This window comes from Carassius gibelio, chromosome A12 (assembly GCF_023724105.1).
Source record: "Carassius gibelio isolate Cgi1373 ecotype wild population from Czech Republic chromosome A12, carGib1.2-hapl.c, whole genome shotgun sequence".
NCBI classification, from domain to species: Eukaryota; Metazoa; Chordata; class Actinopteri; order Cypriniformes; family Cyprinidae; genus Carassius; species Carassius gibelio.
In genome coordinates this window covers 20,739,458-20,811,546 of record NC_068382.1, presented here as the reverse complement: position 1 = coordinate 20,811,546, position 72,089 = coordinate 20,739,458, and the positions used below count along the sequence as shown (strand labels likewise).

The following is a 72,089-nucleotide window of genomic DNA, read 5'->3' as shown; positions in this document are numbered from 1 at the left end:
CTTCACCTGTTTAAGAATCCGCCTTGGGTTATGATGTGAGAGTGAGACACAAAAAAAAATAAGCAAGCGATTTTACACACACAGCATGAGAAATGCTACTGACAGGGAAAACAATGACGATGGAAATCCCCCATGCACTAGCCACAAATCTATTAAAATTCAGACTTCCATGAAAAAGGAGCAACATCCAATTAATTTATATATATATATATATATATATATATATATATATATATATATATATATATATATATATATATATATATATATATATTAAGCTTGATTCAAATGAAATTTCTTTGTGATCCAAAAGGTGATTTTTGTATCAAACAATTTTATGCTTAAAAAAAAGGGAGTTTTGCTGCTATAGGGAAGAAAAGATGATTGTGAGTTCTGTGTCACACTGACTTTAAGAGGAGCACAGGCATGGTCTGATAGTTTGTGTGGTGCATATTAAATCTATGTATGCAAACACAGTCACTAACAGGAACTAAGCAGCATCTAACTGATGCTAAATGATGCATAGTGTTTACTAACTCCTTGCGTTAGCATCTGATCATAGTTTGCAGTATGATTCCAGCTGTCGGTGCACATACACACACACACCACATGGTTCCTGGAGAGACTAATCCCTCAGTGAGACACACACCATAAGTGACGAGGCCACCCAGATCCTCTCCACAATCTTCTACTTATCATCCATCAGGTCTCTGTCTACAACTTGCCATCTCTCACAAGCCTCATGAACTCTTTAAAAGTCTCAGTTTTTCTTAAAATAAATTTCAGAGAAATTACAACTTACAATGGTCACATTGAATTGATCAAAAGTGACGGTAAAGAATTAAAACATTAGCAAAAAATTAAAAAAAATCTTCTTTTGAATTTTCTAGTGAAAGAATCCTTACAAAATGAATAAATAACATTAAAAAAAAAAAATCAAATACTGCACCAACATCCAGGACTGCTTACTTCAGCCAGATAAAAACTGCATTTTTTCAGTTAATAAATTCGATATATTTCTGTTCTAAACAACATCCAATCTTTTTGTATTTTTATATTATTAAAATCTAGCCTGGGTATTTATGCTAGGAAGAGTTTTATTTTTATTTTTTTTATTTTATTTTTTTTTGCATTAATGGAAACCTGTCAGCATGGACTCTTATTATAAATGTTTATGCATATCTAAAGTGACTTTGGCCATGTGCTATAGTTATCGCAGGTATGTAATGATGCATGCCTGAACTGGTTTTGGTTGAGTGATGACATGTCATTTCTGTAATATTCACAAACCTGCACATGGCTGAATACACAATCTCACACGGCCTGTAAACATCAGCAACTGTCCCCTTATTGCTTTAGGTGATTCGGTCAGTAAAGGCCAGGTGGGAGATGCAGATGTTAAATGGCTGGAGGTAATATATCGACTTCATTCAGTCCTGAAATGGCATTTTGATGGCACATAGCCATGTCTTGGTCCCAAGATGGGAAGCATTTGGAGACACATTAAGACATACCCAATCACACACACACACGCACGCACAGGTTTTTGGACCTCATTTGCAGCAGTGAAAGTTCTCGTCTGGCAATCCCAGAAGTCCGATGTCAGTAGCTTATTAAAGGGGGTGACCAGCCCTGTGGGCACAAGAATATATGAATAAATTTATTACACTAACGCAATGACCTTAAAACTCTGAGAGGCATTCACACTCTCAACTATGCATTGATGTAATAGTTACGAGTGGAAGAAAACAAAAGGAAACTGAAAATCATTGCAGTAAAAATGTATCTTCACACAATCACATGAAGAACTGTACACCACATTTATCTCTATCCTACAAAGGATTGGGGGACATTATGAATTAAAATGCAGGAACTGAGAGAGACATATGAGAGTGAACATAAAAGAAAGACACTGACTGCAAATGGTAGATTACAACCGTGATTTCTTTTGCATTTATGCTATGAATATGAACCAAAAAATGCATGCTAAACACTATTATTATTCAGATGTCATTATTAGATGTTCTATTCTATTTCCTTAGCTATAGCAAATACAGTATGGCTAGCATTTTTTTAAACCCTTTAATAAAAATAAATAAATAAAAAAAGGGAATTTAGGCCTACACAAATATGATTCTTTTTTACAATGCATCTCATTCTGAACAGATTTCAAGGAGTTTTTTTTTTTTTTTTGTTCTTCTTCACAATTAAATATCCAATATCGACCAATACAGAAACACTACAGTTCAATGGATGAGTCTTTTTTGCTCACAAAGGCTGCATTTACTTTATCAAAAATATAGTAAAAAAAATATTATTTGAATAATATATATGTTCAAATTTAATTCATTCATGTGATGCCAAACAGTTGCATTGCATAATATTTGTGTAAAATGTGGTACTTTTTTCAGTATTCTTTGATAAGTAGAAAGTTTAAAAGAACAACATTTATTTTAAATAGAAATATTTTAACATTATAAATGTCTTTGCTGTCATTTTTGTAAATTTTTTTGTTAATGTGTCATTGAATGAATGAATAGATAGTATAAAACTTATAATATTTATAAATATTATAATAAAAAAAATAAAATTCTAATATTAGCTGATAACTTATATGGTATGTCATTTGATCTTTAGCAATGCCTTACCAACTATTAAGATCAACCTAAGAATAACCCACAAGTCATTTTGCAATGGTACAGGCCACTCACATTTTCTTTATGGTGATAGTGTGATTACCAACTGAGAATAAGAACTAGTGTAAAAAAAAAAAAAAAAAAACCTTGTGCGAATGGAACTGCAGGGTTTTCTTACCTATCACGCACACAGACGGAAATGCATCAGTAGATGATAATGTGCTCGATAGACTGTCTAATACCTATGAACGTTTTTACCATTAAACGCACAGCCGAATATGAAGCACACAGTACGCTCGATCCGCTCATTAGGGCTTTGCTGAGCCTCCGGCCTTTAAGAATGACTCGAGTCTCATCAGACAGCAAATTATACTCATCCTCTGTGTGAGAGAGACTTCCTGCGGGGACACGAGTCAATTGTCCAATCGCTTTGCACACACACACACACACACACAAACCAAAATGTTCCTGCTTTCTAAATTATTGATGGACGTCAGTCAGTGTGTCTGACCACATTTAAGTGTTTCCACAGGGGGTCCAAAAGCAATCAAAACACACACGAGCACAGCTGGTCGTTTCGCATCTTCATCAGTTGTCTTTTGTTATGACGTCACGCCACTCGTTGCTACTGATGTTCGCTAGTAAGACATACATGTAAACTTGTATTTGACATTTACTTAATTATGCTTAATTATGTCTTAATCTAATATAATAATCATACATGCACACATGCAGACATGTCCCCAGTTGTAATACTGGATTATTAATAAACGAATACAGAAGAGTTAACACTGTATACTGCTTACTACTGTGTTTTCTGTGCAATGATAAATGTTTGTTTAGTATACTTGATTGTTGTCACATGAGTGGCAAATTTATCATCTTGGATATATAAGGTTTTATTTTATTTTTTGTGACAGAGAGTTTTGCAGAAATGCTCTAGGTTTAGCATAGGTTGACAACAATTGTAACAAAATAATGTTGATTCATCCCTAATTTTCTTAAAAAAGAATTTTAAAAAATCTTATAAATGTGGTTGTAGCAATTGACTTGTAAAGGGAAGCAAATATATATATATATATATATATATATATATATATATATATATATATATATATATATATATATTAAAACATGTACTTTTTATAGACATATCTGCTATAGCAGCAATTTTTTTTATAGTAGATCAGGTATTCATTTCCAACATAAATTATGGATAATTAGCAAAATGTTCTTACGATATTCAGAAGAAACAGTCCATATTATTGTATATTGTTAACTATTGTTTACTGTCCAGTATTCAACCAGAAAAATATCTAAATTCTAAGCTAATATATTTTTTCTTCTTTAAATATTTCAAATATGCTAAATGGTAACATGGCCTCATCAGACTGATTCCAATCAAAAAATTGTCAAGAAAAGAGACAGTGGCTGAATTCAGAACAGAATACTATCAGATTACTCTTATTATGTCTGTTAAAAATATAGTTAAAATATAGCAGAAACAGGAAGTATGCTAGCTAAGCACATTGCACTGTAGGACAGTGTCCTGTGTGTATACTGCACGGCACACTATCTAGAATACTGCTCATTTTGGCAAATAGGTCTTCAATGCAGATTGAGAAATCACTTACTGTGCAGAGTTCTGTATAATATAAATAGTAATAGTACATTAGAACAAAGTTTTCTCATTCTATTCGTAAACTGCAAACAACGAGTATCAACAGCACCCATAAGATTCAATCTGACTCTATAAAACAACTGCACACATCCATCCAGCCACTCTTTAACTTTTTAGAATCCCTCTTTTTTCTTTTTCCTTCTGTCTTTACCTGCGTACATACCGCACCATTTATTTACATTTCCTCTTCTATGTTTGAACTAAAACAAACACTACCATATAAAAGACAGCTGCATGATCCAGCATGCTGCTTCCTGCAGTAGATACCTCTTCATAAACCATAGAGAGATCCTGCAGAGGTAACCTGTCAGTCTGTTGGCCAAATGGTCCTCAATAGCCACATATACATGGATATAAACGATGGAATATATAATTTGGTTGGCATAAGGATCTAGTGTAGAGTAGACTGAGAAAGCCAGATGGAAGGCAACACCTGTGAGGGTGTTGTATGTTATGCAGAGTGGATAGTTCCTTTACTCCCTAAGTGTGATTCACAGCAAACACAAACTTGTAGAGTAGTGTAATTTTCCAGACATTTAGAGAGCATGAGAAATGCTCCAGGATAACTTGTCTATTTGCTGCTAAGTGTCCAAAACAGTGCTCTTCAATATCCATCAATAATTTTAGGGGGAAAAAACAAACAAACAAACAAACACATATAATTCTGACATATGCAGCCAAATGTTCTTGAACTGAACTGGTCATACTGATTTGAATAAGAGAGAGAGAAAAAAAAATGATTTTACTGATTTGTAACTCTAATGAATTTAATCAGAGGTCAAAACATCAAAAACATAATCTGAATGCATATGAATGCCACCACAAAGTCGTAATTTTGAGAGGGAATCTATGGATTTTATTTGAGCCACAAGTTTTTGACCTGAAGGTATGAAAACAGAAGATGCCATGGATACAGCATTTGCATTAATAGTAAACTTGATGGAATTAAATGTGTTTACAATAAAACTAGCTAAGTTGCATGTACAAAATATGACACTACTGTACAATTACGCATATATTAGCAATTAGAAAAGGTATTGCTGTCTTGCTTCAACATTCACAATGTCTTAATTCTGACTTCTCAACTCATAAATACAAACTTTCCAGTAGGAACACCCCATATCTATCATTCACTCCGTCTGTATGGCCTGCAACTTTTACAACGACATACTTTTAAAACTTTTTTAGAAACTTTCAAATAAGCCAAACTAATATTTAAAATCTTGAACAACTTTGCTTTTCTAGGTAATTTTTTTTTTAAATGCATTGCTTTTCATTTCAATTCATTTGAGTTATTAGGTCTACGTCCTTATATGCAAAATGAGTTTGCTACCTCAATTCAAATACAACTTAAATGAAATTTGAATTTCAAAGGAATTTTCAAACCAGTTTTGGCTGGCACACAACTCTGGTGTGAACGACCCATGAGCTGTCATCATGGAAAATTTACTGCCAGTTTTCTGTCCTTCATCCTTGACTCACGTGTAACAAAAGAAAGATAAAGTCAGTTATATTCCCAGCTATAACTTGACACTTTTAAAAGGGTGTGTTGTCATGAAAGCGCAAGTGCTTCTGCTGTCCACTATGTATGAACCACACTTTAATGGAAAGCAGCAGCATGTAGTTCATGAATTAATGTGGTATCAAGGGGGCTGAGCAGTTTGAATTATTGATTCCTCCACTCTTTTCTGTCAGCCGTCTTTTCCCCCATGATAGACCTTCAACAACAGTTTTGCTGTTTAAATCCAGTCAGATCAAAATGCTACAAAGCATTCACAGTCATGGGGAAAAGGTGGGGTTATAAATGGGGCATAGAGGCTTTGCGTGTTAAGAAAGGGCCAGGTGTCTGTGCCCATCCAAACCTCAAAAACAAAAGCAGCCATACCCACAACATCCCTGCAGCAGCTGTGACGACAGCAGTCGTCGGTTTGGAGTACAGTAGCAATTACTGGATACCATTCAGTCCCCAGAGCTTAACAGTAGCAGCATAAACACTTCCCCTGAAGGTGTCCTGGCTCAGAGACAGATGTCATTCACCTGTGATCTGCCTAATCAGGTTCATCATTTATCGGTATGGGTAACACCAACATAATGAGGTTTTGCATGGAGGCCAGTCGGAATGGTGCAAACAGACTAACCTGAATGAAGTCTACACTTCAGTTTGTGGTGAGCATTTATCCAGTCTCAGATACGCCGGTGTTGACTGTTATCTTGATGAAAGGAAAACAATTATGGCACGATGCAGTAAAATAGAAAGCTGAGACATGTCTCTCTCTTCAGAGGCCAAGTTTGTTTTCTCATGGTGTCATTTTCAGCTCTCTTTCTATCAGGGTATGACAATTAGCTAAATACATGACAAGTTCTAGCAGGAATGATTTGAGTTAAATCTTTTAAATCCTTCCAACTAGCAATTACCGAAATAATGTGTGGACCAGTGGTTTTGGGATTAAATAACAGTTGTTGTAGTTTCACACAAACAACATGGAATTGTTGCCGTGTGGGCCACAGACTCTGTTGTTTACAGTACAGCATATGGCTCTCCATTCCCTAGAATGCTTTGTTCCCTGGTGGGCAGAGGAGTCACCCAAGGCTCGGCTTTGCTCTATTCCAGCCAAGGATCTCTAAGATCTGGTAACACCTCAGTCCCATAGGGGGTCCCCAGGGCCAGCTGTGTTTTCAGTTCATGTCATTGGTATTTACATAATGTTGTAACAAACTACAGCTACCACAAAAAAACATAATGTAAAGTCTTGTCTACAACAAAACACACACACACACACACACACACACACACACATTTATATAATAACAGTTATTGCTGAATAATAAGATATCTACAGCACACTGAGCATGTAACAACACGATCAATAATCTAAATTTGTTATTAAATAGACATGTATAATGTTTTTGCTGCAAGATTTAAGCTGTAAAACAAAGTCAAACCTTAAAATTAATCCCAAAGCAAGCCATTAAATAGCAAATATACAAAAGCATTACGAATGGCTTTACACGTTACTGTCTTCAGCATCACAGCAAAATATATCATGAGTTGAGAACGTAAATTCCTTGTCTGAATGTGATGCAAAAAATAAATGAATAAAATTAAATTCTCATGCCCTGAAATAATGACAAGAAACTCATTTCTATGCAGTTGTATTCACGAATTGCATGCAAAAGGAATGAACACAGAGAAGTCAGATTCACGAACAAATAACCAACCCGATCTCATGGCAATTCGTACATTTTTCACGAGATGGCTTATTCGTATGAATTCGTACGACCACACTCGTATGAATTTGTACGAATGACCTACACCTAACCCCGCCCCTAAACCTAACCGTCACTGGGGTTTAGACCAATCGTATAAAATCGTACGAGTGAGGTCGTACAAATTTGTACGAATAAGCCACCTCGTAAAATACGTACGAATTGGCCGTGAGATAGCGTTGAAATAACACGAGCTGCTTATTTTTAGTGAATCAAAAACATTCTGCTTGACCTGTGTCTGATTCCCAAATGAATCTTTCTTATGTGCTGCTTCTTTTTACTAAACACAAAGACATACTTGTAGTCTATAGATTTATTATATAAAATGAAATGTGTTCGGGTATGTTTGGACATAATAAATAAATAAATAGGCCAGATTTTGGCAAATTGTTCAAGATGTTTTCTTAATCTGCAGGTGATTTTTCTATTTGCAAGGTTTTTATTTAATTTTATTTGCAACATGTTGAGCTCTCTCAGCCACTGTAGAAAAACACATTTTCATATTAGTCAATAATTATTTTTTTTCTATCTACCATGTCTTTAATTGTAAGTGTTTTTACTTGTAAGAGACAAGACAAAGTCAAGTAGTTTGGTAAAATATATATTTTATTTTATTCTTCATACAAAGCAAAAGTATGAATTTTCAATATTTTATTATCTTTGAAACATCTGTTCCATTTTCTTTCATGTTGTAAAATTACGTTTTGATAAAACAAAATACTTGGTTTACATGTCTTCCTCATCATTTGTACATAAAGATCCTTTCTAGTCTATGCATTTGTTATACTCAGAGTTAGACAAACATTTCTAACATCTGGGTATCTCTATGAGGTTGAATAAAACTCAACCATTAAACAGATGCATCAGCCCACACTGCCTGACCAAGAGCAAAAATATGAAACTTTGCTCATACCAACAGATCAGAATCATATGCAGTTCACATGTAATCAGTGAGGGACAAACTTTATCATACATCCTGGGACAGTTGTTTCTGAACCAATAAACTAAATTGCACTGGTAAAAATCACAGGAGGCCCCATAGGCAAGAATTTGATGACAATTTACTTGATATTATTTTATTTTCCATCATCCAAATGATTTGCATTTAAACGTAATGTGAATGCAAGAAAGAAGCTTTGATGATTTCATTACAGTTCACATTGTTTCTCTTATGCCTCCTCAGAACATTTGATTATTTGAATTGAATAAAATGTCCCTTAATTCAGACTAGAAGGCCAACAGTAATCAAATGGCTGTGTCCTAACAGCTGATAAATATTACAGTCTCCTCTCTAGATGAAAGGAAGTTGGCTTAACATAGCACAGGACTGGTTCGAGGCACAGCATGTTGTAAAGCAAAACCAAAATCAGTGAGCTGATACAGAACGCTTTCGTTTTTTTTTTTTAAATGCATCCATCCAAAACCAAACAATTAGACAAAAGTTTCCCTCTGCATTTCATTTTTCAGTATATTAAATAAGGATGAAAAAAGGTGAAGTTCTAGTACATTCCTAATGCAAATGCAATATTCTGCCTTAAAACCTCCCTGTGACCTCACCATCTACAGCATCTCAGCCTGATGTTGGCTCCATGCTCTCTTCAAACCCCACACCTAAACCCATCATTGTGAGCTGATCCTGAATCAGGTGCTCTGAGTGAACAGTAACCAGAGCTGCATGAAGCCCATGCATTCATCTTGCCTTCGAGACAGCCGCCATCTCAGTGGTCACGGAAAGAATTTCACAGATAAAGAGTGACCGACTTTTCTTCTGTGCTTTCAAGTAGAAAGACAAACAAAAGCACGTGAAGGCTTGCATGAGAAAAAGATGAACAATGAGGCATCTCAATGCAAGCTTGTTCAAATTTGGCAAGAAGAGGAGAACGGAGATGTGGCGTGAAACGCATTTTGATGGGATGAACGAGAAATGCTACTTTTCATGTTAGGGGTTTTATGTTCTAATATGAGTCACATTTGAGTAAAGCTTCATAAAGATAAGGGCCTGGCATCTTTGAGGCTCATATGTCATCATTTGGCTCTTGCTTTTTAAACAAATCCAGCTCCTTTCAAAGCTATCTTGACCTTTGCACCTCTCAGACAGGACAGCAGGCCGTTTCTGAGGCTGGAGGAAGCCAGTCGATCAATTCAGATTTAATGTCTACATGCTGCTTTGCTGTTGTCTGAGATACGATTTAGCCATCGACGGACTGGTCATTCATTACAGGAACCTGCAAGTGAAAGGCCAGCGGTTGACTCTAAACATGAGTGACGCTAAGTAGCAATTAGGGGTATTGATCGTCATGTTATTGAGTAAAGGGACCGATCAGATCAGCTCTTGCTTATCAGCCGAACATAGTAGGACACAGGCCAGTATGGAGTGTAATGACACATGAAATGTGGTCAGAGAGTGAAATACAGTTCATTCATAAAGATGCACATCACTGGACATTCAGAAATGAATGAATCGCAAATGACGCTGTTGGTTTGTAAATGCACAATACCCGTAACAAACTTTTTTTTTTTTTTTTTCAGACCATTTTCGAATCCGGAAGCACCTTTAAATTAATTCTTAGTGTAAATACGCAATGCAAATCAAAACGGTGGAATGTCGGTGGTGAGACTAGAGTTGGGCTGGACGTTATGTGAAATATGGTTAGGCAGCTTAGTGAATTAATTGCTTAGAAATTAAAAATAAATTATTATAAAATAGATTTCTGTACATTTTACATATATATAGCAATCATCTCAATGTCTTTTTGCCATTTCAAATACACAGAAAAAGAAAGAAAACAACAAGTCCTCCATTCACGGTTAATCCCAACCGAAGTTATGCCCAGTCATCTGGTAGAACTTCATGTTGAAAGGCCTGTAGAAGTCTCTAAGTCTCTGCACAACCTCAGGGTTAATGTTTGGATGGGTCCGCCCTTTGGTCTTACCCAGGCAATGGGGCTTGCTGCTGCCCTCTGCCTTTTTGAGACAAGGGAAGCCCTTGGTCTGGTTGAAGTAGAAGTGTTTGTCTGTGATGATCCTCTTGAGCCCCAAAAAGTCCTGCACACGGCCCAGCTCTCCGGCCGGGTCACTGATCAGCCGCTCTCCGCTCACGAACAGGATCTGGCTCATGGGGAAGAACTGCAGCCAGTTGTCCAGGTGTTTGGCATAGATGCCGATCTGAATGGCGCTCCACGAGGTGTCGATCAACCCTGTAGTCCTGTTTTTGAACGTCAGGCTCTCAAAAGTAGGAATGTCAGGCTTCTTGGACAGTGTCTGCGTGTAGTCAGAGATGGCTCGTGTGACGGGGTCCCGGACCACCACGATCAGTTTGGTGTCGCGGGACATGGCGTAGATCCGGGCCGGAGCCTCGTGGGTCACAAAGTAGCTTGGTGTTTTCTCCATGGTGATCTGGCCTTCCAGGGTTTTAGGCATCAGGTCCCTATGGAGAGAGGGAGAAAGAAAGAAAGCAAAGGAGGTTAAGATGAAGGTCTAATGAAAACAGAATTTGCATAACACAATTAAACAGATGGAGCATGTGGCGCTCCTCAATCAATGAGCCGATTCAAGGCCATGATTCTGGGTCAAATGTGATTAGCATTGGTTGCTAAACAAAACATGGATTTAAACATATTAAGTGCACAAACCATGTTAAATGGCATGGCTAATTCTTAATAGTAAGGGCTTTCTAATGTAATACAAAATCTTTTAGAAGCATTAGACAAGTGTTATTTGTTCCTTTCCTGAAATCATGCCTAGATTAAGCAATATTGCTTTATTAAGACAATGCTGATACAGACTACTACATAACAAATATGCATTATGAATATTGAGAACTACTACTAATATGCATTGTGAAAATTGAGTATTGTGTACAACAATCTATAGTGGCATAATAATAATAATAATAATAATTGAATGTATGACCAATGTATGACCTCAACGATTGTCTTATACTACTGACCACCCAGATCTAAACAATCATTTATACTTCAAAGAGGCTAACAAAAATATCCACACTTAGCAAAGCCCTTTAAAACATATGTGCATTCCACATGAAGGTTGTTCAGCCTTGTTTAAAGACAGTGAGCTGCTTTTAAGGCAGTTACAGGGTGAAATTAATAGGGTATGTGCAGGACCGCAATCAAGGGACACTTTTTTAAATGATAAGTGATCATGCACATTAACGCCAAACAGGCTTGGGTTTCACAACCTCGTCCAGTCAGGAAGAGTGGATTATAGTGGAAGAGTTGATAACAGAGGACTTTAACGAACACATGGGGGTATGGATCCCATTTCGCTGGCACAGGCGCTTAGAAACTATGACGTTAAAATGTGCGGAATGACATCTGAAGAAAGTTTAGATTTCTCTGACTGAAAATAGAAAGGCATAAAATATGACGTGATGTGAAATCAACTGAAGAAAATAACAGAACACCAAATTTAAGGGATGGAGATAAGATAAAGTGTAAATTTAAGCCACGCTTGGACTTCAACAGACCCAGAATGAGCCTCCTTGGTGTATCATTGTGCAAACAGATAAAGCTCTTGTTGGTCTGTTGTCTCTGGAGTATCAAGCCGTGTTGTTAGCACAAGGGCTAATTTACTGCTGCATTGTACAGTGCACCGTAAGAGTCCGGTGTAATCCTGCTTTGTGTGATTACACCCTGTGCAAACAAGGCTACAAGCAATTCAAGAGTCTGCAATTTATTTGTTGAAGGATATCACACACACTTCAGTGGATCACAGTTTATTCTATATCTCCAAACAACCTTCAGTAAAAGCCTGACTATTTTTACCACTGGTGTTCACTAGTTAGAGGTGAGAGCCCCTCAGCACCACAGCAGAGAGATGTGTTATCATAAACAAAACCCACAGAGAGAGTTTCAATGCGGATATACATTTCAAAGCTATATGTGTATGAACCAGGTGCTCCTGTAAACCCAGGTGCAACTTTGCTGGATTCTGCTGGGGGTTTTTTTCCTGTACAGAAACTGCAAAGTACCAACTCTCTGCACTAAAGGATTTTTCAAGATCACAAAGCTGAAACTGTGAAAAAAAAAAAAAAAAATCCCCATTTTGCAAATGAAAATCATGCAGCGCTGGATTCAGAATGCGAGAACCGCCTAAGGCTGCAGGAGGTAACGTGTTGATATATTTGACGGAGAACTGTTGCCAGATTTGTGTGGTTACATGGCTTCTCTAAAGAGCTGGCCACAGATCCAATTATGATAATATCAGTTTGATTACTGCTCTGTCAGAACACTGGAGTGAGAGTTTGAGGAAAAGAACACAAGGGGAAAAAACTCATTAATCTCTCCAAAATGAAAACAGATTATGTTAGTGCCTTTTTATGCAATGACGCACTCTCGCACACTCATCTGCATGGTTTAACCGTTTATTTCTAGTTTAGAGGAAATATAAACGTGTTGGCTTCCTAATATTTAGCCTCCTAGTGTATGGTTTTGGAAAAAGAAAAATATATATATATATATATTAATTATTGCGCAATACCAGCAAACCAGCTGTATGTGTGCATGTGTGGTGCTAATGAGGTGAGAGATAATGCAGGCTTTCAGTAAAATGAACCACCCACACCTACTGTACAGTGCCAGGGAGGAAAGAAACACAAACAAAAATGCCACAAATATAAAGCACACACAAGTGTATCCCTGTAAATAAAGGAATAAAAAAAAAATTCAAGATAAAGGTCTGGACCAAGACACAAAAAACTTTGCCTCCAACGATCCTCTCATCTGACTACTTTTACTTTGGCAGAGGGCAAAAGAAAAGGGAGGGAGGAAAGGGGTTGAGGAAGACAAGTAGGCAAGCTCTCGGAAAAACAATAGCCTTTCTTGCCTGTTTTGATTTATTAGGGTCCTTCTTTTTAGACATTCTGTCAGCAAACAGGCAAAGCTTTGACACCGGGGCCCTCTCTTTTTCCCCCTTTTTTTCTTTGAAAACCAAGCATTGTCCTTCAATGATCTGAAAGAGCAAGGGCCGTGCAGAGGCCAGAGAGGAAAGGGGGAAGGGTGACCATTGAAGGATGAGTGGAAAGCACTTCTCCAGCTCTCTCAGGTCTGTGCGAGGGGAGGCTGTGGAGAGCTCTTGAGCTGAACGTGTGCCTCAAGTGTCTCACCAGGACATGGCACCCACTACCAATGGAGCAGGTAAAGATACGCTGTGTATTAATTATTAAAATGGGGATTCGAAAGTGGATATGAGTGCTTGAAATGATTCTACTGATAAAAAGGGTCACTCCTCTCAAATGCTGAGCCAAGGTCAAAGATTGCTCCCACCTTTTGAGTTTTCTGTCGTAATTAATTCCTAGTAGATTTCTGCCCATGACCTTATGGTTATAGCTGTTCTGGATCAACTTTGGAAGTGCGCTTAGTGGGTCTTGTTTAAGCTGGAGAGAACGATAAGTCAGAAAGTAGGATCAGATATAGGATCAGAAAGACCCTAGGGGCATGTTGAAAGGCTTTTTATCCAGTAGAGATAAATCGACAAAGGGAGAAAATGACAGACGAAAGCACAAGAGAGAACAAAAGACACAGAAGGGAGTTTTTATAACAAAGTTTTTGTCTTCTGTCGAATTTGGTTTGTTAAGAAGAGCCTGTTTTTCTTAAGGTAGGACATGGTATCCCCCCAAAAACCCCCTAAACTTGCTTTATCTATGATCTCATTGCTTTCAAGTGACAAGGATTATAGTATATCTGTCTTTCAACTCTGGCATTGTTATGGTTATATTCTGGCCAGCTTTTTTCTTCTTTTGCTGTGCATTTTATCTTTTGTATACCTAACTGATAGGGACAAGAAGCATGTTTTATATCTAGTGCTTTCAAGTCTCGGAGGGATTAAAGAAACACAGACATACCTGCACTTTGGTTCTGAAGAGCAAGTCAAAACAGACACAACTTTGAAACACCTGTGCGTGTGTCTTTGATAGACATGTCCTCAGAATAAGAACTTGCCGCCGTTGCAGTAGCGGCGAGATGAAGAGCTGTTTGAGTAAGCTGCAGTGTAATAAATTCTCAGCCGTCAAATAAAATAAAATTAATTGCCAATGAATTTAACAGCTTCTTGGGCTTGGTACACTAGAAAGATAAAACGCCCAAACCGCAAAGCAGTTATAGTGATGTAAATGGCAGTCCTGTGTGCCAGAATGGTAGTGTGAGAGTTTGCCTGTGTACTGGAGTCAAAATTTTTCATAATCATTAAGGGTTAGTTCACTCAAAATGTATTCTTTTTTCATCATTAATTCCCTCTCATTTTGTCCCAATAGCTATACGACTTACAGTAAAAAACAAAAGAAAAGTATATATACACACACTTCAGCCTTTGTTTCATAATGTGTTCTATATGGGAAGTCGTGGCCTAGTGGTTAGAGAGTTTGACTCCTAACCCTAGGGTTGTGGGTTCAAGTCTCGGGCCGGCAATACCACGACTTCGGTGCCCTTGAGCAAAGCACCAAACCCCCAACTGCTCCTTGGGTGCCGCATTATAAATGGCTGCCCACAGCTCCGGGTGTGTGTTCACTGCTGTGTGTGTGCACTTTGGATGGGTTAAATGCAGAGCACGAATTCTGAGGGAAAAGGGAATCTTATTTTTTGGGTGAACTTTCCCTTTAATATCAAGCGACTACTGGAACAACTGTGAGAGCAGGATCACTTATTTAGCGTGTATAGAGAGCCTGCTGGGAGGCTGTGAGGCTACATCTGGTAAATCCAGGCACCTCCCAGGCCACACCATACAGGCAATATTTTCTGCTGTGTCGTCATAGCGACCTGAGCGAGGCTGTAGTTTTGAAATACACCCCGCGGAGTCTGGAGCCTTGACATTATATTTAACCGCAGAGCAAAACTGCAGCCGTAAATCTATGGAGCAAAGCTGGATTTTATAGCACAAGCACCGGGAGAATGGTAATGGGGTGGTGAGGAGAGAAAAGAAAGAGAAAAAATACAGAGCGAAAAAGCCAGGATGAGCATGTGTGCAACAGCTTTAAGTTACCACTGTATTTGAGAGGTACTTAGAGCCTCCTGATGTTTGGTTTCCTAAATGAGAATTGCTAGAGATCTCTTCTTAACCTGCAAAGCTGAAGCCAAGAGACTGTATAGCACACCCATGAGTGTTTTATGAATATCCCAGCTTCTAACGGCTATACTTTACCTTTTCCTTGCCTAACCTTTCTCGTTCCACGTCTAGATCTTCCTCAGGTTTCTCCTCAGCCTCTGATCTTTGCCATGTAACCCTGACGTAAACATAAAGAGGTGTAAACGACCGTCTCCGTCGGGCCCGTCTAAGGTGTTGGTGTGTCTTAGCTTCAGTTTCTGACATTCTCGCTGACGGATCTTGTCACTAGATCTGCATTCGACGGACGGAGAAAGCCTCTCTCACGTAGAGTGACTGCTCTGATGGATAAATAATAAAAGAACGGGAAGGATTGCAGACACTTCTGACCTGCCTTTCTCCAAGAATAGACACACTTTAGAGCAGCCTCTAAAGAGTTATAGCTTAATGCTGATCTAGTTTCTCATTAAATTATTATGCCTGACCTAGCAGCCAGGCTAAGACTTTTTGAAAACTACTTTATCTGTGTCTTTGAGGCTAAAAACATCTGCATGAATCTGTGAATGGTTGGTCCCTCAACACTAAAGAGAAACATTGAGTTGTTAATCTGTATATTTTCTTTCTCAAAGCGTGGGGCTTGGGTTTTGGAATGAAGACTGGTCTGCTTTAGGGTGTCAAGGGCAGAAAAATATATTTAGGTCTCCCTGTAGTGTTGTATATATAAAGACACTGGACATAAAGTGAGTATCGTGAGAGAGGGTAGGCTACACTATCTACTCAGCAGTCATACTGAGGTCTAGCCTTGATTTGTGCCAGCCACAATTTCAGGCCCATTTTCTTTCTTTCTTTTCTTTCTCTCTCTCGCTCTCAAACTCATTTGAAAGCACACACAGCAGCCTCTGAGAGGTCAGAACACGTATAAATCACTGAGACCTCAGGCTCTGTACACTGCAGTCTGCCCAGACTCTGTTTCAGCTTTATTTGCTGCCATTCAACACCTACCAAAATCTCTTTAAAACAAGAGTGGGGTGTGTTTTCTGCTGTCCAGGCCATAAATTGAGTTATGGCCCTACGGTCATGCCAGCTGAGGGGAATTACGTATGTTAGTGACAAGGCCGTGCAAGCAGAGGCTGCCATCAGCTCTGAATAAAAGATGGAGGAATGAGATGGGGTTATAAAGTGCACTTTTCTCTCACTTAGGCATGCATTTTACAGAGCCTGTAAACATGTAGCATGTGCTGAAGAGCCGTTTTGAAGGACTGGCAAATTTGACTTTATTGGAGAGATGTTTCTGTAACATTAGTCATACCTAAAATAATGAGTAGGATGACTTTGTCTCTTCTTACTTTGCCCAAGTCAAAAAAGTCGACACTCAAGTCTTTATGATATTCTGGTCTCTAGATACGGCTAAGGTTGCTCCTTTAATGCAAGTCTGTTTTGCCATTTTTAATGTCTTTAAGGCAAAAATCACCATCCTAATAACTTAGCATACTGCAATATAGTGAAGTTTAGGACAAAAAAATAACACAAATCATAATTTTGTAAATAAATGTGCATTTGATAAAAGATTTAAAAAAAAATGAAGAAAACAGTTTAAGTAAAATAAATTCAGAACATTTAATAACAACAAAAATTCTAGAACTAACCTTAAATCATCTTTAAGGTGTTTTTAATGTTTGCTATAAAGGTGTGCTGACCAAAAATTAAAAAAATTAAAAGAAATCTGGGTCAAATTTTTATCCAGTAAGCATTTAAGCTTCCAAAGGGGTTTGTCTGACTGTGATGTGTATAGAGTGGGTATAGAAAAGAATCACCCCCCTTAAAAATGATCACATTTTGTTGCATTGTAGCCAGAAATAAAGACGGACACAGTTTTTGTTTTACCCAGCTGTGCAACTTATTACATCTAACATGTAAGATATAACCAATATAACACCAAAATGTCCCAAAAAAAGGACTTGTGTCAACTATGCACATCTAGACTTTGCTATATTTTCCCACTCTTCTTTGCAGAACAGAAGTTCAGTTAAGTTTGGTGGTGGCTATTTTATGGACTGCAGTCTTCAATGGGGTTTAAGTCTGTGCTCTGACTAGACCATGCAATGACATTCACCTTTTTCTCCTTCAACCACTGTGTACTTTGGGTCATTGTCATGTTGGAAGGTATACATTCTTACCATTGACAACTTTCTGGCAGAGGGCAGCATATTTTCCTCAATTTGACTGTATTTTGCCCCATCCATGTTTCCTTCTATCCTGACAAGTGCTCCAACCCCTTCTGCAGAGAAACAGCCCCCAAATGGGACAATAACACCTCCATCCTTTTTCCAACTCAGATCCTTTTTCCAACTCAGTGATTTTGGTTTATTTTGCTGGTGTTATATCTTTGTGTTAATGTTAAAACTTTCACTCTCTTCATTTCAGGCTGCAAAGCAAAAAAAAAAAAAAAAAAAAAGAATATATAGAAAGACAGACAGAGACAAACAGATATATATATATATATATATTAATTAAAGGGGGTGATTCTTTTCTATACCCACTATATATTACTATTATTATGTAATTAAAAAGAAAATTATTATTGCTGACCCTGGATGATAATTGCAAGCTACTTTAAATTTATTTACAACAAGAAATTATTATGCTGATATTAACCAAATCCCTACCATGTCTAGGGAAGTTCCAAACTTTTACTTGGCAAATGCAAATCCTGAAAATAAAATAATTTTGGCAAACACAAACAACTCTATTTAAAAATAGACTTTGTTATTATCCAGATTGCATAATGCATAATTACATATCCTGTATTCAGTATTGACTTACCCCGTACTCTCAGTAACTCCACAAATAATAGCCTTCCCATTGAATCTACTTTAGTTATTAGCTGTGATCAAGCCAGTACCACAGTGTTTATCTTGCTCTTGCTAATCCGCATAAGCTTGTTTACTTTGGGTGTCTGTAGAGGGTGTTAATGGACTCAGTCCCCCACTTCATTTACATTCCCACTTAGTGACACAACGAGTCTCGAGACTGTTAGCATTGTTTAGTGTAACTAGCCTTGATGAGGTTTTAGCTTGTTTACGAAGCTATAAAGGCTATTAGCAGAGCTATAAAGCCAAAGAGTGTGCATATATGCCTGAAGTCTAAATTAATAAAAACATTTCCACATAATTCACATAACAATACATCCACTTGATGTATACAAATCTAAACATTTCAGTGACTTACTGAATTAGTGAAAGTGAAAGTCATGACATTTGCCAAGTATGGTAACCCATACTCAGAACTGGTGCTCTGCATTTAACCCATCCACACACACAGCACTGAGTTGTGAACACACCGTGAACACACACGCGGAGCAGTGGGCAGCTATATCCTGCGCCCGGGGAGCAACTGGGGTTCAGTGTATTGCTCAAGGGCACTTCGGCCATGGGTATTGAGGGTGGAAGAGAGTGCTGTTCATTCACTACACCCCCACCTACAACTCCTGCCAGCACCAAGACTCGAACATGCGACCTTCGGGTTACAGGTCCAACTCTCTAACCATTAGGCCACAGCTGCTCCACTAACAAGGATTAACATTGAAGTAAAAAAAAAAAAAAACTCCTGCTGGCACTTTAAAAATATAATTTCATTAGACAGTAGGTTATCTCACTAAACTGTTGTAAAATTGGCATAGAGACTTCCAAGATTTCAGCCCTTTTTTCACTTTTAAAAGCAATCACATTCAAACACAAGAACACACATGCACGCACCTATTACATCCTGTTTTGCTTGGCACACGATCTGCTCCAGCTGAGGAGCTTTTGAAGACAGGTGTGCTTTAAAGAGCTGGGAATTTCCTCCAAGTCTGTCAACCGGTTACATCAGAGGCTTACGGCACAGCTGCGTTACTTTGACGCTGAGGGTTAATGGTTTACAAATTCCTCTAAACTAGCATTCTTCATTGCTAACCCACAATTAGCTAAATTAAGTGGTAAAAGCACCAGAGCTGACAGTGAAACTGCTTGATAGGTCAAGAAGACTAAAAAGAGCATACTGATCTCTCCTAAGAAAACTCTGCAAACATTTTTTGGAAGATAGCCTAGTTACAGTCCACTTCGGTATCTCAGTTGAAGACAGTATAACTGGCATGAAACAAAAAGAAATCACTGTCAAACGCTTCTGCTGAAAGTAATCAGCCGAGTGCGGATGTCACAGGTGTAATTTGATTTCAGGGGTTGTTATTTCACCAGGCATGTTGATGCATTGTGAATACGATGAAAAATGTTTTTGCTTTTCTTTCTCTCCACTGTCTGCGTTACAGAAGGCCTTAAGGTCCGAAAAGAAACATGATCTAAAGTCTTGGTCCCAAGAGGACAAGCCATTCAAACACAATGCAGATTTGAAGAGACATTTGAGAAATGGGCTATGAAACCAAGATAAAGCAGCAAACGATTAACACGCTAGCTTGGTTTGTTTAAAAAAAAAAAAAAAGAAAAAACATGATTTTACTTCAACTATTCCTATTGGTTGCTGAAAATATTCATACAGTACTATGGAATAGTAATGCAATTAAGGATGCCCTGATATTACATTTGTGACCGATATATAACCCCCCCCCCCCCCCCCCCAAAAAACAAAACAAAACAAAACAGTATTATATAATATATATCCAAAGAATCTGTGAAGAAGATAGTGACAAGAGTACATCTGTTCATTAGTAACAATGTAGAAAAGTAATTCTCACTATAAAAATTATGACATACAGACTTGTCACAAGTTTTTACTTATTTTCCTAGAAGAAAGAAAGAGAAAGTGTGAGGACAAAAGTGGTGACAGTGGTTCTCTATGCTGCCCTAGAGCTCAGCTCATGTTGTGCTCCTCTGGGTACATCAGCAGAGTGTGTTTATGTGTGTTCCTTCAATTGTCTGCTCTTTTCTCGCTGAGGTTAATGGAAACCTCAGGGGGTCTCTACTGCTCCCTGATCCTCTGCTTTTCACTTTCTTCAGACAGAGAGACACATACACACGAACAGTGCCTTTAAAAATATAATCTATGGTTAGCAGTTATATAACAAGTTTCTTTCCATGGTCACTTCTTTCTCACTCCTTGTGCTAATAATCCTCCACAGGGCATAAATCTTTTAGAAAATGTGTGCTGATGATCACACACTTGGGAGGAGTCAGACCTGGCAGGAGATATGGGCCAACAATTACCGGACCATACTGGCTGCCGCGTGCTGTAGCCCCCAGGCTCCTGTAAATGCTGTTTATTTGGCTACAATGAATGGGCTTGTTTAAGAAAAAGGGCTTGCATTATTCTGACATCCGACATCCAAATTATCACCTCTTTTAAAAAGAGTCCAATTCACGGCAAGCTCAGAGGGAGGGTCTGTAAACAACAGGCCACTCAGATCAATTGAAAGGTGGAAGGGGAAGGGCTTTATTTTGCTTATTTCTCTTGTTTTCAGCTGTCCAATCAACCAGAGAACGTATATATAAATTATTTCCAATAGAAAGAAAAAAAGTTACAAACAAGCACTTATCCTCTATTTGTCAATGGTTTGCATATGCATGTGTTGTTTGAATGTGTGTATAAGAGACAATACTTCAGTAGGAGGGTAAGAAACACAAGTTTCCTGTCTGCCTTTATTTTATCCTCCGGCAGGAGGTTCCTGCTAAGGACGGCCATGTTATTTTGATTTTCTCTGTAGTTTCTCAATAGCAGACCACCACAGTGGGCCTCTACTGTCCACCTCTCCACAGGCCATCCCTTTCACAATTAGTCGGTGGTAATTTGGCGAATGAAAGCCCCTTTCTCCAGACTAATACCCTCCCTGCTTGGTCTACCCCACTGGTAAAGCCATGCCAGCTCAAGTAGGGGCCCACTCTCTCTCTCTCTGACCAATGTGCCCAGTTGGGGGTGGCCTTATGTGGGCACTGAGGCCTACAACAACCCCGCCTCTGATGGGAAAACTAGAGCTCAATGTGGGGCCCAACTTTAATATGGGGTACGAGAAGAGAAAACATGTACAAGAGGGACCTTATGTGTGTTCTTCAACAATAACACACCATCATATTTCTATACACAAATGTGAGTTTCAGCGGAAATACAAAGATGAGACAAAGGAGATGGTAATTTGGACAGAAATATCAGAGTCGTTCACTTCTCACAAGTGTGAGAGATGAGTTCCATTAGAAGAGAAAGCAGAAACGGAGCTGAGGCCTGACACAAAAGCAGAATAATCCTTTGGTCTAAAGGATGCTGAGCAGTTTTGCCAACACTAAAGCATCATTTGGAGGCAGTCCTTTGAATGTCCTCAGTCAGCTCTGCTCAGACTCTCAATAGAGGATGTCAACCTGCTGACTGCTGAAAGGATGACCGGTCAAGGTTCAGATCCAGCTGAGAGGAGGAAGTCTTTTCTTTTATGAGACAGAACTGCTTTCATGGATGCTGATCCTAATCCTGGATCAGTTTATAGTTTTACAGCAATTACCGAAATGACTACAAGCAAAGAAGGTAAAAAAATAATAATAACAATTATAAAATAAAAATGAATGAACCGATATTTATAATAAATTTATATAATTTATTTATTTAATATATATATATATATATATACACACACACACACACACACACAACATATTTGCATTTAATTCCCATCTATTTTGGAGTCTGATAACTAAGTGTGTGTGCTCAGGCAGGATGAGGGCTTGATCGGGTCTCACCTGCAGTGCAGATGGTCTTTACAGAGGCAACGTTGCTCAACTGATTCATTGATAACCCGAGCCACAAAGATCTTTAACCCAACACCACACAGTGCCCGCCACAGCATAAACTAATCAATACATGAAGTCCCACAGGGTCTAAGATGGCTTGAGTCATTACTCTGTGCTTATCTGTGTGAGTGTGGGGGAGTACATTGCTTCTACAGAAGTCACCAACCACCATACTGCACACTTACCGCAACAGCAAAATGTATATAGTACGGTCAAAAAGATTTCTCAATAAACACTATCTTCAGTTGAACAGTCTAAATTCTTAGAATGATCTTTTAATTTATGTCAGTGTGTCAAGAAAACAAATTTTCTATAGTTGTTCTCATGGACTTCAAGCACTGACACAATAAATAAATAAATAATAATGAAGCAATATGATAAAATATGCTCGGTTTTTCGTTTTTACATTTATATATATATTTTTTTTTGTAATGTACCACATTAGAAGCTTCCCTGTATAATTTAACTACCTTAGTTATTTTATTTTTTTATTCGTATAAAAGTTAAATAGACAATATAAGACAACTGAGATGTCAAAATGAATCAAAATCTAATCATATTGTGACACTGTTAATCTGAATGAAATATCTGTATCAATACCCAGTCTAAGCAGTCAACTACAGCTCAATGTTTACCAAAACACCCAGCAGGCACAGCCAAACTTTAGCTTGATCTCACCCGGTACCACTTACACATGGTGGCCCCTGCATTGTACAATCAGGAAGGAGGGGGTCACTGGCCACAGCTTCTGTATGGGTCACCTACATGGTGGCGTAAAAAACCCATTGAGTGTGGGTACAAAAGCAGAGGCATCCATCCAGAACTAGCCATCCCACGGATGGAAGTGCTCATCTGGACAAGGTGGCAGGGGGTCGCAGCCCTCCAAGCACTTCAGAACTTTCAAGTGACATGCTTCCGAGAGCGTTCCCTGGTCCGACAGCCAAATGGGATTTTCTGCGAAGCATTTCCCTTCTACAGAACAGTGCTTCACTTGTCCTTTGTTGGTCGGCAGTTACAGACCATGTTGTTTAATAGCTGCTATTCAATATACACACCCTTAATCTCAGGATGGACTCGGGGATTGCACACAAAAGAACTGCATTGTACTACTACATACCTGACTTTCAAACACTCATTGGAAAAAGATACACAGACTAAACGTTACCAGTTGTATGAAGAGCTTGTTTACTGTATGGTTGACTACCAACAAGTTGTTGACTACAAAAACTGCTCTGGTAGATCTAAAAATTATGTAATACTAAGTCAAACTTTGCACCAGGGCCTCCAAAACATTTGCTTTTCCAGCTGGGACCCTATCTATCTGGGTGTGTGGGATTTTTGAGAAGCCAGCTCAACTGCTTATTAAATCATCACAGTCTCCGCAAAAAAAGCAGTAAAACCAGCAGAGATTTTGCAAGGTCTCACAAATCAGAAATGTCGTTGAAACAGAAAACTGTGAAAGGGGAATTGCCAAAGTTATTACTCAATAATTCAATCAGCAACAACTTTCAGACTGTAATATCTCTTGCAATTAAACTCGCAGTTGTTACAAACTCTACATTGACCAGACATTTTTGGGAGAAGATCATAACAAAATGTGAAGTGCCTGCAGATAATGCTTGTCTATGAATGATACAAAGGACTTACACTCTCTAAAGCAGCCTGAACAGGTCTAACCAGTACTGAGGAACAAAAGCTCATCTGCAATGTCTCTTTCTCTAGCTCTCTCTAGCACAGAAAGGTCTGAAAAGGTCAATCACAACTTTCTGATAAACAGAGTTAATCTAAAGTAAAAACACCTTATTAAGATTACTTGCAAACTTTCCGTGTGCTGCATTATTTTAAAATTATCTATGAACTCTATGAACTCTCTTTTCCATTACGCAGCAAATCACTTTGATGAGTATATGAGACACTCTAAAACTCAGACAATTAATAAAAAATTTAAAATCACTTTGGACATATCACTTCTTTAAAAATACACAAAGATCCAGTCAGCACAGAGGGTTCACCTCAAGCGCTCTGTCTGACACACTCTGCCACACCGTTGTAGACCAGGTCACATGGAGACATCCGAGAAAGAAAAAAAAGTGAGAGTGAAAAAAAACAAAACCAAAAAAAACAAACAAACAAACAAAAAAAAAAACACATAGGTCTGCTTTTGTTTGTGCCCCGTATCTTCAGCCCAAACAGCAGTGGCCAGATATAGAATTTTGGTGTGGCATCGAATGTCCAACTCAAACCAGCTGCAGAGGCATGTGAATCCTGCAACACTTGAGACAGAAAACTTTCTCATAAGAGTGGAAAACAAACATTTTACCCTTCAACGCCGTGTTTTCAGGTACTTTATCAGTCGTGTTTACTTGGAGGCATATATATTATATATGCCTATATAGGGAAAATGACAGATGCCCGGCATCTATTTTTGGCAACAACAACAAAAATTTGAAATAAAACAAAAATAATTAGTTTCAAACTTGGTAAAAATTTAATAGAAATAATCATAGTTGAACACTTCTGACCACTTTATTTTCTTTTTGTATGTGGTTTAAAAGATAGCATAACCCATCAGTAAAGTCAACACAGCAAATGAACAACAATTTTAAAGAAACTGAACAATTTTGGTACAATCTTGACTGATTTTGCTGGATCAGCCTGAATTTGCATTAGACTGAAGTGCAGGCCTTGGCATTTAAATAATTAATCAAATAAATCCTTTTTTCCTCTCAACATGCATGTATACAATTCCCTTTTCATTGAGCTGGACTACCGAGCATTCACTACAACGCCCATTCTTTCAGCCGTCCTGTTTTTTGGTTAAAGGGGCCCTGAAACGTTGCATATATTTAAAAGTGCAGGGCTTTCACCCCCTCAAACCTTTGCAAATCCATTTAGAGAGACAGGCGTGCAGTCCAGAACTGTTTTTTTTTTTTTTTTTTTTTTTTTTTTATCAACTTATTGAGTGTTTCTTTCCTCTGTGTCTGGGGTAAGCAGAGACAGACTCTGGGACAATAAACCCCCCTTTCTTTCTTCAGTTTCATTTTATACAAGCTATAGATTTATTTCAATGCACTTTATAGAACATTAATAATGTTAACAAATAGTTAATCAAAATGTCATCACATTTAAATAACTGCAACACAGTTATTTAAAACCTAAAAGTAAAAAATAAAAAAACTTCTCCGAAAGTTGAATTGAAACAAATGTCCCGAGTTCTAACAGCGAGTGTAATGAATTTATGAGCTCTCATACGGTGCTCTGTGCACTTCAGTAGTTACAATGAAATGGGCCAATTAAACATGTCCAAAGCAGGCTCAAAAGAAACAGCTATGCGTAACTATAAATGGAAATGCAATTTCAAATGCAAGCCGAAAAGTTTAACGTTACATTTTTCGGTTTGGACAGCACAAAAAGAAAAACACAGCTGCACATGAGCTAAACCTACATAAAATACTTTATAAAAAAGTATATTATCATTCACAAGCTACTAATTTAATTGATTCCATTATGTCATATTACTTAGATGTTTGCTTTTTATTTTCCATTAATTTCTCTTGATTCAGATAACAACTTGCTCACCGAAAATGAAGGTCAGTCACACTGTTGAAATTATCTAATCGTTATCCAACTTTTCAAATCGACAGTTATTTTTTGTCATTTATACCCGGTTTAAGGGTTTATATATATATATATATATATATATATATATATATATATATATATATATATATATATATATATATATATCAAAAGGGCAATGCAAAATACTTTGAACTGCACTTTCCAATTTTAAAGGTTTGCAGTAGCCTACTATATTTGTTTTAAATCATATTTAAGGTAATTGTAACGTAAGACCGAGGTCTTGGCAAAAAAATAAATAAATATAGCTTATAAATAAATATAGTATAAATATAGTTAACAATTTATGTTTTTTAAAAGTGACCGCAAAAGCAAAGGTCCGTTAACCTGCAATGATCACTGTGTCCAACAGAGACCACTGCGTCATCTGCGGTCGGAGACGAGTCATCTCTCAAGATATTACAATCACCAAAAAAAATAAAATATAAAAAATAATAAAAAAAATAAAACAGTCCATCTTTACCGAGATATTGGGTTTATCTGAATACTATCCGTCTGAAATGAATGTGTATTTAAAGGACCATGTTACATTAAGCTACGAGTCTAACAGTTCCACGGTAGCAGAAACAGCGGAACCAAAGTAAATGTTTAAACTGGAAACTGAAAACATACTTCAACTATGCGTTTATAGATGGCTGATTGCAAACCGAACATCCCATTTACATAATAATTATTATATTTGATTGCCTATGATGGTTTGAGATCGAGTCAAAGGGTAGAATTACATAATGAATGACAGATACAACAAAAGGGCCAATGAATGAGGGAGGACAAGGATCGCTCTTGAAAAAAAATAATAGTGTTTCTTTGGTTCATGCTACTTAATAAGCAAAACGCAGAGGCCAAACTATTAAAGCTGAGATATATCATGAATTGAAGGAATTCAAAAGCCGTGCACAGAGCCTCTTTAGTAATTAAACTCAAAGTGGTCGTAAAAGGACAACTAAATTGTTCATGGGTTAGTCAATCAGATTAACTAAATGTAGCAATTAAATTCAAGTAAAATTTTAGTTAGGATTAAATTAACAGCTCAAGTCTTGTTCTGCTCGTACGAGACTTGAGCTGAATATGCCAACACATTGTTTAAAAAAAAAAAAAAAAAAAAAAAAAAAAAAAAAAAAAAAAAAAAAAAAAACATGAGGGATAAATAATAGGCTAATAATAATAATAATAATAATAATGAAATAAAAATAAATAATAAACAGTAATAAAATAGCTATTTTGGAAAGGGTAGGTTTAAAATCAAAGTGTAGCCTATTTTTTACATCACTGGAGGACAATATAATTGAATGGAAGTATATGTCGTATAAGTGAGTCTATTCATTATTAACGTTCTTACCTGTACCAGTCCAGTCCGTTGTCATAGTTACGGTCGAAGAAGTGCGGCTCGGCTCCGACAGCGCGGATATCTGGATGCACGCGCAGAAACTCCAGCAGCGCGCGCGTCCCGCCCTTCTTCACTCCGATGATGATTGCCTGAGGCAGCTTCTTACTGCCCGAGCCGTTGGAGAAACTTGACAGTGGGGAAACTCTCCGTCCGTCGTCCCACTCGTCAGTTCGGTCTGGGTCCACTTCATCTTTACTGAAGTCTCTGGGAGCTCTCCGTACCGTAGGCTCATCATAATCTAACTCCACGTCCGTCCACGAGCTCTGCGGTCTGGACAGGAGCTTGGACATCATCAGGTCCGGCCGGCCACTTTCTGCCTCGGCATATTTCCCGAGAAACTCCGTCTCCTTCGCTCGGTTGTTATTATTATTGTCCACAACTAAACTTGGTGGCATACTGGCACAGTAGCCCACGCAGGAGTACAGCATGTAGACCCAGAGGAGCAGCATGATGAAGAGGAGCCCGAGTTTCTTCTTCACGGGACTGACGGAGAGTGCGTAAAAATGGTGACAGAACAGGCTATATTCCATAAGCAATGTGCGTGCAGACTATGACACTCCAGCTGGACATATTGACAGGTAGGTACAGTTCTGTCCAGGTCCAGGACGAGCTTCAGGAATCCCCCTCAGGAGTCTTTAAAAGCCATTGGAGTCCACAATATAATCCTCAAACGAGAAATAAATTAACCCAAAGTAGACGGGGCATCTAGGAATGCGATTTTAGTCTGCTGTTCTCGGTCATATCTGCGGGAGGAGGCGAGAAGACTGATGAGAACGACTAGTGCACATGATTCACGGCCACGGGAGCTGCTCCCGCCGCATCCTCGCGCGTCTGAGCGCTTTCGAGAGCGTTGACCTTATACAGCGCTGGTGTGTGTGATTGGCAACAGGGCCAGCCAACCGCTGAGCACGCATTTGAATGAAGGCGGAGTTGTTTCAAAACGCCTGCCAATCAGAGAGCAATATAGGAGGGGGTTTTAGACAAGACACTTGGTCGCAGTGCGGATTAAACGCTCTTATTGGATAGAGAAACATTAGACCGGAATCCTTTTATTCCAGTTTTGAGGAGTTTACAAAGTGTTACCAATTTTACGCAACTCAACTGTTTAGAAAGGAATCAGAATTTGGAAGTCCAGCAACGTTCTCATTCAAAGTACAGGCTATTTATTAAATCTAGCATTTAGGCCTATATTTCATGCATATATATATATATAGGCCTACTTCTTACATTTATTAAAATGTTAAACTAAATTATAAAAAGTTATTGTTCTTCTATCTAAAGCAAATGTATATTATCATTATTTATTATTATTATTATTATTATTATCATTATACTTTCAAACATAGGCTATACGTTCATTTAGCTATTCAGAAGTCTAAAGAATCGGGGTATAAATATCACGACGTCTTACACAAACGTGTAGTGCAATAACAAAATCTGTTAGCCTGTATCGCATTAATCTGAGTCAGAAGTTTATTAGTTACGATAAATCTTCATCTGCTCACAGACATCAACTAATGCAAATAAAAAGTTAGACACGATATTTTCCCAATTTTCTTAATTATAAAATATGTTTTTAATAATTTAAAAACAATTCAGAAAAAAAAATATATAGGCTAAATTTTTGTGACTAAATAATTTTAAATCACATATAATAAACGGAACTTCATTAAACTACCAAATTACTAAACTATTGGGTTTTTATAATGTCTTTCTATTTTTGTAAATGTTTATTTACATGTCAATTTAAGAGGTTCAATAAAATAAAGTTTAAATCTGCTGTATTAGATATTTTACAGTCACGCATTTGGTCATTAATGGCCGGTGTTGTGTCGTTTTGAAGAACAAAACAAGCGGCGCTTCAGCTCGATATAAACTTGGTTTATAAAGATGCAGCTTATTATTTCTACTGCCTAAAAAGTGAAGAGGAGTATAAAATGCAGCACTTTCCGGGGTCACACACCCTCTGACCAATGAATTTCCGTTCCTTTTCCCCCAGTTGCTCATAATTACTGGATGAAGACATTGTATAAAATTTCTAGCTTATTAATTATTTCGAATATCGATAGAAACATTTAAATTTAGCCTATAAAAATACTATAGACTTCCTCGTGCCCCGAAATCAGTTTAAAAATGTCCTGATATTTTCAGATTGTATAGGCTGTACACTTTGGGAAGCTTGCGCATTACTCTGCACTTTCATGACAGACTAAAAAGAGAGAGGAAAAACCACAGATGCGTAATTATATTTTAAGAATTATAAATATAATCATTTTAGCGTTGTTCATTAAAGTTTTTAAAAACTCTTAGTAACTTTCACAGATATACACTTATGTAATTTGAGCCTATATATATATATATATATATATATATATATATATATATATATATATATATATATATAAATTGAGTTTGAAACATCTTTGTGAATCAAGCAAAATATAATTAATGATTTAAGACCTGCATGGACAATAATTCATTTCAAATTAGAAAATGAAAAACATACAATCTTCTTAGTGAAAAGAAGAGGCTTCAGAAAAATAAACAATGTCTGGATCTTTTCTGAATAGTGATTTGCCACAAATGTAAATGCCAACAAAATACTAAATGGAAAAATGGACAGAATTCTAGAATTTATGTTTGATTTTATGTCTCCAGAAATTCATGTAGCTTAAACAGTAGTGCATGTTTCCAAGGTCATGGGTAGAACTACCTACAAAATGCTTATCTTGAATGTGCTTTAAGTCGTTTTGGACAAAAGTTTCTGCCTTTAATATGCATGAATGTAGATCAGATGAAACAATCATAAAATGCCTAAGTTCCCTCGAATACATACTGAATGACGAAAAAACAGCGAAATTTTCAAAATCAGTTCAGAGACCACATTTCTGAGATTGATGTCACTGTGCGGGTTCAGAAATGAATGACTCTCTTGAGGCTATATATCTGTGTGAGTTTAAAGAAGTTTAAGGATTACTTTGCCCAAGAAATATTCGTCCACCCCATGAATGATTTCAAGCAATATATAGGCGAGTAGGTATAAATCAGTTTCAAAAGCTTTTGACTACACTGTTTTCCTTTCACAGTTCGTTCCAAGAATACTTGATACACTGCTGTCCGACGTCTGCCAAAAATTGTTTGTCACTTTGCCTAACATGCTTAAACAGCAGCAGCATTTTAGAAAAATACTGTTTACAGCTTTCGCTCAGTGTTAAGAGTTCAGAAAGGTTTATTCTTAATTGTAATCGGTCTCCTTTATAAACTAAACCAAGAAAAAATTTGCTTTAACAACCAAAAATGAAATCATCTTGCATTTATGTGTAAGATTTCAAAGAATTTTGTTGCTTGTAAATGAAAAGAGAGGAGAAATCCACCTGTTGCTGTTGTAACAAATGAAGGTCTGGGAGGCTGTTAAAACTGTAATGAGAATCCAAGCTGGATGAGAAAAACCACAGAGCGCCAAAGATCATTATGGGAAATGTGCTCACCTCCTCAGGGTTCACAGCTCATAATGAATGAACGCACTGTGAGAAACTCGCTTCATGACACTCGGAGTCAAACTGCATTTTTCCTGAGAAGAGGATTACTCCATTTATGATGCATTCTTCAAGCCTGACATGATAAAAAAGCTAAAAAATATAACTTAAACAGGAAAATTAAACAATTTACAAGTGCAGTACTTATAAGCAAATGGATATGACTACAGCAATATCCTAAAAAAGTGTGCAAGATGGCCCTTTCCATGTTTGGGTACTGGAAGGTCTGTGCACTTCGTCCCACACAGAGTGTTCAACACAAAAAACCCTATAGAGTGGAAACTGTAAAATCATGGTGGGAGAGTCCGCGAACCCCAGGAGAGCTGGAACTGCTATTTAATCTATTGACATGCTAGGAACAGCTGTTTCGCTCTTTTTCTCCCCCTCCATCCCTTCACTGCCTCTGTGATGTTAAAGGCACTGGCTGCATCCAGAGCAGATCTTTACGAGGGGAGGAATGCCTTGCCCTGCCACTCTTCCTAAATCTCAGCATACAAGTATATGTGGCCATCTAATGGAGGTGCTGAGAGAAGTGGAACCATAGAGGACAACTGCGAAGGAAACAGCGGAGTGGTATCGAGTGTTGTAGCCGGACAGGTGCAGAGGTTGATACTTAGGAGATTATATGAGCTGATATCTTAGCCAAATGTGTCCAGAGCAGCCAGACGTTGTTTCCAGTCCTGGCTGGAGATGCAGTGAGATACTTTTCTGATGCAACTCATGACCACTGCATAGCAAACTACCTACCACACAAATACAACATGATATATATATATATATATAGCTAAAGAAAAAACAAAGGGAACACTTAAACAAAACAATGTAACTGCAAAGTATTTAATAAGACTATTTCATTCATTCAGATCTAACATGTGTTGTGGTTCCCTTTATTTTTTTATGAGCAGTATTTTTATATATATATATATATATAGTATTATAAATACACAGGGTTGGTCATATTAAAAATAAATTACCACTTTTATTCAGCAAGGATATATGTCGATCAAAGGTGAGTATGTGTGTGTGTAAACATTTTCAAATACCATTTTAAATTTTCTATTCATCAAAAAATCCCTAAAAATTATAAATAGCAGTTTAAGGAATCAACTTTTACATGCTTCTAAAGCACCAAATTAGCATATCAGAATTTATGAAGGCTCATGTGACACTGAAGATGTATAAATGACATTACAAGAATAAATTACATTTTTAATACAAATAGATACAAATATTTTAAATTATAGTATTCCATAATATTAGTTTTTCCTGTATTTTTTATAAAAAATAAAATAAAGCATGAGACTTTTTCAAAATAACAGACACACACACACACACACACACATAAACTTATAAATCACACATTTAAATTATGAAATGAAGAAAATTAAGGCAAATATGATCCTACCTGCAGCACTGGAGATACATTGTGACATTTGTGCATTTCAAAGATTTCAAATCAAAACTCAAACACAAGCTTGATCACAACACATTTTAATAAGAATAACTTTCATTCTTTATGTGTCTTACACAAGTCATTGGTACAGAGAGGTCAGATGGGTAAAATGTGAAGGCGCTGAATCAGTAACCGTAACAAACAAAACATGGCTGCAATGAGTGATATTCAGAACTGTTACATTCAATGAATAAACAGTAATTCAGTTCTGATGAGTTCAAATGAGTTTATTTGACTAGGAAGAATTTTTGATGGAGCTAATGCCCAAGAGTTCTCCAGCCTTTCAACATCTCAACTCAGAAGCATGGAGTTTCATGAAGAATGAAGACTTCTGGGCCAGCAGTGAGTTTCAGCGATTTCTTTACTGAACCATGTATTGCCGAAATGAAATATTAACAGACTCAGAAAGTGAAAACTTGAAAATTTTGCAAGTAATTAAATGACTCCAAACTTGGCAATTACTTGCAAGGTGCATTAAAACCAACAGTACTCCATTATCTTGACTATATTGCATCTAACCAAAATATCCACAGTAATGGTGACGTTAATTGCAAATTTTAGGCAAAATGTTTTCTTGTCTTAATTTCAATGATCCACATAAACACAAATCAGTCTATAGAAGCAGTCTATGAGCTTACAGACAACAGTGGTGGTGCGTCAAATAAATATATCATGTATTTACATACACCGAGAATTGATTTGTGTACAAGGTACTTGAGTGGATTCAGGGATTTTTAATTTGTATTTTTTCTCCTGATGGAAACTTTTACAACAATGATAAGAGGTTATGGCTTCCCTCTCCAAGGTACAAAACTTTTGGTGTCTTTTTAGCTCCAAGACAACTAATTTTAGGGCTGACAGCAATTGTCGAGCCAGTATGAAAATGGCAGGGGATTGAGTTTGCTCTACAGAGCCAGAGAAGTCGTGCTAGGAGCTGCAGCTGCCTCGTCCTGCGGCACGGGTCTCTTCTTGCAGGTGAGGGCCAGCAGCAGCAGCATGGGCAGGTGCCAGAGACTACAGAAAAACAGCTTGCGAGCGTTCTGCCTGTCGCCATTGTGATAAAACCTGAAGGCCAGGTAGCTGATGTAAAGGTTAATCGGCAGGGAGACTAAGGGGAACGTCCAGGTGGTGACATCCAGCACGGGGCCCAAAGCTGAGAGGCCAATCAGGCCTACGCTGTGGCGGAGGGCCACGCGTTTACAAAGGCCGGGATGGGTGACGGACATCATTCGGTACCCACCGCGTGAATAGTCCTCTCTTAGATTCCAGCTCAGTGCATTAAAGTGAGGAAACTGCCAGGAGAATAGGAAAGCTCCCAGTAGGAGTGCTCCTGGAGAGACAGAGAGAGGAAGAGAAGTAGTGAATACTCAAATAAGATCTCACAGATCATTTAAACACCATGGGAAGTGCACGTGTGCAAGCAGGAAATGAGAGTGTGGAAAGTAACTATGACAGAACACTCTGTTCAATCTCTGAAGTTCCTTCACATCCTGCTGTGGAGGAAACAAACACCATTCTCCTGCATTCAGAAGCTGGAAGAGTGGAAAGGAAGCCCGTGCAGGGGTTAGAGAGCATGACGTGCATCACTGCCTTTGTGTGTGTGATCTTAGAAAACACACTTGTAGATAATCCTCTGGGAAACACAGCACAGGGGAGCATGACCGGGACCTCAAACACTCAGGTCAACTTTTTATGCTATGGGTGTTCTTGAACTTGCTTTGAGAAAACAGTCCAGTTGACAGCAGGGTCTACTAATGTAAGATCAGTGTGTGGTTGAGTGGTAATATGTACTTAATGCAATTATGTCAGTGTTAAAATACGTTTTATTCAGTTTGGTGTCACTATAGTGAATCACTATAAATAAGCAAATAATTTAATCCATTAATTGGGGGAAAAACATTAAATGAAAAATCATGCTATTCAAGCTACAACTTTCAGATTAAAAAAAAGGAAATGATTAATATGTCATATATACAGTAGGGCCCTATGATTAATTTAAAACAGAAAATTGTGATAAAAATTGCATTTACTGCGTAACACAGAATGTTACAGAATTTAGTACATTTGTATAAATAAATCAAACATAGGGCTATACAGTTAATATTTTTTGATAATATTCATAAATATTCAAGAAATTTGTATCACAATGTGTATCACATAAAACACAGAATTTAAAATGAAAACAAAATTTGTGGGGGTGGGGTAATTGAATTCGGCAATAATGAAACTAAATAATTTCATAATGCCCCGTTACATTCAGGATTGCTGGAAAGATCTCCAGTTGAATAATGAAGCCAAATATAACAATTAAAAAAAAAACCACTGAATTTAACGGTAAAACACTAAAAATGCCACGGTAAGAATCTATTGAACGGTTTACGTTAAACTCCCCTTCAATATACGGTGAAAAACTGTATTGAACATAACATGTAAATTCACAGAGGAATACCGTTTTTGGAAGTGAAAAAGACTAATTTACAGTGTCTAATCATAAATGTACATTAATTTGTGTCTAAGTGTTTCGGTTGAAATAAATGTTTCTTCGTTTTTTTCTTATCACTTTTGTATATTAGTTTGTGTTACACCTAATGCTGTTAAATGAATGAGTATTGCATTATATCAGTTTCATGTGTGTTAACATGATGTTTATGTGAATGACACTGTGCACCTTCTATATATGTTATTTTTTTAAAGCTGCTTGTGATGGGATTCGGTTCATCATGTGACTTTCTAATCACTACCTGCATTTGGTGTATTACAAAGATACAAAACAGATTTCACTACTTCAGTAGGTTGGTATTTTAACATTATATCAGTTAATGAAATTACGGTTTTTAACTGTAAATTTAAGTTGAAATCATAAAACCTAAAATGTTTCTACTTCATTTCTTTTATGGTAATTTTTTTTCTACAGTGTACTAGGCATCAAGATTTTTCTTAATTTTTTTACTTGGCAATTTACCCCTCTTTAGCATTTCCACAATATATATTAAAGATGCAGTTTCTCAGACAGAAAGCTCTACTAAATAAATGGAAGTTATAAATAAATAAATAAATTCTGAATGAAGTCTTGGTTGTTTCGATCCACTTCATGTTCCAACCTCACCCTAGATGGGGTCGTAATAATATTTAGGTTTGCATATCCTAATAACCACATGCTTGAAAAGGGCACTGAAACTACTACTATAAAGACAGATGGAGTTTTCAATGCTCTGGGGAAAAACATGTAAATACGCACACAAACAATTCAGGGTTTGCTTTTGTTGAAACAGATGTAATGGTTGCCACAACAGCGCACTCTTAATAGTTTGCAAAACAGGCCAAAGACCCCCTGCTGTCTTCCACCAGCACTTGATCTTAGACGAAAGACGTCCTCAAAAAAAAAAAAAAAAACACAGGATGCTGGGTGTTTATGTAACTACAACACTCATAAGTGGACAGGGACATCGGGTCTGGGAGAAGAGTCTGTAAGTGCTTGCACATCACGTTTCACTTCTCTGAACTGTGGGATAAACTGTGATAGCCCTGGAATAATCAAAAGAGAAGGCTTTTAAGGGGAAGGACACATATCAGTGTGAGCCTGATAGGAAATTCCTGTTGAAACACTCAGATTTAGCTCTCTGGCAACAGAGAAGATATCACATGATTGTCTTATAACAACACTGTCATTGTCATCCATGCACACACAGCCATGTATGGTGCTATAAGGAGAAGGTCACAGCTCTAGAGAACTGATGAATTGATGAATGTGAACCTTAAAGGAATCAGTCACCCAGAAATGACACATCTGTTATTTTGAAATATCTTTCCAAACGTTTGTGTGTTGTTCTTATGAGGAAAGTTAATGCTATTCTTAACCTTATACTGGAAAATCAAAGGATGGACAAAAAAGCAGTTCCAAATTTTTATCAATCTGTTATAAGCATATTTAATAATATGCAAACCTATGCTGCTGTTCAAATATTTGGGGTCATTTTGATTTTTATTTTAGAAAAAAAAAAAAAAAAAAAAACTTTCTTTCAACAAAGACACATTAAATTGATCAAAAGAGACAGTAAAGAAATGTATTATGTCACAAAAGATTTCCATCTCAAATAAAAATTATTTACTTTTGAACTTTGTTCATAAAAAAAAATACTGAAAAAAATGTATCACAGTGTCACCCAAAATATTAAGCAGTTCAGGTAAGAAATGTTTGAGCACCAAATCAACATTTTAGAATGATTTCTGCAGGATGGCTGCTGGAAATGTAGCTTTGCATCATAGGAATAAATTAAATTTTTTAAATATATAAAATAAAAATAATTTTTTTTTATTTTAAACAAATAAATGCAGACTTGGTGAGCTTAAGATACTATAAAAAAAACATTTTGGATTCCAAAGATTTGAAATATAGCACAGAAGTCATACAGACCACTTATATGGCATGTTTTTTTTTTTTTTTTTTTTTTTTTTTTTGCCCTTTTGAGCTCGATGGTGACTGGTTACTGTATAGTATAAATGTTTGGAAAAAGCGCAACATGAACATTCTAGAAAACGTCCCGTTTAATGTTCCAAAGGAGAATGAAAACTACATAGGTTTAGAACAACATGAGGGTGAGTAAAAGATTTCATTTTTGTGAATTATTTGAACAGGAGTATATTATGCTTTATCAAAGTAATTCCAGTGGGAACTGTAGTCATTAGTGTGTGCACGTAAGATGACTTCGTACCTGGATCAAGAGAGCCGGTGGCTGCTGTCCAGCCCATTACAGGTGGGATGGCGCCCACCACGGCACCCACCCAGGTGTTGGTGATGCTGAGGCGTTTCAGGGGAGTATAGCAGCACGTGTACAGGAAGATGTTCAGGGCGCCCAGGAAGCCAGTCAGGGGATTTACACCCAGGGTCAACAGGGTCACCCCTGAGATCCCACACGCCAGGGCGAATGACACGGCATGCAGAGGGCTGAGAAAAACACAGAGATGGAGGACAAATTCAGAACAACAAAAACATGATTCCTATTTGGGGTTTAAAGGGCTCTTACCTGTTATTATTACAAGTAAGGTTTTTGTGTTGTCAATTATTTTTTTCATGGCCAAATATAAAGGCAAATTATTGATAAAATAATCTATCATTCTTGTTGAATATATGTTGCACTTGAAAATATGGCAGATTACAAAGTAACATGGCCTGAGGACACCAAATTATGTCTACGAAGTGTGGATGTCAGCAAGTTTTAATATAATTTTGGTTTTCAGAGTTCACTGAACTCTTATTTCAAAAGATCAAGAAATGGTTTGATTCTTCATGCATGACGACCTCTTTAAAACAAACCAGCAAGCACTGGCCCAGAACACATTAATAACGGTTTACAAATCTGAAACCAACAGCAAATGCGAAGTGTTCATACATCAAACCAAGAAATTCTGTGCAACACATTGCGATGCATTAAAAGACAGAGCGAGAGAGAAGCAGGAATGAAGCACATACATAACATCAGTTTCTGAGATCAGCCTTAGTGCAGTTCTTAAAGTCACATCAAAATAAAGGCTTGTGGGTCTCCTGGCCACAGACGCTATTCTCTGTGCTCCATTGGACAACTACTTCCTCTAAGGTTTATTAAAAGCAGTCAGTTACAATCCTGCAGAGGCGTCTGGTTCAAATTCACAGCTATCTGCTCCATAAATTAGAGGGGTATTGAGGCCGAGACCAAAGCAGAGGGTAAATTTTCCGCCCAACAGCAGGAGATTCCATCGTAATGTTATTATCATTGTTATGGCTGTTTTATGTGGTGGAGGGGTTCTGAGTTTATATGAGTTCCATAAGTTAACGGGTGAGATGAGTTGTTTGACTAACGTTAGGAGCAAAGCCACTGGCATTTCCTACACTACATGAATAAATTAGCTATTCTAATGCATCAAAACGATATATTTCAAGTACATTCATTACTACTACTACTACTACTACTACTACTACTACTCTGTGTTCCTGCCGCTTAGTGGTAAACCATTGCATTAACAGCACAAAAGGTTGTGGGTTCAATACCCAGGGAACATTCACACAGGTAAAAAAAATAAAAATACAAACTTTTATAGCCGGAATGCACTTTAAGTCACTTTGGATAAAAGCATCTGCTAAATGCATAAACGTTAAATGACTATCTACTGTTACAAAGGTTTTGTTCATCTGACGGGTCGTTTTAAACAAGCACTCTGAGTTGATAATTCAAATATATCTGACGTCATGGTGTCGTGTGGAATGCCATATGAAGCTTAAAGCATGAAGTCAACGATGACTTTCGGTGGGAAATACATTTGGTTGCAAAACGGTTTACCTAAAGTGTCATTGACTAACACTGAAGATATGTATGCGGGAATCGAAGGATTTTGGTAAAAATAGGCAGTAATATGCATAAAAAGCAACGTTAAAGCACCACAAATGTATGACTGAATTATTATTGAATGAAGCAGCATATCAGCTGCAACATAAGTTTTTTGTGTGTTGCTTCACAGTAAGAATCACTGTCCATTTTCATTTTGTGAAAAAAAAAAAACATTGTGTGCAAGCATTCTGAATAACTACAGGTTTGGAATGTCATGAGGGTGAGTAAATAATGACAGAACTGACTTTGAGTGAATTACTCCATGACTGTGTCCTCATTTCAAATAAATGATGTACTTTTGAACGTTCTAAACATTACATTTTCTGCCTCTCGTGCTCCTCTCTGCCCTCAGCCTTACATCATAAGAAAGTGAAAGTCACACAAACAAAGATCAAAGAGGACTGTGTCATCAAGTCAGCGTAATAACATACTGACAGACATAGGAGAGCATTTGCAGGCATAAATGGGTTGCGCTAAGACACATCTAATGTGTGTAATGACATGTTTTGGTAGGTGACTCTACTGTTAGCATCCTGTGCATTTGTGAACGGGTCTGCAATGTTGTCAGGTGAAGATATGTAGTTACAAAGCTGATGAATTCCTCCTGTCATTGACAGTCAGTCTAGATTGGTGATGCATGGTAAACATTCAGGAAAGCAATTTAGCTGTTGGAGTGACAGAACAGGAGTGCATATCATAGCTGCTGAAAACATTAGTCTGCTTTCATATAAATGCTGCTCTTTAATCCACCTGCACAGACCTCCTACAGTGCAGCTGAATTAGTGTCGCGCTACTGCGAGGTTAAATCGCACAGTAATTAAGCAGCTCTGGGGGATGCTTCCAGAAGTTTGAAACAGAGCACCATTTATCTGCTCACCTCTTTATCTTCTGCTCCAAAGCGGTTTTAGAAAACGAGACGGGATTTAGGCTGTGAGGAATGTTGTGTGTTTGAAAGGGAGTTAATTGCACAGCTACACATTTTTCCAAACGAAGATAACGTGTGACATGACAGCGGCCAGCAGACATAGATCACACAAGAACAGCTTTAGAAAATGTGTGCATGCAGTTCCATTTGACTTCTTATCTTTCCTTTCACCACTCAGACGGTCACTATCATAAATAATAATTGTGGGGCTTTTGATAAATAAAATGATAAATAATTCAATAATTTTATACATAGTATATTTTATTAGTTATCAAAATCTAATCTGGCTCAGAAACCACCAGGCTGTTTATGATCCAATCCAGTCCAATTCTACATTTCTGTAGAAATATCTAAAAAGTCACATTTACTTTCAACATTTATTATGCATACACAAATCTGAAACTGAACAGTTAGCCTTGACCATGATTGATCCATAATATTATTTTTTGCAATTCAAAATAAAAGGACACTAGGGTGTGGAATGAGCTGGAATGGGTAGACATTACAAAACATATGCTCTTATGCACTCTGGATCATCGCCGCTCATGGTTTGTGAGTGTGTGTTTGAGATTCACACACAACAGCGGGATAAGCCCAGTGTTTGGTTTGGGCTGTTTGGATTACTGTGACTGCTTGAGTTATTTCTTATACCCTCACATCAACAGATCTGCCCCTTTTGTTGTTGGAAAGTGACCCTTGAGGGAGTGAGAGAGGGCGAGAGGGCAGAGGTCCTGTTCTGTTAAATTCCACTAACACACCCAATTAGCAAGAAGTAGTGTCTGTCAAATGTGTGGTATCGCACTCAAAAACGTATGCAAAAATGCCGGAGCTGGATATAAAATGCTTCTTAAATCAACTTTTTTTAGTCAGTGCTAGTGTAGGTGTTTCAGATGTTGCACTACGTGTGATTTGGTGCTTATGTGTTATTAGTGTTCCTGTAGCTCAATTGGTAGAGCATTGTGTTATCAAGCGCAAGGTTGGGGGTTCGATTCCCTGGGAACACATGATAGGTAAAAATTGATAGCCTGAATGCACTGTAAGTCGCTTTGGATAAAAGCGTCTGCTAAATGCATAAATTTAAATTTAATTTAAAATGTATGTGGGTGATGCAAGTTTTAGTCCAGTCTGCAAAATTACCCATAGAGTGCGGAAGTATTTTTGTGCTTAATGGTCATTACATCGAAGTCATGTAACCGTGGTGTAGTTTGTTTATAGCCTATATATTTACAGCCTAGGGGTGGGCGATATCTCGATATTGAAAATATATCAAGATATTTTTTAAACACGATATGGATTTTGCCATATCGTATATATCGATATATTGTTTATATTTAATTCTGATTCCGCCACTTTGCTGTGCTCGCCCCCGCTCGCTCGCCCCCCGCCTCTTTAATTGCTTTTGTCCCCCCTCCCCTCGCGTGTAGAGAACTAGTCAAAAAAAAAAAAGGACAACTGGTTCCATTAATATTGAGATACTTCAGTTTTAAGGCGTTGGGCGAACAGCAGGCAGATGTCTACTGTAGGGCCCTATGATTTCCGCGATGCAGAAAACGTGGACGGAATCGCGGAATCCAGTCATAAAAATGGAATTTATAGTTTAACGCGGAATGTCACGGAATTTGTCAAATTTTTAATGAATTAAAAGTAGATCATGCACTTACATCAAATCGCGATATGGACTAATATCTGCAAATATTAACCCGGAAAAGTCTATTTAAATATGAATCCTGCATGTTCTGCGTGTCTGTGTTAATGAATGGCGCAGAAGCGCATCTTCATTCATTAAACATACGGAAGCGTGCGTGACACTTGCGCTGATTTCAGCGTCTTTCCTCTAACTAAATAAATATGAGAACATCTCCAGAACTGCACTGAGAGTCACTTCATGAGCATCTGACAGTTTGATTTGAGTAAAACTAGCTCATATCACATCATAGACTGCAGTATCACATACACAGAACTGTAAAATAAAAGTATTTGCTAGAAATCTATTACTATTTTTCAGCAGAATGTACATAGCCCACTACTACTACTATTAAAATGAAACGAACATAATTTTTTAAGGAATAATCACACAACATTTCTTCCATGTTTTATTTTTAATAGTAAATCACCTTTGTTTACCAAAAAAAAAATAAGTTTGCTTAATTTTAAATAATGAAAAGATAAATTACATGAATGTTTTATGCCTTCGTTTGATAACCAGAAAAATGTAAATACACAGAAATTCTGAAGGGAAAAAAACATTTCACATAAGGCTATTTTAAGATTTTAAGAGATTGTTTTTTTTATGCATTTAAATAATTACACATGCTAAAACACAGAATTAGGTAACAATAAAACATATGGTGAAGAAAAAAAATAAAACGTTTCATAGGGCCCTAAACATTTAATATTTGGCATATTTGTTTTTGCAGTAGTTTTTGGGGGGTTATTTTTCCTATAAAGATATCGAGATATATATTGTATATCGAGATATAACAAAATATATCGAGATATATTTTTTGCTCCATATCGCCCAGCCCTATTACAGCCTGCTTCTAACAATCATTTTCAGGCTTCAAAATTCATAAAAGTTGCACTCAGTTGTAAAGATTATCATTACGATGAACAAATAAATTAAGAATCAGAAACGTTTGTTGGTCACAGAGTTTACAGTCTATAATAATCCAAAAGCCGGTGGAAACATCCTTTAGATTTTGTCATAGAACCAAGGTGATGCTAACTTCCGGGTTGGCCTAGTAAACTCATTGTTATATTCCTGCTCTTTTAGCCTAATATGAAGTAATTTAGCATGCTAGTCTAATACTATTGGAATGCTAACACCATCTTTTATATTTTTAACTATAAAAGCCTTCACTTTAAAGCTCCCAAAAATAAAACACAAATTAGTCTGCTTGTCTAATCAACTAGTCTGTTGGCGGATGAGCATCTTGACCCATCCATTGTCAGCAGTGGAGTGAGATGGGAAGAACAGAGAGGGGCACACCTACACACACGTGGATCAGGTTACGCAGGACAGGTGCGCGAGCAGCTGGTCAGCACTACAGATATTAGACAATGACATATAGTTTCTGATACCGGCAGACTCGGCTATACACAAACACACGGCTACTTCAGAACAATGTAGAGAGTAAATGACGCACATAATGAGACTGGGCACATAATGAGACTTTTTTTTTTTTTAATGGCTCTTTACACATATCTAGGATGTGTTTGAAAACCAAGCAAGCTGCCTTCCTAGACAACATTTTTGGACAGGCATACAAGATATACAAGCATGTCTGAATCTCAATAAGGCATCCAAAAATGCAGTCTATAAAGCTCACTAGGTTAAAAAAGCCTAAGAGAGAGAAACAAGTTTTGAAGGCACTTACCTGATCTGTCCTCGGACTAGAGGTCTGTTTTTGGTCCGATTCATGTTTGAGTCAAAGGGCACCTCAAAGTACTGTAGGGAGAAATAAAAGATGGGAATGAATATACAAGGAATATTACCAGAAAAAAAAATTAAACAATGAAAATGTGCATATGCCTCTTTTCTAATCCAGAGCCTTTCCTGTCTGAAAGCAAATATTATTTAATTCTAACAGACAGAAACAATAACTTTACTCACATATATATATATATATTTTTTTGTGATATAGTGAAAGGTACTGTGGCATTATGGAAACACACACTTGATTATTTCTATTTGAACGCAGTGACCTCAAAATATAAATTATGCAACACATCACAGTCTAATATAGAAGACAAAATAAAAAGTAAAATATAATCTCACACATGTATGTAAAATAACAAGAATTGAATCACAATATTGCATTCTGACTGACATATTTTATTCACTTCGACTCAAGTATTACATAATATTACACTTTTTTTACACTTTAGCTGAGAAAACACACACACACACACACACACAATGTACACTACAGTTGAAAAGTTTGGGGTTAGAAAGTATGCTAATTTGGAGCTAAAGAAACTCTTCATATTTTCAATGAAAACAGTTGTGCTGCCTAATATTATTGTTGGAATAGTGATACACCTTTTTAATGATTCTTTGATTAATAGCAAAGAGCATTTATATGAAATAGAAATCTTTTGACAAAATTTTATTTAAATTAATGCATCCTTTGTGAATAAAAAATAAAATAAAATAAAAAAATAAGCTTTTGATACAGAATGGCATGGGTTATATGAACTTATTAACAATTGTGCAACTTTAAGTGTGTAGCTAATAATTATTTTCACTTTTTTCTTCATAGCATGCAAAAAAAATAAAACCCATCAAAGACTTGTTCCTCAGCGGTTTTCTCAAAAACATCTGCTCAAGATATCCAACAAATGCATGAAATTCAAACCCTTAAATGGATCAATATGAATGCATGCGTTAAAGACAGGATGACAGAGGTTGCTTAGGTGCAACGGGGATGATTGAGGTAAAAGAAACTGTCTTTGTGTTTTATGACCTACTGCTGGGGAGTCTGCACAAAACTCACCTCGGGGAATCTACAGTGTGAGACTAAAACACAAACACATGGGGCGTTTAAAGCCAGGAACCGTTTATTCAGTCTGCGAGAGACAGCACATGCACCTAATGAAGAAAACAGATAGCTCACTTTTCAGCTGAAGAATTTCAGCATCCATTTCTCCTAAATTATGACCTCCATAAAATAACTAATAAACAGATAATCCGTTTCTCTTTTCCTCTCTTAATTTACTGTCTATTTGACATCGGAAAAGAGCCCACGCTTAAAAATGCGTGTGATAGGTAATGCATTTCACACAGACTACATTTATATTTTGTTAAATTCCTTGGAGAATGGGACCATACCACTGCAAAGGACAATGGGGGGGGGGGGGGGTACATATTATCTGTGACGGTGCATGTCTGTTTGGCGTTTCTAAGAGTCCCATCAAGTTTAAAAAAAGTCCTGCTAGTGCTATTTGCAACAAATGATAACATCCACCAATTACATAATACTTCCCAGCATTAATTTTTACATAAGCATGAGGACAGAAAACAAAAGGACCTCATGTACAACAAACGGACAGGTCAATAAAGCATCAAGGAGGTAAAAAATGAACACAGTGACAAATGTGTCTATGTGATAGATTGATGCTTTTTCATTTGGTTTCAGCTATCTTGACAAGGTTTTTTTTTTTTTTTTTTTTTTTTTTAACTCAGACCAGTGTCATCCAAAGTGATGAAGTAGCCTGATAAAGTGCAGAGGAAGCTGAAGCCCAAAGTGTGTTGTATAAAGTTGAGTGGAGGGTCTGCTGAGTCTCAAATTTATTCTCTCGGCCGGCAGTGTTATTGCACTCGAGATCCCGGACGGGGAAGGGCACAGATGTGACTCTAGCTGAGGCCCCTGAAGTTTTAGGGCCAAGGTGTTAATTCTATTTCCTGGGTCAGGAAGCGCGTCAGAGGGTGACTGCAGAGAGAACCGGAGCAGATTTCTGGGGCTTGAATAGTCTCTGACGTATTAGCCGGATGCTAACACACCCGTTGCAGAGTGTATCTTGGCTACGACTGCACATTTTAGAGCCGTGAGATTTCAAAAGAACAACGTTTACATTAAAAGACTCCCAATAGCAAATATAAATGTGGTCTGGGGCTGAAAACTAGATTTGGAGCAAGAATACGAGTATGCAGACTGACAAACTGCATTGTGCACCACACTAAAATAAGTAACTGGGTTTTTGAGTGTTCTCAAAATGTTATTGGTGCTTGTCAGAACCATTTAGTTCTTGGGCATCGTCTTATTTCACAGTCCATTTTGTACTTTTTTTTTTCTGGAGAGAGAGCAGGGAGAGCAACCAATCAATGACTCTTTGGACAAGAGGTCCATCAGAGAGGTCAAAGAAGTGGGCAACATAGGAAGACAGACAGAGGGCAGAGAACTCACATCAAATGAAGTCCAGGCCATAATTTCTGACTATGTGATCAGAAGCCTAGACATGGCAGAGGCTGCCAAATTCTGCTGCTCAAAATCCTGGACCAGTCATTTTTTTTTTTTTTTTTTTTTAACAAGCCTTTAAGAGATGGGATATTCACTGTTAGAGTATAATTTACAGTACTGACAGTATCACAGAAACTCTTTTAGTTGTCTCACATCTTGCACAGATTCAAAATACAAGACTTTTGGCTGACTACATACAGGTATATCCAAACTTTTCACTACGGATACAGTCCAAATAGTGAGGCTTTGCTACAATGCCATGTGATTCAGCAAAGTTCCAGTGCATTAAGGGTGTGTATCAAGGAACCACTAACTTTAATCTTCATTCCTTCTTATCGACACCACAGAGTCTAAGTGTATTTATAAAATAGCTACATCAGCACAAGAGTGATACTGCACAGTTCACCGTACTTGCAGTGACAGGGCTCTGGGTTCACTCACAGGGAAAAGCACTGTGACTGCAGGAGCGTGATGGGACCAAGTGACAGGCACGGCAAACAAACGAGACCATACTAACTAATGCTGATGAGGAACTTACTGTAACATTCAGTTTACTGAAGACAAAACGCACTTACATAAACACGCAAACAAACAGAAAATGCAGCCCAAATATTCTCGCTGAGAGAAGCGCACGTGTACGAGCCTGTGTAAACAGACATTCACAACACAGCTGCTGTATATGAGAAAGACATCGGTGTTGATCAGTAGAAATGGGTAAAAGCAAACACCACCTGCTCAAACACCTACTCGGCAACAATTTTTCTTCCACCTCTGCAAACAAAAAGTACAATCCAAATTCTCAATCAAGCGCTGTGCACTTTGTAAGTACATGCATTCAGTGATAATTCCTCATGCTGTCAAAGTCCAGGTGCAGAACCAGAGTTCAGGAGTTGAAGAGGTATAATACTCCATCGATTTAACAAAATTACCTGCCAAACTTCGAAAGAACAGCAGCAGAAACCATCACCTGCAAATCATCTCAAGCACTTTTGAAAGAGAAATTCCTTCAAGTTCAACCTGAGCTACTTGAGTTTACCAGGACCCTGCGCTGTGCTGAGTTTGCCAGACCACTGTGCTCACCATGTAGCAATTATACGAAAAAGCCTGCACAGCGATTATGCTTTAAAAATGCACGACTGAATCACGCTCTACTGAATTACAATTATAAAGCGCATTTCTATTTTGTGAATATCTGCGAAAGAACAAAACTTAGTGGGCAAATAAACTTCTCAAATCTTCATAAGAAAGGACCTCTGAATTATTCTGTACTGTGATTTGTGATTACAATTATTTTACGAGACAGCTGCACAGTCTTAGTTGCATCTTACCTTCCTGACACATCTGTAGAAATGATGTAGACTAATGAATCCTATAGGCAGGGATGTTCATGATGCTTCGGTGTCTTAATCTCTACAGACTTTGGTGTCTATGTTTTGAATTTTCAAGCAGCTATTTGACATTTTGGAATTTATCTGAAGAAAGGAGAAGAATGCCTTTACTGCAAAACGGTGAACAATTGCTTGAGTACACAAGATGTCAGAATTATAATTTAAATTATAAAGACAGATTTTCAGTTTGATATCTGCAAAAAATAAATACATTCACCAGGGTCAGGAAACTGTTAGTGTTATTATATAAAGAGTATTAGGTGACGTTAAAATGTAATATAAATGTGAAAGTAGGGGAAACAAGCATGTCAATTCATTATCTAAAACTGAGTGATACCAACATCGCCAGATATTGTGCTCGGATACTGTGCATCCCCCCTTTTTGTTTTTTATAGAGTGCGCGGATTAATCATCAGAATAAGAAATGTATTAACCTGTTAGCCTACACCCAGACGCGGGTGTCCTCAACTCCCCGTAAAGTAAGTATTACCTATTTTCATAGAAAAATTTCTTCCAATTTAGCATTGAACCAAAACGTTTCTGATGCATGTATCCTGATTGAATGGAGTTCCATCTAGATTTAGATACTTCAGAGTCCATTTAAGTCTAGGTCAGTGACTCTCAACTGGTTTGGCCATGGGACATATATTTTCCCATGCTCATCAAGCCAAGACCCACTTTTTAGAATTTATCGGTACTTTACTTTTATTTCATACATTGCATGCTCTAAGATTATTTTGCGCTTTAGAGAAATCATATACAGCCGCATGTGTGCTTGAAATTAAAGAGTGCATGCTACAAGCACAGTAAAACGCCTGACAGAACAGGATAGTTATTTTTCTAAGGTGAGAGACTTTGAATTTTGTAACAAGTTATGAAAATAAATGACAGAATAATGACACTGACATTAAGTCTGACAACAGAATGTTGAATTGGGACAGTGCGTTTTTAACAGACAGGCTTTACTTAAACTGCATCTGACAGAAGTGTCCACAGCTTCCACGCACATATATCAAAATTTAAGTCTCGCAACAGAAAAGCATTTAGAATTATGTTTTTTGTTGTTGATGTTTTTTCTTTGACTGTACACTCCATTAGATAAGAAACACTGGTCAATATCCCTACTGTCTGCTATTTCCACAAGAGCCAGGATGCCGGTCCCTCTATCCCAGCCTGGTATCCGAGCTGTGATCATTTGGCCTCTCCAGCTTGGAGCAATGCAAGGATCCTGGCAGCAAGTCAGCTGGCACAGCGACAGGCTTGATTAATGGCCCGTGTAAAGCAGAGTTGAGTGCTAAACTGTCCACATGCTAATCAGCCAATTACGAATGTTCTGCTCTACACTAACGCTGCCTCAGTGCAAATCAATGTATTTAGTTCTTTTGCCAGCGGGCACCAGAGAAGACAGGGAGGCTGGGAATGTTAAGGGATGCTGTCCTGAAGAAGAAAACATACGGAATTCTTTGCATCATCAGTTTAACTGAACTCTACACACACAGCCCTTCTTTTTCCAAAGCATCTTGGTTTGGTTCCATTTGCAGATGTTTTCGTAACGTTTGTTCCAGTTATTACGACAACATTAAAAGGTATTTCATGGCAATGACATAAGATGGATGAGCGCTGTCTAGGTCGGTTGGGAGTTGGAGACGGAGGCTAAGCCGGTGGTTCGCGAAGCTAAGAACCTCCCGTGGGAAAGACGGCTAGTTCCTCATCTTTGGCCCGATGTCAGTTCACATGACCTAGATCATCACTAAGGTGAGCCTGTTGTTTGCTGTCGTGATCCCATACCACAGTGCCTCCTATTGCGACAGGGCTTCAAGTTACAAAGAAAGAGTTCAAACGGCTGACAGTACTGGTTGCGGTAAAATAAAACAACTGTGATGGATTGGAAATTAAACGGTTTCATTATTGGTCATGTATTTTGTGTTACAACAAAAACAACAAGACCCACCTGAAAGAAAATGAGGCAATTATAAGTTAATCAAGTCATTCACAAGCAAGCCAAAACAAGCCTTTCTTCAAAAGATCTGGCACGTATGGAATAATCAAAATAACTGATCTAAACATTTTAGTGATCTGGTGATTGGTGCAAGATTAAAGAGCTACACCATGCACTTCGTTCACAATGTTAAATGAAGAAACTTCCCTAAAGTAACAGCCATGCGTAGGCATGTTTATGAACAGAGATTTCTACAGAGAAGCCTCATTAATCACGAACCTGATAATCAAAGCTCGGTTTAAGTCTCTGGCAAACTTAAAGACAGATTTGAGTCATACAATTATTTTTTTTCTGAGGACACAAATGTACTCAAAGCTTCAAATGGCCTTGTTTCACTTTGATAGCCATACGTCTGGTTTAACGGTGATACATTGGTTAAGATTAAACATTGACATTTCCAGACTACCATTAAGCCCATGAACTGTTTGTGCAACAGAGTTGTTTAATATCAGCATCTGCGAGGATGTCAAGTAAGCATGTGTGTATGCAAGAATGCATGAGTGTGTGTTTAGTTTATGACTGGTGCCTCCAGCTGTGACAGCACAAGCCTCATGAGAAATGTGGCCTTTCAAATGCACAGCCCTAAAATGCTCACATAAAATTTGTTTACATACAGTTTATGTCTTCATTGAGGTTAAACTCCGATCCCTACCACCCCAATTTCATCATGCTGAATTTGTAACTATCAAAAACTTGAAAATGCACTTTTCCTCCAAACATTTTTCCAATAGATGTCTAAGTTTACTTCCCTGGGCTGGCTCACCTCAGATGGACACAGTTTGCTTGAACTTTCAACATTCCGCCTCAAAATAAGACATAAGGTTAAACATTCATCATTAAGCCACCTCACAAATGGACATCTTAAAGAAGTGGTTTTCTTATCAAAATGCTCATGTCAGCACCCTCTCCATCTAGATGAACCATGAAGAAAGCATGTCAGATTTCAAGAAAGAAAGGTTTTTGTGTGAGACAAATATTCAGGCATAACAAGCAAAGCTTACACACCTAGTGCCATTTCACCTGTAGAAACCCTTTTCAATGTCTTGTCTGCCCGTTTTATTATTTTTTGTCCTTATCAGCAGTTTGCGGTAAGCGCATAGACATGTCTGGACACGGGTCATGAGATCTGCTTTTTCTACTGCAACTGCATCTATCTTTCTGTGAAACCGCAGGCTGCCATCAACACCAAGACCCCAAACAGTGTTTGCATTCCATAATTAGACTCCTTTTCACATCGCTACACTGCCTGCAAGCAATGGAATATGACACCAGGAAGGGTAGATGAAGCTGACAAGCAAGAACATTTATTGATTAGAGCTGAACTAGAGTTTTATACTTCTAAAAGCATCACTAGTGAAGGTGTCCAAAGAGGATGCCCAGATATTAAAATTATGGTGAAAACCAATAAGTGGCTGCTATTGAAATTCCATCCTAATTAGTCAAAAAATAAAAAAAAAATAAAAAAATAAAACTATGCTAAAAAAAACAAAACAAAAACAATGATTTCAAATGTTAAAGTGAATTAAGGCTCAGTCAATCAATAGGGATACCAACAAGCCAATATTTATATACATTTTTAAAAACTTTCCAAGAACTTTCCAGCACACTGAATTTACTGGTTGCACTAGAATTTGCTGGGATATTTTGACAGCTGATTTAATGCATGTAGTCATTGCAAGAAGACAAGAACACGTTGAAGACCAAATAATGAGAGAAGATTCTGTCAAAAATGCTCTGCACCAAGTAAATATCCAAGAAACTGGAGGTCTAGACATGGAAGATTGTCTGAAGGGCTCTAGCTCAACATACTTGGATTTGATCACCATCCTTTCCAACATTTAAGTTGGTAATTACAAAGCAGACACTAATTGTGGTTTTTCAAACCCATTACGACAGGGTGCTGAGCAGCAGCATCCATGGAAACCAACCCTATTATTAGCCTGAAGGCTTCTGACAGATGGGGTATGTATTGAGTTAAAGATGCAAGTCTTGTTTTAATGGGGGCCTCAGATTTACCCTTGTATTAAAAAAAAGAAAGAAAAGGAAAGAAAAGAGAAAAGGCGCTCATCTCTTCTGACCAATCCTGGAACCATCAATGAACCACTGGAGAAGTGTTTGAATTATTCATGTCTGAAGAACAGTGCCATCCAAGCTAATATATGGTTTTGAATAGCTTGACTACATGCAAAGAGTCCCTGTCAACCTCTGTCCGCTCTGCCTTTATGCCTTCGGCCCTCGAGACCCTTTCGGCTCTTCTTTTCGTCCTTAAGTCAGGCTTGTCGAAAGCAATGTCAGGCTGATAGCTCTGCTGTCAGGTCCTCTGAGTAAGTTGTCAACCATCTGTCACCATTAAAAGAAGCAAAATGGCTCCTGTCAGAGTGAAAGCTGATTAGCAGGAATGACAGAAAGACACTTCGCTATGGAACGATGAAAGGAAACAAATCCAGCTATATGACAGTGGACAGTAAGAATAAAAAAGCCAAGAAAAAATATCAGTGGAAAATTGATAGAATATATTATAGAAAAACAGCAGCCAGATCCTTTATGACATCATATAAAGTGACAATGGATTCAAATAGGAAATGCTAAACTCTTCCACACGTCCTGTGGTTAACCACCTTTGATGCTTATTTTAGGGCTCAATGAATAGGTCTGGTGGTTAAGGGACAGGAATTCATGCTCCATAAACCTCTAAAGCTCAACCACACACAGGATATGACCACCAAATCATAAGCAGATCAGGCATCATAATCTCAAAGAATCAGTTTGGTGTGTTGCAGAACAGGCCTCAAAAGAGACTTATATACAGTTGCTTCCTCTTCCAATGGTTAGCCAGTCAATGCAAACTAGAAACCTGGACTTTGATTCCAGCCTTGTAGCCCTTGCATCTCCTGTAATCTGATGTAATGATCTAATATTCATCAAACAGGCTTTTATTTTCTGAGGGTGCCAGTGTCATGAAATCAAAGAGGAACATATTGAAGAAATGCCAGGGGGAAGATTCAGGAGATGTGAAGAGAAAGCACAGCACGGCCAATCCCCTAGATGGATGGAAAAACAGAAATCGCTTTCATCACCTGCCTGTAATGAGAGCAGTGTCCTGAAACAAACGACAGCTGGCTGTTTAGTGCTTTTGTCTTTCCTGGATTAAGCGAAACAACAGATAAAAGACAGAAAACCCTTCAAAACAAGCAAATAAAAGAAATGGTTCGACACTCTAAAGCCTCTCATCTTTGGAAAGAAGAAACCAGTGGAAGGATTTCAAAGAATTAAACAAAAAAAAAGTTGCTAAATTAATTCTTAAATATATAATATGAAAAGGAAAATATGGTAAAAGATAAAGTTCTTAGGTGCCATCTGTGAAAAGAGGCAAAAAAGATGATAAATACAAGAACACTGTCTTAACTTCAAATGAAAAATACAGGAAACTGAAAAATGCAACAGGCAATTGATCATACAAAGAGGGCATATACATCTGCATTTTAAATGTAGCTGGAAAAAACCCTACCAAACACAGTGAGATGAAGTCGATCCTGCTAATCCTAAAGAAGCTTCGTGAAGTCACATCTGCAAAGATCACAGGAAGGAATTAGCACATGCAGAAGTTAACTAAGAGCTGAAAAAAGAAGAAAGCAGGAGATGAAAGAATCTTCTAGAGGGGATTTCCTTTCAGATTTCTAGATAAGAAAACAATCGAGTAACATACACAGTCAACATAGAACAGGGGTGTCAAAATCAATTCTGGAGGGCCGGAGCCTTGCAGATTTTAGTCTACGTCCACACAAAGCCAGAGCTTTCTCTATCTGATCTTTTTACTCATCTCAAGAAATAGCTGCGTCCACACGAAACCACAAAATGATACTGTATAAATGCCAGACCAATATGTGGCATTGTAATTCTGCCACAGAGATACACTAAAAACGGAGACTTGGTCTATGCTCATAAACCTTGCGCGCGGTATGCAAACAAACATTGAACAATACGTTTATTAAGCTGTGTTAAAATTAGCTAATAAAAAGACAATTGTTCAGTCTTTGTTCATGTTTTGGTTGCTGTTGTGTGATGTAGTGATGTCTGACTATGGGTGAGATATGGGCTGATGATATCATCGTTAAAAAAATATCAGTTTCACTCTCAAAACTCCAGGAAAGTATGCTTTTAGTTCATGAATAAATTAAGTTGTTTTTTATGCATTTAAATAATTAGACATGCTGGTGAAGGAAAAAAAGCGATTCATAAGGCCCTAAACTTAATTTTTGTTACACTTGTAATAAATTGATGTGAAAATGTATACGTTTAATTAATTAGACATGCTTTTTGATTAATACAATTTAATTTAACCATGAAAAAGGAGTGGAGAAAATTTTAAACTGAAAAAACTGAATTTGGGAAAAAATACAACCGATTTCTTAGGGACCTAAAAGCCTAAGAATGTGCATTTGCAAACTCTTAAAATGGGTTAAATGGACACACAACCTTTAAAATGATTAAAGTGGTGTTTGAAGCAGGATAATTCAGTGGTTTGGCCACTCCTTTATGTTTAGAGCTACAGTTAGTTAAAAAGCTTGCTTTTGTAAAAAAAAAAGTGTGCCAAACAACAATCCAGTAACTGTGACAAAGTGTGTAATTATGACTAACTGTACGTTGTCTGTCATCTTGGAATTCAAGAAGAGACTAATCTTAAATAGCTCATCACGAAAAAGCTCTTTAAAATGCTGATAGAGAAGACTTGGCTACACATTAAGTGCAATAAAAAGTCATTAACAAAGAACAAATGCAATACTCTTAAAGGTATTTTTTTTCCCCCAATAAGGTTTCCAGACCAAACAAATCAAATTCTGCAATGCACACTAATGCCACGGTGACATTTGGACAAGTTTTTATAAATCAAGACAAATATTGCACAAGTTCAGTTTAATTATGGCAGGTCAATTGTAGCATATAGCTGTTTAATAACTTCTATAACGAAATGTGTTCCTATCAAAGTAGAAGAAAAAAAATCCAAGTTGTTCTGATCACATAAATCCCAGGTTTTGCCAACAAAGCGAGGTGCAGTCTTCACTCTGGCATTGGCAGTGCTCTGCACGCAACCAAATATTGCAAGTAAAAATTAGCATTCAACACAAGCTTGTGAGTATGGTGCTGACAGGGCTGCTTTTGTTAAATAGTTATGCATCTCAATACTGAAAGTGTTCCTATTGCTGTTAGCTGCTACCTTCAATTTGAAGCAAAGAAAGGTAGACTTAGTAAACATCTAGTTTTAACCTGCTAACACTGGATAACTCTTTTAAAAACAGGCAGAGATTTCTTAATTGATAAACCTCTCACACCAAGAACTCTAGTGTACTCAAATCATATAAATGCTCCTGTGAGGTAAACAAGAAAAATTGCTGCTAAGATAACACATTATTCCTAAAACGATTGAAGTCACTACCCTTAATTTCAAATATCCTCCTATTTTTCCGCTACGCACTATTACATTAAATTGGGGTGTTGTTTAGGTGCTCGGACCAGCATATGGGCTACAAATGAAACACCTATTTTTTAAATCATTTTGTTCTAAGCAAAAACATTGGCACCAAATGGAAATCCCAAAAATAGCAGCAGATAATTTGGTCATGTCTAATACCTGCTCTTCTTCCATGTTTTCAATGGTTTTCAACATCCAAAACCTGTAAACCAGCAAACAAAGACTTTGGCTTCAGAGGGGTTTGACGGCAGTATGATTTTCTTACTTGATGCAATCTTTAAACTAAAAAAACCCAAAGTCAACAACTTGCCGATAGTCAGAGCCAGTCTGCAGATTTTGGGCAGACTGAGTCAACATCTTGAGTCTGACATTTAAGTATTAGAATATAATTCCATCAAGAACATATACATTTTCTTTTAGTTTGCTGTATTCAGAACAACTTCAAAATATGATCGTGTGTGATCCTCAGTCGTTTAATGCATGATACAGAGCTTTTCCTCTATAGCCATTTACAAAGTCAGCAAATGTATGATGCCTTCAGTTTTAAAAATCTGTTCAAAAGTTGTGTAGTTTATTCAAGCCTTAAAATGTAATTACGACATACAGCATTCATGAACATTAACCTCAAAAGTGCATCACGCAACATTCTGGTTGATCAAGGATGATCAAACCTCTCTCCTTATTATGAAGTACAAGTTCCTAATGGACAGAATTGCCCAAGGAACCAGATCTGCCTCTGCATTTGTGGTATTCCTAGTCAACAGAGACTTGCCTTACGTTGGAGTTTCCCCTGATTTACTGAAATCCACTGAATGCTGATTAATTGGTCAACAAAGACTGTGCAATAGCAGCGCCATGTCTAGACCTGTAACCTCTGCTAACATGAACATAAACCGCCTGCCAAGCTCTTCTGTTGTGTTGATGTGTACTCTTCAGAGATCACTGTAATAAATAAAAAGATGATGAAGTGATGAGAGCTGGGTGAGACATCTCGCGTGCGAGGGTGCCAACGCTGTGTGAATCCCCTTTGATCAAACGTGCCGACGATGTATGGCTCCACCTCAAGAAGTGAATCCCCTGGGGAAGGTTTGTTGTCTTTCCTTTGTCAAGATCCGTCTGGTTTTGACTCTACCTGTGTGGCTGGTGACATGCAAAGTCAATGAAGCCTCACAGACAGGCAAACAAGTCTCACATGGGCAAAATACCTAAACCACAAACACAAGGACCTGAGAAAAGACAAACCACAAGAGAACCAATGAACCCACAAATGCTTGAAAGTCTGAATAAATATAAGGTAGCCCAAGACTGACCAAAAGGATCACAAATTGTCCATTGCTCAAGACAACAAAACCCACTATGACTAGCACTTCATCAGAATGCAGGACTAACGCTGTATAAATGTAGCATGCCTGAAGGTGAAAGGCAACAGTTATTGCACAATACAAGCCACAAAAAAAAAAAAAAAAAAAAAAAAAAAAAGGATTTTTTTTTTTTTGGCCTGACCACCAACTGACACTGGTAGAGCAGATTACCCCCTCCAAAAGAAAAACTGTGATTCTGAAGACCTCATAGAAATCGTATCGCCGTGACATGGCATTCATTTGGCATCTGCAACCCCTAACCCATGAAACACTTTCCTCAATCCACAATAAACGATGCAGTACACATTATTCTTGGCTTCTTGGGGAGAAAAAAAGTCATTTCTGAAAAGCAAAAGGGGTTTGGATGATTATCATAAGTTATTTAGGGCTTCACAAATAATGTCTAGTTATGCACGACACATAAGCACCATTATATCTGTGAAAATACAAATGTTGTGATGCCCAAATTCAATTAGCATTTAAAACAAACAGTGGTTCAACTTTAATCAAATCTATTATATATTTAAAGCTATGCATTCATATAATATTTATATAAATAAAAAATAATACAAATTTGAAAACAATAAATATTATACATTTTAAATTACATGAATATTTATAAGCTATATATTAACATCTAAATTTAATATTACTTGAATTCCAATAATGTCAATATCATGAAAATAAGTGGCAACTTTTTGGGGATAAGCTTAGTAATGAGTGTTTCTTCCCAGAAGGAAAGAAGTGCAAGGTCAAAAATTATGTGCAACCTTCAGACTTCATCAAATTGCAGTAGACTAATGCCGTAAACAGCCTGGTTGCTGCTAATGCCGAAAAAAAAAAAAAAGAAATATTCCTAATACGCTTCTCTATTTTTAATATGCAAAAGAAAATGAAACCCAACCCAACTGGTGAACAAATTACAAAATAAAATTTTCTGTGAAAATACCATGTTTTGTGGCTGACATTTATTAAAACAATGCATCGGCTTCAGCACTTAAGTCTATATGGAGCCTGAAGCGTAATACCCCATATTGTACAGTTTGACATGGACTAACACCATGCAGATTGCAGAGACCAGGGAAAATTAACTATTAAACGCCTGCCTCTATTTAAATATTAATTCTTATCCTGAACCCCGTGAAATAGGCCATTGAACAGCCTGTGTGCCACTGTGCCATCTGATCAGAGATTGCCCACTGATTAAGAGTCTGTCTTTTCATGCCACACTCCCCAATGGATTCAAAGCTTACGGCAGAAATGAAAGCGGAGGTGACTCATCCCTATTGTTAAGGAAGAAGTGTTAAACAGGCTCTCAATTTAAGCATCTATTAAATAGGGGGATCACCTTGGTGTTAATCCAATCCTTAGACACGTTTTCACCTCCGAAAAAGGTGGTCTCGCTTCGAGCAGTCATTCGCCATGATGGCAAGAATGCACTTTCAAGGAGCCGGTCACATTGTACAGTGGAACCAATGTGATTACCGACAGGAATAAAAGATTCATAAATAACTGATCCAGTACAGTATGGACCCCTAAACGAACACCATGGGCACTTTCTGGGCAATCTTACCAGAGCAGTCATTAACATTTGGCAGTCTTAGCATACACTAAAATGTCAAAGACAAAGCTAAAAAGGAAGAAGGGGATGTCTTTAAAGTGCTGCTCTTATGCCAGACGGTCTTGCTTTGAGGATGCAACGGCAGTAAAACTACAGACCACAATGCCGTCATGCTGGAGGAATTTGCAACCCGTTTGAAAATGTATCATCTGTCACTGTATCTCATGGGACAACAGATAAAACTTCAGGACGGGGTGCTTCAAAACGAGACAGGCTGGTGTGATGTCTTAGGGGGCATCTGGTTTCAACTTATAGCTCCTCCAGAGGTTCTACATGGCAGCGCGGGACCCCTGATGTGAAGAACGATGGTAACACAGGCCCTGAGAGACAGATTGAGAATGCCAGAGCTTAAACAGATGTCCAGAGAGGGAGAATTTACGATTCAAAACTTTTTGGCCCAAATTAAGATTTGAAAGATGCTGCCAGTTAACATGAGATAGATATAAAAAATAGTGAATTGTAGTGGATAAAGATAATATAATTACAAACATTTATATATTACAAATCTATAAACCAAGCGTTCATGGTCACACACTTCATCTATTAAAAGGAGTTACTAAGCAAGTGTGCACTGGCAACCAAAATTCATTCAGATATATAAGATCTGTTTCTGTAAGGGTAAATACAATACACAAAACAATTTGTAGGCTACATCAATGTTAGATTTTAATGACAGTCATCAAAACACAAAGATATTCATTCCTTCCAGATATCAAGTTTTATGTTCCAATATTTCCCTCCAATTTTCCCTCTTGTTCTCAATCGGTTACACTACATTGCTTCTGAAGCAGCCACCCTACGCATTCAAATATGGATTTAAAAAATGCATGGAAACTACAATCACTCTTCTGTCTATGTCACACATGATTAAAGGTGAGATGCCTGCAGTCAGAACAAGAAGCCATTTGGGATAGTGAAGGCCTTCAGTTCTCGTATCTACAGGAAAACATATGTAAAAAAACAAAACAAAAAAAACATTCTGTGCTGTCAGATATGGAGATGTGATTACTTGGCTGCCTTGTGATGGGTGCTGTTCTTGTTAAGGGCGTCCCTGAACCAGGACGTTTTCTTTATAGATTAGGCATTAAAATTTCATAGCAGGCCTCATTAGAGAACAGCAAATCAGTCAGAATTGGTACAAAAACACAATGACAAGCCAATGTAAATCCTCTTTTTAATCAAATCAGCGATCGTGTGAGAACTATTACTATTAACATTATTACATGAAGCAGAGACAGAGATGTTGGAGCACTTGTACAACCCTGATCAAACGCAGAACACGGGATGAATTAATGTTTTACAGAGCCATAAATTACTTCAAAGGGGTGATTTGATACGCCGCTTCACAAAGTCATGCTTTTAAATCTGCATCTGAATATCTCTCGAGAGCTCCTCATATGAAGTAGAAGGTGCAGAACCTCCTGAAGGTTTAGGCCATTATATATCAGCAGGGAATTTCCAAGATCATTTCAACATGGAAAGCTCAGATTTAACTATGAATACGTTTAAATGTTTGAGACTATTAACGTCATTACAAAAAATGTTCAAAAACTACATTTAAGCTACTGTGCTGGGATAGGGCTATTAAAAAGATTAAATAATGCAGTATAATTACACTCAGGTTCCATTCTGCTCAGACCTTAAACTTGTTCAAGAGACGAGATTATTAATACTCATTCTGCTATTGTCCAAACTAAATCTATGCAATTATGCAAGGTTTCTTAAGCCTGTCTAGTTGACTAGTCATTCAGACAACCCACCCACTATTTGACTAAAACACATCCCTAAAAAAGGCAGGCACAGAAAGTGAGGTGAGGCATAGAGAAGGGGTCAAGGAACTAGGTGTGCTTTGCTTCAGCTTGTCAGACGCATGCCATCTTCTGACAAACCACCGCACACTCACACAAGTCTATCCCAACAGGAGATATGAACCAAAACCACCACTGAAATACCAGGACAGGATTTACAAAAACAACACTGACTTGACACTTCTCAAGAAAAAAAAAAAAGCAGTGGGAAAAATGTCCTTGATGGCAAGATTCTGCACAAGTAGTGTTTTCTTTGCTGTGGTCCCTTCACCCGACAGCTGATTTCTAACCTTCAGTTTGGGGGAAAAGCCTCTTTGGACCCAATTATTCAATTAAGGTGAATTCAGTGTAAAGTTTTTATTGCAATCAACAGAACAACCATGAAACTCTACTTAAGCTGACCTCAAAGCTACATAATTACAACAGCAGATTAAGACATTATAGAGCAGTTGTTCTCAACTGGTTTGGCCATGGGACCCACATTTTCCCATGTTCATCAAGCCACAGCCCACTTTTTAAGGAGATACATATATATGCTGCTTAAGCTGTTGTGTTCTTTCACATTGTTTCTAGATTGTGTAGAGTGATCAGATGCATTTTAAACATTTTCTTAAAGCTTAATTGGCCAAAAAAAAAAAAAAAAAAAAACACACACACACACACACACAAAAAAAGGAAATTTCACTATTTTTTGATCCTGACACAAAATGACCAGCTAATATTAATTGACTATTCATATCAGCAGCACATGTGAAAATGAGTACTAGTCAGGCAAAATCACTATAATACTAATTAGATTATAAGAGCAGACTGATTGTTATAAAATGAAGGAAGAAGCACTTCCAATCATTGCATTCTTTTTAGCAATGGTTAGATCCAAATTAACACGTGCAGCCATCATCCCTTTGCATCAAAATTGTTTGCAGAAGAAAAGGTGAACGCTACCATGAGTCCTATGTTGTGCCAACAGTGAAGCATGCCGAGACCATCCATGTATGGGGCTGCTTTTCAACCAAAGGAGTGGGCTCTCTCATTATTATGGTATCAAAACGTCCTGAAAGAGTGACTTCTTCCAACGATCCATGAGCAAGTTGGTGATGATCCATGCATTTACCAGCATGATGGATTGATTGGTAGAATACTCGATTACTAAAATATTCGATAGCTACAGCCCTACAACAGAACATTGTGTCCCTTGGCAGAATGCAGTATCATCTTTGGCTGGCCATTGCTAGGGGATTCTGGGTTTTTACAGCATTCCTGACAGTTTCCAAACAAGGTTACACTGAAATAAGAAACCACAAAATTGCAATGTGACTTCAGGAAATACTCAAAGGAACCAAAGGCTAAAAGCTACATCCGCTGATTCCCTGGCCTGTCATTCTGGTCTCAAAGTAAATCTCACCCCAGTCACAAGTAAACACAAACAGAGAAGTACTCAACTGGCTCCTGAGATACCTGCCTGGTGTTTGATGTTCAAGCCGCAGACAGCAAAGCATAAAGGGATCCACCTTAACTTTGATTTGTTTGTCATATGTTTAGTGGACTCTACAAGTTTGAAAAGGATCATCTTTGATCATGGAAAACCGCAAGGGGGTGGCAGGGATGCTTTATAATAGGGAGAAAAACTGGCACCACATCTAAGGACGTCATTCTTCTTTTATTTTCCTCTCTGGAGTTATAAAACCCCAAAGGAATGAGTTAACAGCAGGGATCAGTTACCGTCAGGTATGGGTGTGCCCAAGACCTGTCACATTACACAAGATGAGTCAGGAAGAATGAGATCAGAGAGTTACTACTACAATGATCACATGGCTTGTGATTTGTGGCAGCGTTCTATCAGCTGCTGGCTTTTACTGTGAAAACAACAAAAACAAAGCTGGTCTTCACATCACACAGATGGAACCCCAAATTAAATGCAATGCAATCAGAATGGCTTTCATTAGCCGTGTGTAATACAAAACTGTGTCAGTAGGGTCTATAAGCACCAGAAATTTGTCTTCGTACAAGCCACAAGCAGATTCGATGGCAATCACGTCACAGTTTCTGCATGCATACACAGCTCTAAGACTTCAAAAAGTGCTTGATGCTACAGGAACAAAGAGACAGAATGTATACAATATGTCAGTTATTCTGTTGGACTGTATTTGCACAGCGTAAACAAATCTACCATCAGGAGCCCAGAGAAATTTAACCAACACTTACAAATACAATAATAAACTCTGCATTACAATTTCTAGAGGAAGAAGCTTTATTGCAAAGCAACTCCAAAGTGACATTTTAGCTTTTTTTTATTATTATTAAAACCCATCAATGTATTTTGCATATGATTTTTGGGCAGTATGGTTGTATAAATGCATCAGTTGGTGAAACTGTTGCTAAACCATCGACCTATTGGACCCAAGAGACACGATGCAAGAGACACGATAAAAACTTAAAACCTAACTTTATGTCCAATTTCCAATAAATTTAATGAAATTAAGTACTTAATTCACCTGATAATCCAAAACTATGACATTACCATGAATGACTACTAGGGGTGGCATGGTTCGCTGAAAAAAATCCCAGAACCGTTCGGTTCACCACACAAGGTTCGACGCGCACTGGGACCGCGGTTCAACTTAAATTAATCTGTAATATGATTTAAGTAAAACAAACAGGGTTCATCCCACACATTACAACAGCGATGAGAAAAAAAACCCCAGGACAAACCATTCACTCTTGATCAATATGAATGACTTATGCTAGAATATGAGCAGTCATATATTCCATCATCATCCCGGGTGGTGTGACCTGAACAGCACACGTTAATATGTATTTAAACTAAACTAATTTAAGCTCAGTTCAAACATTTAAAAGCTAGAGGACGCAAGCTCGCGCGCGCAGTGAAAAGAATTGTGCATTCGCTCATCCGAAGCGCGCAAACCCGCGCCTCAGAACATGCGCAAATATTAAGCTCTCTCTGAGTATTGTTTAAATGGACAAATTCAGACAAAAATTATGTAAAAATACCAATTTGGGAGGTATACAGCTGGTGGAATGACCTCCCAATCTCAATTGGTACAGCTGAATCTTTGCTCATTTTCAAGAAACATCTAAAGACTCATCTTTTTCGACAGCAATACTGGACTTTTCATTTATAAAAAAAAAAAAAAACTGGCTATGCGTTCTATACTAGACTAACTGAGACTTGTCATGGCACTTGTATACTGTTGTTGTTCTCTTGTTGACTTGACTGCTTCTATTGTTCTCATTTGTAAGTCGCTTTGGATAAAATGATTAAATGTAAATTAAATGTATCCTACAGCAGACATAGCCGGCTGACCGTAGGCCTACTGTATCAGTGCATTCTCTTAAAGTGACAGTCTTTATGTTAATCGAACAGACACAACAAAGATATCACTCACTGCTCTTGATTAAAAAGCTTTTATAACTTCTATATCTTTACTGTATTTATCTGTGCTGTTGCTTGTAGTTGGATAGTATATACTTTTTTATTAGAAAATATAGTTTTTCTATAAACATAGCACATACCCAATTGTACCGAAAACCGTGACTATAAAACCGTGAAACAAACCGAACCGTGAAAAAGTTGATATATATATTATACATACATATATATATATATATATATATATATATATATATATTTATTAGGGCCGGGACTCGATTAAAAAAAATAATCAAATTAATTAGAGGCTTTGTAATTAATTAATCGAAATTAATCGCATTTTAATTGCATATAAATATTTGATCTGAGAACAGTGCGAAGTAATTTTTTTCACATGGATTTATAGTATACCATTTAATAATGACTGAATACATAAGCTTAAGCAACAAAATTGTTTATTTTTGTTCAACCAAGTCTAGCAGACCAGTGCAATTTTTGCCATTAAGTGTAGCAATAGCATATTTAGAAACAATTTAGAAATAGTACATTTCAGAAATTCAGGTAGCTTATAGGTGCTGGAACCTTCTGTAAAGTGTTTTTTTAAGTAATACACTATACTGTCAATTACATTCAGAACATTGGAAACCCTGACTATTAGAAAACATCTCTCTGTTGCTTCAGAGGCCATAACATACTAAGTCCAACTCTCAATAACCTTGGCCAAAACAATAAAGAGTTCAACATAAACTGCAAGTTGCACCAACAAAATAATACATAGTTCAACATAAAGTGTAAAGTCCACGCTAGCTGCTATATGTTTTGCGTTGAGGTGATACTTGAGGTTCGATCATGTGCTGCGGTGATATGCGAACGCTAGTTGGTGCTTCAGTATAATCGGTCCGCCGAAACTCATCCAGTGGGAAACGTTCCGCGGTGCAAAAATAAGTTATAAAAAATGCGGCAAATTTTTTTCTGTAACTAATTAATCTTAATTAATGCGTTATTTTTTGTGTAATTAATTAATCTCAATTAACGCGTTAAAGTCCCGGCCCTAATATATACATACATATATATATATATATATATATATGCACAGTTAAAGTCATAACACTCATAGCGTGATATATGATTTTGGTCATACCACACACCCCTGCTGTTAACTATGACGCACTACTAAGGCTGCAGTTAAATGTGTAAACATCCACCACGCAAAAACCAAGGCTAGACACCGACTCTTTCAATACTGTACGTTTCCATACATACATGTGAAGTGAAGAGTCCATGCAAATGCAGACCATTTCCCACAAGAAAGCCGGCACCACGGTCAATGGATTAAAAGTCCTATGAAGCCACAGAAAGTCTCGGACTGAACTTTCAGAAACACTTGCGGAAGTCGCAAGGCCATATAGACAGTACATATCGGAGTAATGCATTAGAAATATCCAAGTTCCACTTAAAACTAACATCTGATACCTGTGCTTCAACAAGCTTTTTGTCATATAAAAGCACATGTGATTGATGGACTTGTTCTAAGTAATCTTTCTTTCCCCACTGTTCCTGTTCAGTTAGAACTTCAAAGACGGCACATCAAACACAACAAATTTAGAGAGCGCCCATCTGTCCGCCTTCACACGTGCCCTGTTCAGCCGTTGCCTCTGCCTCTTATACCTTGTCTCCATTTCATTGTTAAACACACTTAAAAACCAGGTGAACCTTGATTTTAAATTGTGCAAAGATGTCAATTATAGCTAATCAACCTTTTCTTCATCTCAAGGACTTCAAAAATGACTTGGCTTCTTTGGATGTAAGATTTCTTTAAACATTTCATGCCTATCCAAGTTATTCCCCCATGTTTAACTCATCTATAAATTACTCATTTAGTATCAATTGAAATATGCAGTCTGTTGTAGATTTCAAATAAATGCTACTCATTTGAACTTTTTATTCAACATACAAAAAATAAAAATAAAAATGTTTCCACAAAAATATTAAGCAGCACAAATGTTTTCACCATTGTGACACTTAAAACTGGAATGACTGCTAAAAAATTAGCTTTATCACAGGTAAAAATGACATCTGAATATACATTACAAATTAACAGTTATTTTAAATAGTAATAATATTCCAGTACATTACCATACTTATGAACAAATAGGCCTAAATCAGGCAGAAGTGGATAAAATGTGGTCAGAACACACCTATGCGATTTAGGCCCATCACAAAAAAAGGTTAGCAATCAGTTATGAGATGTCTTATGAAGTAATTTGAATGGTTGATGGCATTTACGCCCAACCTGAAAAGTAAATATTTGCTTATTCGTTTCTGCTTCATCTTGGCCTAAGGTTTGAAATGCCACTACAGAGTAAAATGCTCCAAGTCTAGGATCATTCTGTTAAAAATTGCTTGGCAGGTAAACCTAGCCATTGGGGCTCGACCCAGTGCTGTGAACATGACTTTTACAGGCCACACCTGTGTTTTGGTCAAGGAGCTACAGGCATTACGAATACAATGGGTTGATGCAACAGTCTTCAGTTTGTTCTAATACTCTTTAGTCACGAAGAGCCTTACTGCACAGAACATGCTTCGCTTGGAGCAGAAAGCTGATTACGGATTGAGCAAATCAGAGCATATGTGCACCTCTCGCTCTCTGCTTTTTTCTCATTCTAGCTCAGCGAATGCTTTCATCTGAAAAACATCAGAGTGGCACAGCTAATTTGGCCTAATGTATTTTTTTAGATGCACAGCAGGAGAGGAATGGACTCTACAATTGGCTCACTTAAGCTCAGATTTCTTTTCTTTCTCTCTAATCTAACGACAAAGTGCACTGTGAGAGCTCATATCGAGTGCTTGTGTCTCCTGTTTGTGTAAAACACAATGAAACTCTGCTGGCCATTGCAGGACTCACTGAAGTCAAGCCAATGCAGCAATGAGACTTCATCCATCTAGCTGTACACAAGCAAAACAATAGACAAATCTACAGACCGCCAAGTAGGCAATTACTCTGGCTGGAATGCTTGTGCAGAGTTGAGGTTAAGTACCAAAACTATCGGGTAATACATTTCTAAGCATCTACAACTGGATTTGTGTGGTCTGCATCAACACATCTAGCCAAACTCAGGTCATCACATTTTTTAAGATGTCAGATGCCTACTTTTGCAATCATGGATAATAAGCCATGGTAAAAGCTATAATGTAAGTACAGTTAGTTCTCCACAGTACTCAGCCCAGTTCCATAAAATTCAGTAGGTTGATTTCAGAAATTACTGAACCATTCACATTAGGCTTGCAACTATGTTAATCTCATGAAAACTGAATCTCAAAAAGAGTACATATGCATGGAGTACCAGTTCTGCCCATGCAGAAGGTAAAGAGTGAGATTTCGGATTTGTGTTACCATATAAATATAAACTATAAAAACGGAAAAAACTATTCAGAAACATTCATTGTTGTAGCAGAAAAAAAAATATGTGCTGGTGTGACCAACTGAGAAAGTTCAGTCAATATTTTTAATGATGATCCATTATGGCATAATGTTTCATGTATATGCACACTGTATAAAGAAATTTGGTAGTTGTAAACATGTTACAATGGTAGACAAAAAATGTAAACAGACTGTGGTCACAATTATGAAAATTGGAAATACTGATATAAACTTCTTGTATTTTATATGTACAATAAGCAGAATAATTGCAACATAAAAGGGAAAAAAGTGGAGATAAGGTTGGAAAGCATAAAGCTTGTAGTATCAGAATGCCTGTCTAATAGTCAAATCTGAAGCAAGACGCAACACGTTATGATAGCGACATCTCCGAGAGTCTGACTGACCACAGTTAAAATTAAACGATAAATTAATGAGCGATTGTTACAAAATTGTGCATCAACTACCCTAAACACAGAAGCTCTAACGTGTGTAAGGTGCTAGAACAGACCTCACTGGTTCTCCCACATCACACAAGCACATTTGAGCTTCTTATTTTCCTTTTAATTTCAGTTAAAGACTTAAAAGCACACACACACACACACACACACATATATATACACAAGTATTGTATTATAAAAATAGAAATATTTATGTTAATGTATCATAGCATATGCCAGTAATCTCAAAATGTCCAAGTTCATGGTGATTAATCAGTCGTCTTTGATTACTCAGTCACAATATCCAAATGTACAATGAATTTCAGATCTTAAAGTACACAACATCAGACATGCACAGCTTTTAATACACACACACACACACCCGCGTGTGCACGGTGAAGTGGTCTAACACTTGCTAGCTTGCTCCAGCTGGATGTCAGATCACTCCGCTTCGTGATGTGTTTGGTCCAGTCACGTTCTGCTGGGTGTGAAGTTATTTTATGAATGTGCATGGGGTGACTGACCTGATTGATGGAATTGGCTGTACAGGAAGAGAGAAACGTTCCAACTGAAGCCATCAAAAAAGTGACAGGGTCAAAGGGCACTGGAGCCATGGCATAGCCAGCAGCTGCTGTAGTAACCACAAGAGCTACAGAGAGAAAGAAAGAGCGAGGTTACAAAGTAGCTTATTGATTTAGTATAAAAGGCAACTTCAGTTTCTCAAAAAATGTAATGACAAAAGAAAAAGAAAAATAATGAACAAATAACTAAAAATAATGATAAAAAAACCTGGAATGCTCACCACATAAAATATCATCCTTTTCCGAAAAAGCTAAAGAAAATTTAAAAAGATGAAAACTGCCAAAGGACTGGGCTAAGACTATTTTTTTTAAACTGATTACATGATTAACCGTAAGCAACTAAATTTAATAATCTATCACTAGACAAGTCAGTTTTTTTTTTTTTTGTATCACATTTGACTTTCCATGAGCTTCACGATCAGCAGTTTAGCTTGGATTACTGCATAAATAACTACAAGTTTAACTAATAGTATCTTACATCACAATGTGACTTTCATTCATACAGAATACATATCATACCTGTTAATTTAATTTTGGAGAGACGTGCGTAAATCCCTGGTAAATCACTGTAGTCAACTTTCAACTCCTTCCACTGCCGGGCCTCCAAGCGTGCTGCCCTGGCCGCTTCTGGTTCAGCCTGGTCACATGACGGCAGCACAGTACCTGGTTGAGGCTTTAAGGCTGGGATCTGCTGAATGTGACTGACTACCGAATCATCTCGATCATCCAGCACAGAGGCAACGGGCTCCTGCTTGGGTCCCGCTCTCTGGCAGAGACCACTGCTGCTCTTCACATACTGAGGAAAGATGGAAAAAATATGGTTAAAACATTGAATATCTATTGGACTGATTTATATATAAATACTAAAATATCCATTGGACTGATTTATATATAAATACTAATTTAATTTGCAAAAATTCAAAATAAATAATATCCTCCTGCAAAAGTACTGTAAGAGAGTTGGATCAAAAAAAAGACTAGATAATAATTACAAATATCAAACATCAGCGTCTGTAAACAGATCATTTTAGAGCTGAATTGCCTTCGTCAGTGTATTACTGGTTCTGGATGCATAAAGGCAGCACTTCACAGCCTATACCTGTCTCTTGAGGAAGCAGAAATGCTGGAACGTGATCCATTCTGCTTGATTTTTCCTGCAGAGTTGAATCAGACTGCTGACGCTCATGTGACTTCTAGATGCATTTGCAATGAGCTTCTGCTGCACACTGACACCAAGCAAACCTTCAAAAAGAGAAGACAACATTCAATGTTTTGCTTTTGCCACATACAAGAACACCACCAGCAAAAAACACAATGAGAAATATAGATTTTTTATATATATATATATATATATATATATATATATATATATATATATATATATATATATATATATATATATATATATTAAATAATATTTAATAAAATAAAATAATCAGTACTGGAGTACAATAAAATAACATTAAAAACGCAATATATAGAATATACACGAAAATGTATTGCCACTTCATGCGAAAACATCATATCTGCTAACAATGTTTTAAGCTCTAATTGGCTTTACCTGAGTACAACAATACCTTTTGGAGTAATTTTTAAAGTGAGAAAAATATGAAGTTAGACCGAAAATGATCAAATACATAGGATGTGCATTATCTGTATTAATTCCATGGTCATTGAAGTGTATCACTATGTCAAATCAACTAAATTTACTTAACCTAGAGAGAGAACTGACAACCTCCCTGTGACGTCATGCCAAACAACACATGGCTTCAAATCAAATCTGACACCTGCAGTACTCATGATGACGGACACAACACAGCAGTTTTTCAATTATAATATATATATATATATATATATATATATATATATATATATATATATATATATATATATACACACACACATTGTATAAATATATTTCAATTATACGTAATATTCTATATCTCTGTACACAATCACAAAGCTTATATATATATTTCAAATAATGTGCATCGCAAGTAAAATTATGATTTGCCGAAAGCAAAATGTGTACAAGTAGTTACTGGGACCACTCTGAAGAACAGGTCCGTGTAATGTAACTGTTGATATTTTAAGGTCATACTGCTGCAGTAGCAATTCAGTGGCTAGGCTAACCGACTAGCAATTTCTTGAAAATGCAACCCCGGAAAGAGCGAAAGCTCACATACGCTTCATTAACATAATATAATTAGTAATACCATAACGCGGAAGGCATTTCCAGACTCCCGTCAGCCTGCTACATGGTGTTTTGTACATGTTCTTCAAGCGAATGACCGGCTGCCGGTGAGTCCCCTTCACATGTTGCAGCGCGCCATCTTGACCTCGCTCGCGGAAGCGAAGTGTTTCCTGTGACGTGTTTCCTGCTGGCTGTTGTAACAAAGTATAGCACGAATCTTAAGTTATAGAAATTTGACAATCCTATGAAACTATCTGAACTGTTATTAACAATAAAGAATAAACTCAATGAAGGAAAGAAATAAATGAACGCATTGAAAAACGTGTTAGACATGTGAACAACAACAGTGTGAGAATTATTATAAGCTATTTGCCAGCACATGTGGCCTTGTCTGATTTGATAGATTATTATTCTCTTTTTAATTCTTAACTTATTCTGCAATAACGATGGAAATGTTCACAAGCTTTATTTTAGTCAAGACTCTTCTGAGTTTCAGAAACAACTTGATTTTTTTTTCAAAATATAAAATACAATAGATATACTTAGCTGTAATTGTCTTCTATCTTATTGCATGTTTTGTATGTGATTCATAAGTTCCTAATACTGTTACAGTGTTTGCAACTTCTGATAACCCAAAATACAAAGAGATGATTTAGCCTACTTTGTGAGATACTGTTCATGTTATCTATTAAAGATCTCCTAAGAAGAATAGACATTCCTTATGATGCTGCATATCTTCCCCAAGTATTAAAGGTCTGATGGTTGAAACCTGCCATCCAAACCCGTTTCCCTGATTCATCCCATTCATTATGGCCAGCACTCCCATCCTCTCCTAGCAGATTACATGATCTAATCTCACCCCCTATCCAAATGCAACCCTGATAAATGTCAGCAATGCCCAGCGGTATGTTCTAACAGCCACAGATCATAAGCTCTATTCAGCTCCCACAGACAGGAGTTGTGCAACAAGACGAGATTGCAGCTTTGACCTTGTGAACTTTTGTTGAGAGCTGTTTGATTTGAGGTGCATGCTATTGTGTTAGTAGGATTTGTCTGACTTGAAATCACACAACAAGAAAAGACTAAATGAGCCTGCAGCACTTTACAATAGTATAGACTCTTTGTGTGTGTGTGTGTGTGTGTGTGTGTGTGTGTGTGTGTGTGTGTGTGTTGAGATCTTGTGCATGTATATAAATAAAATACATGCATTTACCTATTTAAAGGCAGTGTCCTAAAAAATTTATTTGATGTTTAATTTGTAGTTGTTAGCATTTATAACTAAGTGACAGACAAATGTACGGCTGAATTTTATGGCTGGATTGGGACAAAAAAAACTGTTGTTGTTGTTGTTTTTTTTTTTTTTTTTTTTTTTGCATTTTTACAGTTGTTGTGTAGAAATGATTGAATTGTTCAAAAGTCATGCCTTGTATGTCTTCACTGAAATAACTTTAAAATTACTTAAAATAAGTCTAAATTATTCACTGATAGCTCATAATAATATATAAAAATTATAAATTACGTATTTGACCTTATGACGAAGTACAGAAAAGCCTCAGTTCAGCCGGGTTCATTGTTGTTTTGCTCCCCAATTTGCAACAATTCATATAATCTGATTCCCCAAGAATAACATAATTTGTGTGCTTGTTGACAATGCACTGAACAGAGAAATTAGAATGGGAAAATTTGATCAGGAAATTGTTTGTTTATTATAATAATGTGCATAGTGAAAAATCTGATGGGACACTTGCACATTATCGGCAATAAATATTTGTTTATAAGAAGAGACTGTAGAATGCGTTTAACTTGAATTGACTGAATTGCCTTCGAAAAGACAATATGGTAAACATGGTTCTCACTAAGTCCTCAAGTGTCATTTGTAAACAAGGATGCTAATCAAGAATGCTTACACCCTTTGTTGTTCTAGACTTCTCTGCTGCCCTCAGAATAGATATAATAACTATTGTTATATAGAGGTGTATGATAACTGAATTAGATGCTCCATATGGTAAAGACTATAGATCTAGAGAGGTCATAAAGCTAGACATGCCTCCACATCCTGTTCAGCACAAGGTTTTCAGCTTTGACCAACCTGCAGAGGCAGATGGCCTGAAGGGCTTCAGAACAATGCAGCCTGATCTGATGGATCTGCTTAACACACGGCACATTTCAGAACACACAGACAGAGGTCTCATCCACTGTGGTGGTCTTTAATCATGTCAGAATGTAACATCTTGAGATAGACTGTAAGCATTCTTTCAGGACGAGGAGAAAGAAAAGAAGACGGATGAACAAAGAGACTGTGACTGAAATGTACTGAAGGGCTTTTGTCGGCGTCATGCATTGATGGAACAGATAAACCATATGATGCAAAATAGTGCTCAAGATTTTATTTGTAAAAGCGACTTGTGTATGTATATATTATTGCACTATTATATGTTATTCGTATGTTGAATTAAACATACTTATTTTTTTATTATTTTTTTCTATTTTAGTTTTCAACTTAGATTTATTTTCTTTTATTTCAGTTACTTACGTTTTACTAAAGTGTTTTTTTTATCTTGTATTCAGATTTTATTTTATTTTAGCCGTATTTAAATAAACAAAATAGATTTTAAACGTTTCAGTTTTAGCTAACAATAACAGTCCTGCATAAACCATGATAAAATAGGCTATACATTACATACATAGAAAATTTGTCCCACTGACACAAATACTGTATTGTCAAGATATGTCACACCAATGATGAAGCACAA

The 72,089-nt window shown here is 37.3% G+C and overlaps 2 protein-coding genes across 2 annotated transcripts; both read right to left on the bottom strand.

Moving 5' to 3' along the window:
- Positions 1-8,172: 8,172 nt before the first annotated feature.
- LOC128025464 (heparan sulfate glucosamine 3-O-sulfotransferase 3B1) lies at positions 8,173-28,277 on the bottom strand. Its single transcript, XM_052611864.1, has 2 exons — positions 27,382-28,277; positions 8,173-11,011 (listed from the first exon to the last, which is right to left on the bottom strand). Exons 1-2 carry the CDS (start codon positions 27,957-27,959, stop codon positions 10,393-10,395), a joined length of 1,197 nt encoding a protein of 398 aa, XP_052467824.1. The 5' UTR covers positions 27,960-28,277; the 3' UTR covers positions 8,173-10,392.
- A 4,163-nt stretch (positions 28,278-32,440) lies between these two features.
- Positions 32,441-69,526, bottom strand: LOC128025463 (protoheme IX farnesyltransferase, mitochondrial). The gene is made up of 7 exons (XM_052611863.1): positions 69,359-69,526; positions 68,242-68,384; positions 67,662-67,938; positions 67,086-67,210; positions 43,083-43,153; positions 37,131-37,363; positions 32,441-33,748 (listed from the first exon to the last, which is right to left on the bottom strand). The coding sequence occupies exons 1-7, from the start codon at positions 69,414-69,416 to the stop codon at positions 33,324-33,326; spliced, it is 1,332 nt and encodes a 443-aa protein (XP_052467823.1). The 5' UTR covers positions 69,417-69,526; the 3' UTR covers positions 32,441-33,323.
- Positions 69,527-72,089: the final 2,563 nt, after the last annotated feature.

Coding starts and splice junctions, on each gene's coding strand:
- LOC128025464 (XM_052611864.1), bottom strand. CDS start 27,959: ATGGAATATAGCCTGTTCTGTCACCATTTTTACGCACTCTCCGTCAGT. Junction 11,012..27,381: donor AACGGACTGGACTGGTACAG/GTAAGAACGTTA, acceptor CTCTCTCCATAG/GGACCTGATGCCTAAAACCC.
- LOC128025463 (XM_052611863.1), bottom strand. CDS start 69,416: ATGTACAAAACACCATGTAGCAGGCTGACGGGAGTCTGGAAATGCCTT. Junction 68,385..69,358: donor GAAATGCCTTCCGCGTTATG/GTATTACTAATT, acceptor CTCTTTTTGAAG/GTTTGCTTGGTGTCAGTGTG. Junction 33,749..37,130: donor CACCGGCTCTCTTGATCCAG/GTACGAAGTCAT, acceptor CTGTCTCTCCAG/GAGCACTCCTACTGGGAGCT.